Raw genomic sequence first — 72089 nt, 5'->3', positions numbered from 1 at the left:
ATTAACTCTAAGAAATGTACATTTCCGGGGCATGGGAAAGGTCTTTCTTATTTTACAGTACTACTAAGAGCAGTAGCCAAAATCTAAATGATTAGTGACTCCAGTTATGAGCTTAAGACAAAGACAACTTTATGGGCCCTATCTTGCACCCAGCGCAATTGACTTTGTACACCGACGCATGTATCATTCCTATTTTGCACCCGCGCAAAGCGCGTTTTTTCCTCCACAGAAGCACGTCGCTAAACTAGGGAATGAACTTGCGCTCCCTGGGCGGTTCAGCGCAAAAAAGGAGGCGTGTTCTGGCGCAAACGTTCCTTCATGCTATTTTGCAGGTTTCGAAAACAGTTGCGCCACTAACCAGGAAAAAATGGTTTAAAGTCAGTGGCGCGTTGCGCATGTTATTCAGATGCTATTTTAAGGGCGCATGCTTGGCCATAATCAATGTAGCGTGTGCACAACGCGCATACACTTTGATTCTCTCATCTACACAGAAGCAGCAGTTTTCATTTTTGCAAATCATACATTATTACGATAGATAGATAGATAGATAGATAGATAGATAGATAGATAGATAGATAGATAGATAGATAGATAGATAGATAGATAATTTATTATAAAAACATACATCTAGCTTACACATTTACCCAAATTATCATACGCCTTTTTAACCGAAGTTAATTTGGATGGGTTTCTCCATCCTCAACGTCCCTGACGAAAGCGTTGCTCTCCTTGGCTGTGAACCGCTCCTGGCGCGCGTCTGGCAAATCCGCCGTTATAATAGGAATCCGCTTTAGAACAAGCGCGCCTGCTCTTAAAGGGAATGTGAGATGACGCTCTGATTGGTTTATTTCACGTTACGCCCAAACCACACCTATGAATAATGAAGCTACTTCAGACCAACCCATTTTAGATTTGCGCCGGGCGCAAGAGTCATTTATCCCGCCGGGAAAATAGCAACAGCGCCAAGACCCGCCCACAAGGTTACTTGCGCTTTGCGCTTTGACACTTGCGTTTCAGATCGTTAAAATAGGGCCCTATGTGTGACATGAACAAGATTTTATTAACTAGTCTAAACACTTAAACTACTCTAAAATACACACACATACATGCATACAGTTTACCAAGGGAAAGAGAGCTGAAGCAGAATACAGGAAAGCAAGAAGTTATAGCATTGTTTAAAATTCAGCAGATCAACAGCCTTGAGCAAACCATCAGTTTAGTTCTAACACGCCTTTCCTTTAAAAGGGGTAAAGATACTTGATGTATCAAATAATGAGACTAAGTTTGATACTTGCATGTCTCGCCCATTTGAATTAAATTGTCCTGATGCAATTTGTTAAGGCTCCAGTCAATCTTTGCTGATGTGGTCTTGATGAGAGAGAACCAGTGGTAGTCAGAGTATCTTTGGTGAATGGAAAGACAAGGCCGTAGCCTGGCACAAACTTGAAGGGTCCTTGGACACTTCTAATTCAGCATCATCTTCACATCAGGATTTCAGTACGAGAGTAAGAGAGAGAGAGAGAGCTAAGCAGATTTTTAAAGCATGAAGATGTCACACCTCTGTAAGAGCCAATAAGACGTGTTCTCCTTTGGAGGGAAAAATGTATTTTTTACGACCTTTTGCTCAGGCAGGCCTTTGAATTTGAATGTCATTTGATTGGATGTTAACACAAGAATCTTTAAGATGCTTGTAATACTAATGTGTCACTAAGTTAGCAAAATGTAATGTAAATTAACAAATCGGGGACGAAGATTGGAGTTAATAGAGACTAAACAAGCCACACATATGCTTTTGGTAAACCATAATATGCAACAAAGTCTGAAACATTAATCCAATAGAGTTTACAAGAATACAAAAGCCAAACAACATAAAAGGAAAATCATGAGGTGGGAAAAATTAAATACATGTCTACACATTTCTCAAGTGGTTATACATAGAATATATAGGATGAAAAGAGTGTATCTCTCCTTCTCAAAGAGAATTTAAGTGAGAGTCCCAGCTCTCTGGAATTCTCTTATGGGGTTGTAAAACTCTTATCAGTCTCAATGTGTCCTGTAACAACAAGACACCGCGTTCTGACAGTGTGTTAGCTTCATTTGGGATGTTAGTTTTTTGGGGGAAGTTTCACAGGCCTTTGTTGGGAGAGTGAGTTTGCTGGATTATTCATAAAAAAAATGAATAATTTGTGTGTGTCTGATTGGTCCAAACGTTACATGAGCGTACCTTCATTAACCTGATACTTCTTCTGAAGTTCTTTGCAGCTTCGAGCAGCATATGCTCTCTCAAGATTTACATCAGCGGTATTAATATGTGATGCTTCTTGTTGATCCACTGCAATGTGAGACAAAGATGTAGTGGAATATATTGTAATAAAAAAATAGATTTTCAACATTTTAAGATAAATTCATTTCAATTAAAAAAATTCTTACTTACCAATTAATACACTTGCAGTCTCACAGAGCCATACATTCAGTGAGAGACTGAAAATGATCCCGAAAAACTTTTTTGTAAGAAACATAGTCTGCAAACAAAAGGAGAAAAGTTTTCACAATTACACTCAACACCACAAAGCTGAAATTCTTATGTTACTGGTTCCATGTTTCTGTGAAAGACTGTAAAAGAAGCTTACTAAAAGCATTATGAAAATGAGATCAGGTGATGTTGGCTGTTTATTGATGATGATGATGATGAGGGTATCATCATGTAAATGCCTAAATCCCTGATCTTATTCAGTGTCTAATGCTTTGATTATATAGGACTTGTGGTTTTAAAACTGTTTTATTCATAATAGAAGTCATTTGATTCTACAGCATGTCTAGCAGTTTCATCAAATGATATACTTGGTTTTTAAAAACTATTTAGTGCACAAAAACCTTTCATCTATGGCATTACTTAGACGCACACACAGACATCAAGAAACAGCATGAATCTCAACAATGGTGACAATCAAACAAAATATCCAGATAATCAGATCAACTCCAGCTGCATAATTTATTAAAGCCGCAATGCATGCTGGGAGATATGGGTGAGTTTTGATTGGTGGTACCCAGCATGCACTGCAGCATGAAGCATTTCATTGATTGTCACCATTGTTGAGAGTCATACACTGATTCTTGATGACTAAGTAATAAAGTAGAGGAAAAAGTTTAATGCACTAAATGTTTTTAAAATCCTTTATATTATTTGATAAACAACATTGCTCTCATGCTGTAAAATCAAATGGCTTCTATTATAAAACAACATTAAAAACAAAAGTCCTATATAATCAAAGCATTAGACTCTGAATAAGATCAGGGATTCTGGCAATTACATGATGATATCGTCATCATCATCATCAATAAACAGCCAACATCACCTGATCTCATTTTCTCATGGCTTTTTCATCTACAACAAATGTACTTTATAACCACACAATTATAGCAGTCAGAGAAAATTTTATTTTAAAGAGTCAAGGGTCAAGAGCCCAACTAAAGCAAACGCTAACCTCCAGCATGGTGACTTTAAAATGCAAAATATGATTTCATTAAACTGGAAACTAAATCAAGTAAATCTGGTATAGTTTTAAGTGAAGCTGGTAATAAGTGTACGGCCATGCATTTCACCTTTTTGTTTGGCAAAATGACATCAGCAGAGGTCAAAATCTTGACATCAAAGTGACATCGACACTTTGACGTCAATATGACTTTCATTTTTGACCTATTTCGTGACATCATTTTGACATCAAGGTGCCCGCTGGGTACCGTGTCTTACTGTCCTCGCTTATGAAATCAGTCAGACGACGGGCCGCGGGAGTGGAAGGGGGATCGAGCGGGAATCTTTATTGGTGTCGATTTTCAGTCTCTTTTTAATGATAGGCCTTACGCATCTGTCAATCATCCCCGCTTGCTATTTGGGGAATGAACCCAGCGCTATGATTGGTCGAACTCTTCTTCTTTTGCTGTAGCTTGATTTGAGGACAGCGCGTGCACAGAGGCATCACCAGGGCTGCGTTCAGCCCCGACAAAACGTTGCACGTTTTTAAAACAGAAACGGTGATGCGTTGAACACACTGTTCTGATGACGCAAGAGTTGCAACTATGGCAGCTGAGAAGGCCATTCTTTGTGTTCTTTGTGAAGAATTTTCTAAACCTGATGAAGTCGGTATAAATATGTGTTTAATACTACAAAATATGCCCGATGTTACAGTTACAGCACTCGCCGCCCAGAACAAAAGAGAACATCCCAATCGAGTGAAGGGATTTGTGGAAACTGAAATGGAAGCACACATCTTACCTAATTCAGACTAAAACACATCACATACTGACTTTATTTGTAGTTCATACTGTTTTAATACCCTGTATTTTCTTTCTCATTTTTAGGAAAAGCTTAATTACCATTGTTTATTTCTATACCAAATGTCATAGACTTGCAATGAAGCTAAAAATATAAACAACTACATCATTATGTTGATATCCTATATTTTTACAATAAAACTTAGACAAACATGTCTTCTAATATCCTCAGTTGTTGCGTATACCGAGCTGCATCGAACACATTTGTAAATGACTTTCCTTGAACCCATTGTGCGAGTTCACTTTAATAGCGCGTGCTTTATATACATGTTGCTGCTGATTGGACTGCAGTTCTGACACACCCTCCAAACAAGAGAAAACGTATCTCAAACCCCGTTGCACGCCGGTGCACACCGTTTCCAGGAAACATGACGTTCAACCCGGAAACCGTAGCAAAACGTTGCGCACCGTTTTGAACTTGAACGTGCCCCAGGTTTTTGCGTAGTTTAGAGTGACAAATCGTACCAGCGTACTTTGAAGTCAAAATGCGTATCCGCTACGCAAAATGCGTACAGGTCTGCAAATATAAGAATGAGAGGTTTAGCATTTAGATATTTAGATTTATGAATATGGAATTTTATAGTAACAAGATCAAATTAATCACATAAAAATGACCTTTTTTAGATTGGTCAAAATCAACAAAGCCTAGGACCACACTTTCCAATACAACACACATTCATTATAGATTTCAGACCTAATAAATCCTAAAACATTTTGCCAAAACATTTTTGTAAATGGACAATACCAAAAAAGATGAACTACAGTTTCGTCAGAGACGTCACAGAAAGAGCAACTGGAGGAAATATCCTTTTTGAACTTTTTCATGTATTGATTTGCAAGGTAGCATTTAATGAATTATTTTGAAAGAAATCGCTTTTACTTTATTGGTTAAAAAAAGAGATGTAGAAGCATCCACACTTTTTTCCAACATATATTACCAACTGCATTATTCCAGTAAGCGGTCACAGGCGGTAAAGTAACAATGTCTTGCTGAAATAGTGAACGGACTGATCTATTATTGTTTTTATACGGAAAAGCAAAGCACAATTTGCCAACAGAAGTATTGACCAAACTCAAAGAGACTGGAAGTAGAGATTGAGTTCCCTCAATATCCCTGATGGGATTTAACCCATAACTATTGAAAATTCTTTGGGAGAAACAGGAAATTGAAAATGATTTAGAAATTCCTTATATGAAAACAACAATCCTTGAGAATTAATTAATTGACTGACTAACAAAATATTTTTATCAAACCAATTCTGAAAAAATATAGATTTATTCTTGTATAAAATATTACAGTTGTTCCAAATAAAATATTTATGAAAAAGTTGTAAATATTCAAAAAGTTGTGCTTAAATACCAAGCCAAAAGAGACTGCCTATGAAAAGCAGATAATATTGCTGGTAATTTTTCAATTTTGTAGTTACATAACAGAAGAAAATCCAGACCACCAAACTGAGAAAAAATATAATTAGGAATAAAGTTCCATAAAGACGCTGGGTTCTTTCTAAACTGTTTCAACCAATTAATTTTAAAGGTAAAGTTTAAAGTACTAAAATCCAAAATATTAAGACCACCCTTTTCACTAATATTCATTACAATGGATTTTCTAATATAATGAATTGAGTTTTTCCACAAAAACTTAAAGAGTATCTGGTCAATATTTTTACCGGGCTTTGACTGTAAATGAACAGATTGAGCAGCATAAATAAGCCTTGAGAGGCCTTCAGCCTTCGTAAGAAGTACCCTGCCTCTCAAAGAGAGATCTAGCCACTGGTTATAAATCTCTTCTGAATTTTATCCGTAAGGGGTTGAAAATTAAAAATGCATCTTTCTTTTTGGTCCTTCACTATATAAACTCCTAAATAACAAACCTTTTCTTTCACAGGAATACTAAAGGAGTCAATGCAGTTTTTTTTATGGCCAAAAACTCACATTTTTAAATATTTAAACACAGGCCAGAGGCTTTGGAGAAAAACTCAATAACACTTATTGCCAAAGGGATCTGCATAGCATCCCTAAGAAAGAGGGTCGTGTCATCAGCAAGCTGACTGAAAATCACCTCTCGTTCAGCTATAGCTACTGCTTTCAGATTGCTGGTTTTTATGTGTGCACAGAGAAGCTGAGCAGGGCAGCCCTGCCTTATTCCGTTTGGTTTTATATGGGTTCCGACTCCCAACCCAACCCACAACGAAACATTCCCTTCTGATTCGCTGATTCGTTTTTAACGAAATAAACCCCTCCCCTCTCCTAAAAGTCTCTGAAGTAATACGCTTTGGCTGCTCGGTTTGGGTGAACAGTGTATGGAATTAATTTTGTGCCAATAATAATGAACGTAACTTCAATATAAATTGAAACTGAATAAAATATCTTTGAAACTGAAAAAGAATAAATCGCAGGCAAATTTTTTGACTTCGTTTTTAATACACTGCATGTTTTGCTAACTATTTCTCATATTTCTTTCGCTGATCTGAACTTACAAATGCGCTTCCAGAGTTTTCATTTACGCTTCTGAAGTTTTCGTTTACGCTCCCTGAGTTTCCGTTTCGCCGTTCTGATACATTTCTCTCGTGGGGGCGGGGCTAGTAGCAGTGTGTTCAACTTCTCATTGGCTACTGAGTTTTTGATTGACAGCTTCTTCACCTAGAAGAGAAAACGTCAGTGTTGTGTTTATGTGTGGATGTGAGCGTCTGTAATCGCAGCTTTCTATTTCATTTTAGTGATATTAAGTTAATATCTGTATTTATTTGCTGCTACACTATATTGTTGAGTTGATTTCTTACAGAAGGAATAGTATGATATCATTATCATTAGTCATCGTCGCTATCAGGATACTGGATAGCCTATTCGTGGTTAGTCTGATTTTTTTTATTTTTTTTATTAATACTATACTAATACTATTTATAATACAGTACTTGCTCAGTGAGAGCCCATAACATTATCTGTGTTGTCTTGATTTAACTGTTAGGCCAATCATTACATGACTTGTTTATCTACATTCGGTTACAGTCTTCGATTATCATATTTTCCCCCAGCCACCCCAAACAACATTGGGCTAGAGTACTGTACAGTATCTGTACTGTAGCCTACAGTACAAAAAGTACTGTATCAGTCAATGACCGATACCATAGGACCAGAGCGCTGTCAATCACTGCCTGATTCAACTTTGGCAATGTAAAGCCTTTTTTTACCATGCCGATAAAGCTATTTAAACCTGAATTTCTCAATTGCTGATTAATTTGCCATGCAGAGTTTTTGAAAGAGGAGAGACACGACTTGACCACAGACCACATCTCTGTTTATATGTAAACACTCAATTATTTTGAAGTATCGCCCTGGTCGCAATATTTATGTGTGATAAAGATGACTGATAAAGCTATTATATGTAGCTAGTATGAGTAACAAAATGCTTTTTCTGTGTCCAAGTTTGACTAATAATAATGCAAAAAATTGCACTTCAAATGAACATTTCTGAGAAAAATGTTTAATCTTTAATAGTCTTTAATAATAAAGATTAAAAACTTAATACACGCAAGTAATTATGACTGATATATGTTTATATATAGGGCTGTAACAATATTAGCTCAAAGGGGAAATATTAATAATAACTCATAATTATCAATTATGATTAATTATTAATATTTGGGTCAGTTAATTGGATTAACTTAAGGTAGCTAATTAATATTACAATCAATTAATCAGTTCCAATGAACTCTTTTGATTATTCATTTATTCTAAGAAAAGCGTATCTTTCATGGCCACCGAAAAATAATTATTTCTTAGCATGTACAGCGCTTAGAGCATGTAACAAGATCAAGATCGTAAAATGGACTTTGTTGCAAGCAGAGAATCAGAACCAACAGACATCAACCTGAAGAAGCAGCAGTTGAGGCCAGAAGAGAGGAGAGAGAGGGTCACTGTAGATTTGTCTCTAATAAAGCCTGAGAAAGGCCCCACCTCTCCGGGTTTGCCTTAGTCGGTATAGGGTCTAACATACATGTTGTCGATTTAGATGAATTAACGAGTTTGCAAAATTCTTCCTCTCCATGAATAAAAATTTTCCTCAGGGAGACTACAATGCACTGCCTGATGCGATACTGTAGTAGACGGTTGCATAGTTATAATTTTGTCCCTGATATTATCAATCTTATAAGTGAAGAAGTTCATAAAGTCATTACTGCTGTGTTGATTGGAAACTTTTGGGCTTGAAGCTTTATTTTTTTGTTAGTTTAGCCACTGTTTCAAATAAATACCTAGGATTATGTTTATTTTCTTCAAATAGGGTTGAAAAATAAGCAGATCTAGCAGCTTTTAAAGCCTCTCTGTACGTAATTGAGCTCTCCTTCCTTGTTTTCTTCCAGTTGCGCTCCATTTTTCTGGCTGCTCTCTTAAGGGCCCGAGTGTGCTCGCTGTACCACGGCGTTGGACTATTTTCTTTAATCTTCTTTAAGCGCAACGGAGCAACTGTGTCTAAAGTGCTGAAAAAGAGAGAGTTAAAAGTTTCTGTTGCAATATCAAGTTCTTCTAAGCTATTCGGGATGCTGAGATGATGAAACTGATTAGGAAGATTATTGATAAAGCGTGATTATTGATAAAGCGTGCTATTGGTCTATAGCTTAAGGGATTATCAGAATCTTTTCCAGGTTTTACTATAACAGACTGCTTTACTGTAGGGATTTTTCCTGTATTCCATATTATATTAAAAAGATTTAAAATTACATCAAGCATACTATCCTCCATATGAGCCAACATTATATAACAGATATCATCTTTTCCCGGAGATGTTTTCTTTACATTTGAGACAGCTTTCTTTAATTCTAACATATTAAAAGGTAAATCAATATCATTGTCTGTCATATTTCTTTTGTCCATTATATTACGATTTTATTAATTCGTTCCTGCTTAACTGCATTTGATAAATTTTCAGAACTTTGGATCTTTACTAACACTTGTGCCAACATCTCTGCCTTTTCCATATCATTAATTGCCATTTTCCCATTTAGATTTAATACTGGTATTTCATAATACCAGTCATTATTTTAATCATTCTCCAAAGTTCTGATAATTGTGTCTCTCTTCCTATCGTATTGCAATAATTTTTCCAATACACACGCTTAGCTGTTCTTATATTTTTCCGAACTACTGCTTGTGCTCTTTTGTATTGTATTAATATCTCCAGCGAATGGTGTTTTTTCAATTGCCTAAATACTTTATTTCTATTTTTAATTGCTTTCTTACAATTTTCATTCCACCAAGGAACACTTTTTCTCTTTATTCCCTCTGTACTTTTTGGAATTGCTTCCTCTGCTGACTGTTTAATTATTGTCACCAAATTTTCATTGAATTCATCCACCTCAAATATGTGCCTTTTAAAAAGTTCTTCATATTTAATTTGATTAATTATTTGAAATTTATCCCAATCTGCTTTATTAAAATTCCATTTAGCTATTTTCCTTGATTCATCTTGATGTACCTCTACTCCTATTATAATCATTATGGGGTAATGATCACTACCAATAATTGTTTTATTTAAAACATCCCATTTTGTAATACCCTCAATTTCTCTTGATGTTAAGGTCAGGTCTATTACACTTTCCTTATTTTGATGACTATCATATTCCATCATTTATACACACTAGCTTTTTCTCATCAATAAACTCTTCTATACTTATGCCATTTCTATCTGTATAACTACTACCCCACAGTGTACTATGTGCATTAAAATCCCCACACCCCAGCCAGCACAGCCATGTGGGGCCCAAATGGGTTTGACCTGGGCTATCTAACTGGGACCCAGCCAGTTTTGTCCTCGGTTTCCATGTAGGCCCCACATGGGTTTGCCCAGATGAAATGAACACTGCTCAGTATGCACAGTACAGGCTGTTAAATGTAACACTTAATCAGTGTTGGAGGTAATGAGATAATTAAGTGATTGAATAATGATTGTGCATTAATGATGAACACCTGCTGTTAACAAGCATAATCACTGAAGGAAAGAGAAACACAAGAACTACTTCCAGCCACAGCCTTGGATGAAATCAACTGAAGATAAAATACATTACATCTCTCAAGATCTGATAAACAGCATCTGATTATATTTTCTCTTGCTGTTCTCGCCATAACAAACAGACGCAGCTGCCTGAGAAAAACTAATGTTAAAAAGTCAAGAGCCTGACTAAAGCACACACTGATCGCCACAGTGGTAACATCAAATCAAACTATTACTTTCAAATAAGTAATCAACATCTAAACCTCTTCTTAATTCTTTTCTGTAGACGTCTGACATAAATAAAGTCAGTCTGGTTAGTAATAAGTGAAGCTGGTAATGCTGTTTGTGGAGTTGTTTAATCAGATCTTGAGAGATGTAATGGATGAAATCAACTGAAGATAAAATACAAGGCTGTGGCTGGAAGTAGCTCTTGTGTTTCTAGTTTCCTTCAGTGATTCTGCTTGTTAACAGCAGGTGTTCATCATTAATGCACAATCATTATTCAATCACTTAATTATCTCATTACCTCCAACACTGATTAAGTGTTACATTTAACAGCCTGTAGTGTGCACACTAAGCAGTGTTCATTTCATCTGGGCAAACCCATGTGGGGCCTACATGGAAACCGAGGACAAAACTGGCTGGGTCCCAGTTAGATAGCCCAGGTCAAACCCATTTGGGCCCCACATGGCTGTGCTTGCTGGGACCAAATTATTTTACCCTTTATTTGTCATAGTCAAGCCTTTCACATGGATTATAAAAATTAATAATTGTGATATCCTCTTGCCCTACCAAGATCTTTACTACTAGTGATTCTTGTTTGCTCCCATTGTTAATTACATTATATTTAATTCCATTCTGCAGAAAAATAGCTACACCACCACCACTTCTGTCTTTCCTATTATTTCTTACTTCTTTATATCCATATATCACAAAGTCCCATTGTGGTTTCAACCATGTTTCTTGTATACAAATGACATGAGGTTTATTTTGTAAAGTTGATATATATTGTTTGAACTCCTGACCATTGGCAATTAAACTTCTTGCATTCCACTGCAATATATTTAACATACTGCAGTATCTCCATCCCATATTTGAGAACTTGTAGTCCCTCCTCCTAACATATTCTCTACTGTTTCCCTTCCCAAACCTTTAATTCCAAGATATTTCTCTGTTGATCTCACTATTATCTTGATTTTCTCAGTTTTCTTATCAGTTTGTGCTGTACATCACTGTTGATCACATCTACCATAAACAGCATGAAATCTTTTTTACCTACTATCAGCGTATCTTCCTTTATCTTGGTACAACCATCACACACATTCTTTGTGATATCTTATTTCCTTCTCTTTTGGTCTTTCTGACTGAACCGGTACTCTTTTTACTGCTTCTGCATATGAGAACTCTTGAGATGTTTTCACTCTCTGAATTTCTACAGCTTTCTTACTTACTTAACATCCTCGGTATTCTGAACTATGTTCACCTCCGCAATTACAACATTTCAGCATAGCTCCTTCTTCACATTTCCCATATTCGTGTTCTCCTGCACACCTTCCACATTTTTGCTTGACAGGAGCAATCGAATCGCTGATCAGCCAGTCGTGACGCGAAAACGTGAAGGAGAGCGCGTAAGTGTAAATAGTAGTTAGATGCTATTTAATAGTGGCAGATACTATTTGCACAGTGTTGTTCATATGTTACATGAAATGCAATAATAACATAGATAGAGTGTAAATGATTATTAAAATTAATAAATGAATGCCGCCTTTATTAGGATCCTAGCCGATGAACAGAGAAAACGATAAAGAGATAAACAGGTTTAAAGAGTATAAGTGAGTGCCCATAAAAAGCATAAAAAGCACACATAGCCTACACTTTATTATTAAACACACGATCGACACTTTATTTCCACTTTGCGCATATTTTCTTGAAAAAGTAGAGCGAGTTCGCAAATGGCATTAAAACTCTCCGACACAAGCTTTACCGCAACACTACCGCTGTCAATATCATCTTTCTGTCCTCCGAAGTTTTGACTGTCCCAACCAGACGTTCACGAGTTCACACTTACATATAATTTGAATGGGTAAGTTTAATGCGTATATGGCGTGCTGTCCGGAGGGAGGGCTCCGAGCTCGGAGTTCGGCCCGAACCCAGAGTACTCCCCCCGTATGTAAGTGTTTAGTACTAGAAGTGTGGAGAAGGGGTGGTGGAGGGATGCTGCAAAAACTGTCAATGGAATGAGGTGAGACTGCTGAGTATATATACCTCTCACCATTGATTGCTGAGTGCTCTCCACTTGTGTTAATTATCTGAACGTGCTCCTCCCGAACCTTGTTAATAAAACATCATTTAGTGTGTGTGAAGACGGGCTATTCGCACTTAATGTGAAAAAAGACACTCCTTGTAGAAAAAATCATTAGCCTGTAACTCGCAATATCCCTGAAATAATTGTTTGTGATAAATTAAGCTGGTCTTTAGGCTAACGCACGAACTCCACAGCATTGCAAAAAATGAATTGGTTGATTATCCACAGTAGGTTCAGGTCTTTAGGACCTGATTTGGCGCTCAATAATCATTTCTTATTATCACAGTAAAAACAGTTGCGCAGCTTAATATTTTTAAGGGAAAACATGTTTCATTTGTTTCAGATTTTTTTTGAAAAAAAAAGTTCAAAAGAACACATTATAACATTCTAAATGTCTTTAGAGTTGTATTCATTCATTTTATTCATGTGATAGTGTCATGTGTTTTGCAGGGTCTGGGCACTGATGAGGAGATTCTTAGAGATGGTGTGTTCTCGCAATAAAGAAGAGCTGATGGAAATCAAGAAGGTTGACAGAGAAAGTGAGTGCCCTTAAAAAGCATAAAAAGCTCACATACACTGGCATTCATATCCCGTTTTCTCATGCAGTGTTTAAGAAGGATTTGGAGAAAGATGTTTCTGGAGACACATCTGATGATGTCGCTAAGATGCTCCTGGCCCTTGTAGATTAACCGATAATTTCACAAAAGGGTACTATACAGTTATCCGGACCACACCTGACCACACGTGACCACAACCGCTCTTGGTTGGTCGTAACCCCAGTGACGGGTAGGTTTAGGGGCGGGGTTGGGGTAGGTCATCACATGTGGTCCGGATAACCGTATAGTACCCACAAAAGTTTAACAGTTATTTGTGGTGATTATAATCAGATTTCACTTTATTTCCCAATATATAACTGGTAATTCCTTTACCGCCAACATAGCCTGCAAAGTGCAGATCCTGTATTGCTGTGCTCATACTGTATTCGTTCATGTCCACAGGCCAAGAGAGATGAGCCAAGTAACGTGGTGGACTATGAGAAGATTGATAGTGAGTAGAGCCCTTTTAACTTAAACTGACTCTTATTCAACATGCTTAAAATAATATTATGATAAACCATTGTACTTTCAGATGACCACTGGAATAACCAAAAAGTTTACTTTTTATAATCCTGTGTCCATTATGGTGATTTTTAGGCTCTTTATGAAGCTGGAGTAAAGCGAAAAGGAACTGATGTGACCACCTGGATTACAATCTTCTCTGAGAGGAGTGTCCCACACTTGCAGAAAGGTGACACATGAACAGAGATGTATTTAAAGTCAACTGTTATGATCATCCTTTGTGCAACAATCTAATCAAAGCCTCTTTTTCTCAGTGTTTAAAACTACATTAAGGAGAGCATTCGAAACGAGATCTGGAAAAATCCTTCGTCACACTAGGTATCTATCAGCTGTCTGTTCTTCATATAAGCTTTCATCAAACTGTCAGAACTTTTGGCAGATTTGATGATGGTTATTCCTGCTGGCTTATTTGCACTTTCACAGTCTTACTCCTTCCTTTGGGATCTCTTTATCAGTGGCGGCTGCTGGTTTTTCAAAGAGGGGAAGCTCATTTTCGGCCTACATCAGTCTAAAAAAATATATATATTAAACTCGATGGAGGAAATGTGGGAATTGGGTTAAACTGAAACAAGGAATGTGATGTATAATTGTGTGAAATGTATGATGAAAATTGGCTAGCAATTTCGCCAAGCAAATACCAAGAAATAGGTTGCAGAAGTTTGTCTTTCGACTCCACTTGCAAAATCCGCGATGGGACTGAGCTCGAACAGCTTCAGCGTCAGCTACTTTTTATAGTACAAAATCGCTGTCAATCAAAAGGAGATGGAGCCTTTCGACAGACCCTCCAATCATCACGCAGAAGCCCAGTCCAGGCCAGCCCACTCCTCCATTCACCTCCAGAGACGCTGAGCGTCGTGGGCGGGACATAATCACAGCATTTATCCAATGACCGTTTAGTTTCGAAGCGCTGAAAAAAACTGTTCAAAGCAGCCCCGAATTTTACGAAGCGCTTGCGAAAACAGACTTAAGGCTGTATCTCTGCAACGCTTTATCATATTCAGACCAAACTTGGAACATTTCATCACAAGCATGACCTGAGGCGACATGCTGCGTTTCGGCGCAGCGCCACCTACTGGTCAAAGTTGAGGCATGATGCCAAAATGTCTATTCAGGCTCTATCTCTGCAATGCCTTGACATATTGACACCAAACTTTGTATGTGTCATTGTCACCTCACTCTGACCACACCACATCAATTTTTTAATTGCGTCACCAATTGGTCAAAAAATTATAAACCATTAATTCTGTCAGGACCACTACCGTCAAATATGATTGACAATTTGCATACAGTTTGGATTGGCGGTATGGTTCCGTTCTGGGCGAGAACTCCCTGCGCATCCATGCAGCCTAGCATGGATAAGAGCATGGAGAGCAGCAATAATCCCCCTTGGGGTAAACAGAACAGAACCAACATGAATGTTTGCAAATATATTTAATTCAAGATTTTAAAAGTACAACATATTCGATAATTGTTCTGATTCAAGGGGAATCAGAATGTCAAATCCTGACTGGGCAAGAGGAGCAGCTGGGGATGGAGGAGGGTAATTCGCTCCTGAGAAACGCGATAGCTGCTGATAATAATGAAGGAGCTTATATATGTATAGGGTGATAGGTGTCGTATTCCTATAGGTAGATGTGGATCAGCTGATGCGAGCTTGACTAACGTGACCTGCCAGAACTAACGCTACGCTTGATATCATCTTATTAGTGACTTATTAGCCATTTTGCCTAAAATCATCTTAAAATGTCTTTAATTGCTGCTTGCTGCAGTTGATCTGAAACTCCCAGCCATGTTGGCATTGCAAAATTCGCAAAATGATTAAAGATTTGGTATCTGCAGGTTAGAGTAATGGGCATGACTAAAATTGGCGCATTCTGAAAGGTAGGGCATGGAGAAAGGTCTTTTTCATTGGTTGTTCAAGCGGTCTGTCAGTGTGTGGGGTAGGGTTAGGGGTTAGTTTCTGCTGTAGCAATTCACATTTCGGCACGCCCATCACTCTGACCTGTGACGCCTGCTGGTCTAAACAATGTAAATGCATTGTACATGCTATAAAAAATTATCTGTGGGGTATTTTGAGGTGAAATTTCCCGAAGGAAGCAGTCTACAAAGAACACACCTTTGAAGGTGCCAAGAAAGTCGGAACGAGTGTTCACAGTCTACTGAGAATTGTTCTTGTCGCCTCGCAACTATGACAGCTGCCGTTAATGAGTGACAGTAACGTTTGTACTGGACTTTTTTGAAAGTTAGGCCTATATGAAACTGTCTGAAAACAAAACAGGGTTCACAAACTGTCAAAATATCTTTACCATGGTCCATTTCTGTGTATAATAAAAGAGTATAAACTACATATAATCGCATCTTAGTAAGATATGTCAACATTTGAACCACTTTAAAATTTGTTTTTATTTTTACATTTATATCATGATATTTGAGTAAGATGAAACCCAATAGTTACGTTTAAAGGTGTAATAAGGCAATTTCTCGCAAAAATCATCATTCTGTCTCAAATAATGTTAGAGGTGGACATGTACTGTTTGACTTGATGCACATTTTATATTCTATACAAACAGACAGGTTATCTTTGTAACACAAGTTTCAAATATGTGCTTTCATAAGAATTGTGCCATAACAATGTGTCTCTCTCTGAGACATCAGCCCCAATTAAGTTTCAGCTATAGAGCAGCATGTCCTCAAATATGCTTCGCTCCTCAACAAGTAGCCTTTGAGAAAAGGGTATGCTTACTCTTCAGTATGTCAGCCAGACTGTTAATGGTTCATTCATTACAAATATTAAGAATATTGTTTAAATGTTCCCTAACATTAAAAGATGTTGAATGTTTACAATTCTATTAAACATCCTTATCATTTCAGATGCATTACATATATCAATATTCTCCAATGCTTTGTAGAAATATGCTTAAAAATAATAAATAATAAAAATCTAAATAAAGTTAATATATTAACTGTATTTAAATATCGTGGTAGAAATTCCCCTAATGCACCTGACTTGAGTTTACCTGGGGCGTCGCCTAATCGACACATTTACACATTTATCCTCCAGCGCATCTCCTAACCCCCGACGTGTCGTCCCCTGTGAACACTATCAGCACTTGTGAATAAGACCTCTAGTGCTCCACTAACCCGCTGTGCATCAGTAACCAGACAGACTCCAGACAATGCCTTTGAATATGCTTTAATCACGGCTGGGAGGATCTCACACATTTCAGAGAGAATCCCCCCAGCATAAAGAGTACAAGAGTTTAGATAGGAAAGGCACATAGGAAAGGTAACATGACATTACTCATCATCATCATCACACCATTTTTCTCTAATATGATTGGTTCAACATATGTGCAATTTCAGCAACCCCCTGTTACAGACATCTGTTACTGTCAAAGCAAATTTAGATCTACCTAAAACATAAGGTTGTTAGTTTGTTGATTACTCAATATATCATGGGGATATTATATTTCAATAACTCTCTAGCCGTGTCCATAATTTTTTTTTTACTATTTTGACATGCCAATTTTGGTATCTTGTAGACTAGAAGTTAGACTAAAGTAATTTTTGAATCTGATGTCTGAACAGTAGAACTGACAACCACTGGATATATATCGTAAAGAAATACATTTGAGCAAATAATTATGTAAAATTCAGGTGTTCATCAATGTGGAAAATCTTAGAAAGAATGAAAGGATGCTGGTGATTTTAGATTGATGGGAGTGTCAGCGATAAAAGAGGAGCACGGCTGCTTCAGTTATCTCTTTGGAAGCGCTCCATCCCGCATTAGTGCCATAGCCATCCCAGTCGAATCCCGCAAAGTCCCCACACTGCCTTGGGGCCGCCTCAGGAAAGTGTCCACCTCCACCAATACAGAACTGCAACAATATGAGGACATTACTAACAACAAGACATGCCTAGGCACTTCTTACAGTGACATTGGTGCAGCTGGTTTATTTTCATTGTAAATGTATTACTATCAATTTTACAATCCTGGGCCAAATTTCCCGATAACGTTGTCTCTTAGCGCGCTACGAAGACTCGTAAGGTATAACTTAACTAAAGGTATACCATTTCTAAGAGTGTTCCCCGAACTATACCTTAGGAAGCTGCTTAAGATATTCCTTCTTATGTGCGACGTTCCCCGGCGCTGTCCGTGGCGATGGTGCTGAATTGCTTGATATCGATGGCTCGAGAATCAATTATTCTCTTGTCCAGGCGCTGTTTCACTGCTTTATGCTAGAAAGTGGTGTTCTTTATAAAAGAAGCACTTCAGAAATAGTTGAAATTACATTTATTAGGACTATTGGATATTATAAAAAATAATCCAAACTATAATAGCCTATAATAGCCAAGCCTACATATTTTAAAATTGTAACATATATTGCTGCCACAATAAAAATTTTACGTGCTTTCATCTCTTTCCCATTTTTGTTTGCTGAGGTGGAGCTGCGATGAAATATTGTTCTTGGAAATACTTTCCACCATTTCAGTAATAAAAGTGTACATCTTACGTACGGTTCTCGGCAGTGATCAAAAAGGATTTAAACAGTGAATTTTGAATCTCTTCTTGTAAACTCAGAGATGTGGATTCAGGCGGCAATTAAATTACACGACCTGTTTGTCAAAAAACAGAAGGTACTAATTTGGCCAGGGATTTTTACACGGATTGAGTGAGAAAAAACACTGATATTATGGATTCGGACGGCACTAAAATCACCGACTCACCCCTGTAAATGTTTAAAATACCGGACGAGGCCATGAGAAACAATATTAGCGTCCGAATAGGACTTAACTGACAGTATGCTTTCACTAGCCTTTAAAAGCGCTCTTTTATTAAACTAATAGTATAATATATAATAATAATATAATTAAAATTCTAACAACAATCAGTGTGATTGACAATTTTATTCTTTGCATGAAAACACTTGAATTAGCCTAATTGAACACTGTCTGGGTGTATTAAAACTTCAGAATTATATTCATATAGACCTGCAACAGTGATAAGGTAAAGCTAAGAGTGGTCCAGACCAACCTTACGAAAGTGTGACTTACAGAAGATATACTTAGCGTACGAACGTGTCGGGAATCGTGCCATAACGTTAAGAGAGAGGTTAAGGAATAGGTTAAGAACTACTTAGCGATAAGAACGTTTTGGGGAACCGGGCCCAGAATATTATTTTTCCTCACATGTTCAGTGTTGTAGGCGGTTGGTTTGAGACCTGAACAAAGAGCCATGGCTGCCTTTTAAACATTGAAGACTCTGAATGAGATGAATCCAGGCAGAAAATTTGCTGGGGAAATGCACAGAATATATCAGTGATGATAATCATATATCAATGATGATATGTCCATGAACACATGACATGACTTTCATTCATTAAAGTGTGTGGATCTCAACAATCATGATCACTTAATAATATACAGATTTATGATACAGATACTGTCAACTGATGAAGCCTCTGTCATTAAAGATATTTGGAAAATATTGGCTCACGGGGTGTTGCTGAAAATAATCATTTGTTTTAAAAGATTTGCCTGCTTAAATAAAGGATATATAAAAAAGAGTCATACTTCTTGAATTGGGAGCATAGAGATTTTTGTTGTAATCCGCATTTCCATTATCATACACGATTGGAATAACAGGTCCATTATCAGTGATGCACGTCCCTAATCCAAACCTCACAGGGAATTTCTGGAAAGAAACAGTGTTGTAAATTGTATTTCTGTGAATGTTTCAAACCCTTTAGATAAAGGTTTATCTGACCTTGAATAAATAATAAAGGTTTCCCCCGTAGAGAGTTAAGAAGTGATTCTCAGTGTGGTATCGCAGGATGGAGGACGCGCTCCAGGATTCCACATCCATATTATTAGGAACGTGCCACACGGACACATCTTGTGCTGGAATGTCAAAGTATCCAGGATTCTGGGACAGAAAGGAGACTATCGTTTCAGATTCTCCAAAAACATCCTTTGATCATTATACTCTTGTGTCCTTTCTGTTCCTTCTATTTAACTATTGCTGTAAAACCATAAATGTAATAAGAATACCTTATAATCATCACTTGTAGAGGCATCTGCACTTCCAAATGTGACTGTGTTTGCCCATGTCCCGTCACCATCAGGCCGGTTCGGTTCACTGCCCTGCTGACTAGACCAGCGATCACCAACGGTACACTTTCCGTACATGTTGTTCTCATGAACACTGGCAACCAGCGTCCAGCCTCCGCCCGCAGTGGTCATATCACAGAAGGTCTGGTAAAGCACCCCTCTGGAGGAGTTCAGATAGTACAGGCCGTCTGCGGGAACAGAGCATTCCTGAGTCACTTCAGTTCTTGCTTAAGATCAAACATTTACATAAAATGAGCGTACCTTCATTAACCTGATACTTTTTCTGAAGTTCTTTGCAGCTTCGAGCAGCATATGCTCTCTCAAGATTGATATCAGCGGTTTTAATTTGTGATGCTTCTTGCTGATCCACTGCAATGTAGGACAAAGATGTAGTGGAATATATTGTAATAAAAAATTTGATTTTCAACATTAAGATAAATTCATTTCAAATAAAAAAAATTCTTACTTACAGATTAATACACTTGCAGTCTCACAGAGCCATACATTCAGTGAGAGACTGAAAATGATCCCGAAAAACCTTTTTGTAAGAAACATAGTCTGCAAACAAAAGAAGAAAAGTTTTCCACAATTACACTCAACACCACAAAGCTGAAATTCTGTTACTGGTTCCATGTTTCTGTGAAAGACTGTAAAAGAAGCTTACTAAAAGCATTAGGCTACTTATATTTTGAAATTTGATTTGTATGGCAAAAGAATTCTTACGTTTGTTTCTTGTCTGGTGTTTCTCTCCTCAGATTTGACGAGCACTGTCAAGGCTTTTGGATTCTGGGTGAGTCAGATAATAAAGCTCAGGAATACTTTCTTACCATATCTATACTTTCTCAGGAGTGGAATGAAGAATACCTGAGTCTAAGTTTAATTAGGAAAATAAGGGAAACCTGAGTCTAAGCGGAACATGTGGATGCGGGAAAGGAAAGTTTTTCTGCTTTGGCTAAGAAAATAACATTTGAATAAGTTAACACCTAAATTAGGTAAGACATTAATATTGAGGAATATTGGGTGTTAGTCAGCTTGTTCTTCCTTCTCAGTTTCACTTTTTCAATATTGAAAGATCAATATCAGTGTCTTATCTAATTTGCTTTGTCTAACAAAATAATATTTGAATAAGTTAACACCTAAAATTCAACAAAGGTGTAGTTTTTGTTTGAACTTATGAAATTATGCCACGTACGCTAGGGTGCCACTCAAATTTTGTTTTTCTATTTTTCATCCTCTCACCCCCCAAATGTTTTAGTAATGTGAAAAGAAAAAAGTTTACAAAATTTGAATGTATTCTAATGATTATTACTGGTAGCTCAACGCGGACAAAGTTTTACAATATGCAACATTTTCCGATACTATCATGTAGCCTAATATTAACTTTGACATCACAAATCAGAATATTGCAAAAATCCTCAAAAAGTAGACTAAACAGTTACTTCAGCAGTTAATAATCAACAGCAAAATGTCAGCAATTAATGTCTGCAGATGTGGATGTTAAAGCAGCAACCGCTTCCCTAACCGCTGTAAAGGTGGACTTGTTAGGATTTGCAAAGTCATGGCGGTGTTTCTCCACGAGTTGCAATAGAAACTGCTTCAGTTCCTCTTGATTCGTAAGGACTCCATTGAATGCCTGAATCATGGCCACTCCTTGCTCGGCTGCATCGTTGACAACTTTCAAGCTTCTCACTTTCCGTTGGCCATCAATAGCCGCGTTTCCATTACCCTTCAAATTGCGCAAATTGAAATTGCGCATTGAAATATCGCAAAAAAGTTTTTACGCTCGCATGAGGTGCTTTTTCAGGCAATTCGAAAAAGAAATATTTCGCAAAACTGCAATGGAAACAGTTTTTGCGCATTTACAGTCACCTGACGTAGATGACGCGGTGTGTTTGGACAGAATACGAGACAGAGTTCTTTATTAAATTCATAAAAGACGAAAGAATTACAGGAATAGCCTACTGGATTCTAAACCTCAAATAAATTCCACAGTCAAGACCTCGAAGCAGAAATGAGGGAGAAACACCCAGAAACACCTCATATGAGCCGCTCACAAGTATAATAAGGGTCGTTCCTTACCATTAATGCTTGGAAAACACACATACATCTCCTTTGATCAGTGGCATAACTTTGTCTTAAAAAGTGGGTGGGACAGGTGGGGAGGAGGGGGTTACACAATGCTAAATCTTAAAACAGATGTATGTACAATAACATTACGATGTCCAGCAATCGATTTAAATAGTACACTGATTGGGTTTAATTAGTCGTTTAATGAGGCCTATTATATGTTGATATGACTATTTTAAGTATGTGTTTAAATGGTCCCGGGGCAGAACTTTTGCCAAGCGTGTCAGAGGTTCTGGGTTCTAATCCGCACTCATATATATATATATATTTTTTTTCTCATCAAAGCCGATTATGTTTTTCAGTGGTTGTATATAAGGCAGGGACACGTTTGTGTGCATTTTGTTTTGTAATTTCACCAGAACGAATAGAGAGTCTCTCCGCAACGAATTGGAGCGCGCGTCCGAGTGAAGACTGTGCGCGAGCCACAAACAAACAGTATCCGCTGATCGCAGCGGCAATGAGCACTTTGATCACTTGATTTAAAAAACAACACATTTCAGCGCTAGATCGCCTCTTATTTGACAAACGAACAAAATGAATGCTCTGCTAGTTAACTGGAGATGTTTTGTTTATTTGTATTGGTACATTCGTGCCGCAAGATATTTCAAAAGTGGTAGGGACAATATTGACCTTAGTGTAATGGGGTGACCCTTCTAGGGTCTTCCGTTCTGTGTAGGTGGATGGAGCTGGGCGGAAGTTAAGCTCACGGCCCCTTTAAAAATGCGGAGATCCCCTTTCACTTCCGTTTTCTCTTTGGCATGGTACGCTCACGGCCCTTTAAAAACGCGGAGATTTCCTCTTACTTCCGTTTTCCTTCCGGCATGGTACGCAGGCTGCATTCTTTTGTGTCGCAAGAGCAGTCTATTATGCATTAAGCATTGAGCGCGTATTAAGTGTTGTAGACCTGCATAAGTTGGAAATCCCTTTTTTAACTTTTACCGTGGGCCTGTGGATGTTCAATTGCATTAACATATATCAAGGTATGTTACTGCATTGATATGTTGCTGCAATTATTCTTTAATAGCGCCGTTTTTAATGATGACTCGTTTATATAGTGTGATCGAGGCAGTATTGGTGGTTTGTTCACCGTTCTCACCGAGGGCCAGTCAATTGTGCTGCAGGTAAGTTGATATGGTATTTTGTAAGTTGTTTGTTAATCAGAGATGTAATTTTAGATAGTGTATGCGTGGTTAATGACCAAATTGAGTAACTGTTTTTATAGAAATCTGCCCGCTGTTGTTTTGCTGCTGTGTGGCGGCTCGCTACTGCGACCCGTGGTGCTGTGCTGTGAAGACTGAAGAGGGTGCGCGCTCAAGTCCCACCACGGACTACTGTGATTTAGAAGCGCACGTGTGTGTTGATGCGAGCGTGTGTTTGTGCGAGCGCACAGTTGTGTGAGCGGGGTTTTATGTGTGTGCGTGTGTGGTGATGCGAGCGTGTGTTCGTGTGAACGCATGTTTGTGTGAACACGTTTGATGTGAACGAGTCTTTATTTGAGTGTGTGTTGAGGTGAGCGCGTGTTTGAGTGAGCTCGGTGTGAACGCGTGTTTGTGGTGGCGTTTGTGTGTATGGAAGTGTGTGCGTGTGCTGAGATGATTGGGTATTGAATTATTTATTTGTTATATTGATTTAATTGTATTTTCTTTAATTTGATATTTTTCTTTTTGTTTCTTTTTTTTTTTTGTGGCTAATTGTGTTCTTGAGTACTGTGGGTGGTAATTGCCACCGTTCTTATCTACTGTCAATTCCTTTACAACTACCATGGGCTATTAGCTGCTGGGATTGGGAGGATTTATTTAATTCATTTATACTTTGTTGTTTATTGGTGGATTGTGATATTTGGTTATACATTTGCATGAAGGTGTGAATTGAGGTGGTTGAATTTAATTTTGATATTTTGTTTTCATTTTTCTTTCTCTATCCCAAATGTGACTTATCCCAAGGGATATTGATATTGCCTGTCCAAGATCCAATTTTACAAGTGGCCACTTTATGACTTATTATTTTCTTTTGTGTGAATGTTGTATTTTTAACTTGTGTATTTTTTTCTTATAATTTTTGTATGATTATCCTTTTTACTACTTTGGTGTCAAATAAAGATTGTACGCATCTCTGTTTGTTTTTTTCCATTTATTTGGAAACCCTGTAGTTGGGAGCATTTACAAAACATATTCTATATCTTAGGTGGCAATAGCCTCCGCTCACATTAGCAAAAAGTGGTGGGGACATGTCCCACCCGCAAATTACGCCTATGCCTTTGATTAACTAGATGTACCGCATGGCGGTACAAAATATGACAGCCGCTCAGGCCTGCACTGGCTTTCCACAAAAATAAATGACGTGGAGCAATTGGCTGTATTGCGTGTTTATGTATATACCTAAAAAAAGTAGTAGTATGCGCATGTCTGTCTGTGTGTGTGTATGTGTGTGTGTTTGTGTATGTGTGTGTCTGTGCGTGTATGTAGCCTATGCGTGCGTACATGTGTGTGCGCGTGTGTGTTTGTGTGTGTGTGTCTGTGCATGTGGATTTGTATGTGTGTGTATGGGTGTGTGTCTGTGCGTGTGGATGTGCATGCTTGCGTTTGTTTGTATTCCTGCATGTGTGTGTGTGACAGTTAGGGTTGCCAACTTCAGAAAAGGAAAATGCGGGACAATCGTGGTTATTTATAGGAAAATGAGGGACACTCAAAATATTTGTACTGTATCACACAGTGTACGTCATTTCAGTGTCTGCAGTTAAGTTTGTGTTTAAAAGGTTATCAGACATAAACACATTTGTATTGCTTAACCTATTTATGTATTTAATTCTAAAAATAATTTTAATGTCATACATGAAAAAAGTCACATTACAAACAAACCATAGTTCAAAATAACAGCATTTATCTAAAATAGAAAGCTTTTTTAACATTATACACTAGGCTTACAGTTCAAAAGTTTGGGGTTAGTAAGATTATTTTTTGGGAAAAAAATAAAGTAATTGCCTACTTTTATTCAGCAAGGATGCATTACATTAATCAAAAGTGACAGTTAAGATAATGTTACAAAAGCTTTCTATGTACTTTCTAAAAGCTTTAAAACATTAATAATAATCAGAAATGTTTTTTGAGCATAGGCTATTATTCCCTCAGGTAGATTACATGTTTTCTTGCGTGCATGGCTGGATGTTAGACTCATGAACAATAATCACGTTGTTTGCATTCGCCAAAATTGATTAGCCGAAATCAAAACGTGGACAGTGAAAGGAAATTACCGTTAGCGCGAGACGAGTCCGGCTTGAAGCGGAAGCGACCAGACGCCAGAGGATGTTCGCAAATCAAACAATGATTTGTCTCAAAACAGTGATTAAAAAAAGCTGTGATTGGATGATGACAGGTGTCGGTGATCATTCTCAAGTGTCGTGGTCAGCACTGCTGCTGTTGCTGTTGTATCAGTCAGTGGTTTATCAGCTTGTCAAAAAACGGGATACGGGAGGTCACGCACGGGACAAATAAATTAGGCCCAAAATACGGGACGTCCCGCCTAATTCGGGACAGTTGGCAACCTTAGTGACAGTATCATCCTAAACCAGCAACCCAACACCACCATCTACAGGCCAAAGAGTGTACAGTCACTAAATGTGCACATAAATGAATTTATTTTATACCCCCCCATGGATGAAATTCTACGAAACTTAGCATACCCCCAGAGGATGTCAAGTTAATCATACACATGAAATATGGTGCAGTTCTGAACATCTCAACTGAAGATAGGGGCGATTAAAGCAGAATAATATTGCATTTTCATTTTTTATGGGAGGGGTGCAAATCACAAATGAGTGATTATGGGCTAGGTTGATGTGGGCCCTTAAGAGCAACATACCATAAACATTTCTTCATCCTCGGTGCCACGGTTCAGGTAGTTATTTAGGAAAAACTGCATTTTTTGGGTTTGGGGGGGCCCAGAGTGGCCCCCGGGGACCAAACGAAATTTTTCCGTAAAAGTCTAGTGGGGCTACATGCCCACCAAATTTCATGTTCCCCGGTGTTTCGGTGTCCCTGGTATCGTTGACGAAAAATTCAGTAGATGACGAAAAAAAAAAAGAAAAAAAAAACTTTGACAATCCCTATATGACCGCTTTCGCTAGCTATGCTAGCGGCGGTCATAATAATAATGGCCAGTGCAGTGGCTGGGATATAGTACAGAAACCTACCAACGTCCGTTGCCATGGTTTTTGGAATGATTTTACTTATTGCGAGAGGAAAAAAATGAAGTTTTAGTCGCATAAGATCGGTTAATAGAAGCGCTGTCATTTCGCAATAGTTTTTTGTCGACATTAAAAAAAAATCGCAAAAGTTTTGCGCAAATCTGTAAAGGAAATGCGCCTACTGTAGTCGTTGTCAGTAGCCTATCTGGACTGTTGGTTAGGAAATGTTGTGGAATATTCAATGCTGTGAAAAGCTGCCTGGTGTGTTGCGATACCAAGTCAGACAGCTGCTTCTGAGGTAGTGTGCTGTTGAACGCAATGCGGGCCAGCGTTGGAGGAAAGAAGGTAGGACCATTTGAGTTGTGAATTTTCAAAATCTGCCGGCTGTTTTGCAAATCCCATACCCTACCTTTAAATAAACAATGCAATAATCACCTTCAGTTCTCTTCTCAGTGAATAAGATGATGCACAAAGTTAACTGTAGGCTACTACTGACTAATGAGCTAAAGTGAGCCGAACAGTCTAACACAACAATATTATTATAATTGGTGATTGATGAGAGACGACAGGTGACATGTTTTTCATTCCAAAGAATATCTAAATTCTAAAATCATAAAAGAATTTGAACATGAACACCACAGTTAAATGATAAACATAACAATACTCACCCTCAAGGATTAATTTACTTTGGTGAACAAAATTTAAATAAAATGGCATTTTTTTGCGATAAATGTAGCCTACATATGCAACATTGGAGCTCATTGAGCTACCAGTAAATAATAATATATCTCAATGAAACTTGGAACTGCTACTATGAATCATAAAATGAACAGAATGAGATCTTTAACATAAAAAAAATAAAAAAAACCCATTACATTAAGTGTACACAGACAAGGACAAGATGTTTGTCTGCTAGCTTGTTCTTCCTTCTCAGTTTCACATTCTGTATGAGGACAAAACACTTTTTTAATAATGAAAGATCAATATTAATGTCTTATCTCATCTGCTTTGGCTAACAAGATAGTATTTGAATCAAATAACACCTAAAATTCAACATAGGTGTAGTTTTTGTTTGAACTTTGATAAGAGTTTATGGGGGGAATTGAGCCAAGAGTCCTCTCACGGAATGTGAAATATATATATATATATATATATATATATATATATATATATATATATATATATATATATATATATATATATATAACCTTTATTTAAACAGGAAAAGTCCCATTGAGACACAGTCTCTTTTACAAGGGAGTCCTGTATAGCACGTGCAATCATAGGTTACAAGAAAATAAATTACAATATAAAATACAATGCAGATTTACACAAAATTTACAAAATATTTGCATGTGAAGATGCAGTGAGTTTAAAATATATAAACAAACGAAAATAGTGGCTAGAAGTCAATATCCACCCACCATTAATTAAAGCAATTACACATGTCCGTCCGCATATCCGATATTCTTTTTTTAAAAGCAGCTAATGAAATTAGCGCACCAATCTTAAGTCTAGACTGGAGTTCATTCCAGGACGAAGGACCATAGAATGACAGACCCCTCTTTCCTGCTTCTGTCCTCATTCTTGGTACATTAAAAAGTAGTACATCACTAGATCTTAATCGATATGTACTTTTGGTACGAACAAATTTTAAACAAATATAAGACGGCAAGATACCTAAAATCGCTTTATAAATAAAAATGTACCAATGTCGCATCCTGCGCGATTTAAGTGACGGCCAATTTACCATATTGTATAAGATGCAATGATGTGTCTGATAGCCAGCATTTGTAACTGAGAAGGAAGAACAAGCAGACAAACATCAAACCAAAAATACACCTTTTTCATATATATTGCAAGTAATCTATAACTTATATTAATTTAAGATACCTTGCAGTTACCAACATTGTAGAAATATGGTGATTTGCCTATTTATTATAAATGTTCTATTAAATATTGGGGAGATATATGTGACTTTTATAGGGGTTGTTGTTGTTTAAACGTGTTTAGGATATTTGTTTTAATCCATAGTTTTAATTTAGTAAAAATGTCAATTCAATACCAGCCTGCAAGATCAATATCAATATCTTACCTAATTTAGGTGTTAACTTATTCAAATGTTATTTTCTTAGCCAAAGCAGAAAAAACGTTCCTTTCCCGCATCCGTGTTCCGCTTAGACTCAGGTTTCCCTTATTTTCCTAATTCAACTAAGACTCAGGTGACCTATCCTTAATTCCACTTCTGAGAAAGTATAAATATGCTAAGAAAGTATGAGCTTTATTATCTGACTCACCCAGAATCCAAAAGCCTTGACAGTGCTCGTCAAATCTGAGGAGAGAAACACCAGACAAGAAACAAACGTAAGAATTCTTTTGCCATACAAATCAAATGTCTTAATATCAGTAGCCTAATGCTTTTATTAAGCTTCTTTTACAGAAACATGGAACCAGTAACATAAGAATTTCAGCTTTGTGGTGTTGAGTGTAATTGTGGAAAACTTTTCTTCTTTTGTTTGCAGACTATGTTTCTTACAAAAAAGTTTTTCGGGATCATTTTCAGTCTCTCACTGAATGTATGGCTCTGTGAGACTGCAAGTGTATTAATCTGTAAGTAAGAATTTTTTTGATTGAAATGAATTTATCTTAAAATGTTGAAAATCAAATTTTTTATTACGATATATTCCACTAAATCTTTGTCCTACATTGCAGTGGATCAGCAAGAAGCATCACAAATTAAAACCGCTGATATCAATCTTGAGAGAGCATATGCTGCTCGAAGCTGCAAAGAACTTCAGAAAAAGTATCAGGTTAATGAAGGTACGCTCATTTTATGTTAATGTTTGATCTTAAGCAAGAACTGCACTGAAGTGACTCAGGAATGCTCTGTTCCCGCAGACGGCCTGTACTATCTGAACTCCTCCAGAGGGGTGCTTTACCAGACCTTCTGTGATATGACCACTGCGGGCGGAGGCTGGACGCTGGTTGCCAGTGTTCATGAAAACAACATGTACGGAAAGTGTACCGTTGGTGATCGCTGGTCTAGTCAGCAGGGCAGTGAACCGAACCGGCCTGATGGTGAGGGGACATGGGCAAACACAGTCACATTTGGAAGTGCAGATGCCTCTACAAGTGATGATTATAAGGTATTCTTATTAAATTTATGGTTTTACAGCAATAGTTAAAAAGAAGGAACAGAAATGACACAAGAGTATAATGATCAAAGGATGTTTTTGGAGAATCTGAAACGATAGTCTCCTTTCTGTCCCAGAATCCTGGCTACTTTGACATTCCAGCACAAGATGTGTCCGTGTGGCACGTTCCTAATAATATGGAGGTGGAATCCTGGAGCGCGTCCTCCATCCTGCGATACCACACTGAGAATCGCTTCTTAACTCTCCACGGGGGAAACCTTTATTATTTATTCAAGGTCAGATAAACTTCAACACCATTTTTGGGTTTGAAACATTCACAGAAATACAATTTTTGTGAAATTACAATAACACTCTTTTTTTTCCAGAAATTCCCTGTGAGGTTTGGATTAGGGACATGCATCACTGATAATGGACCTGTTATTCCAATCGTGTATGATTATGGAAATGCGGATTGCAACAAAAATCTCTATGGTCCCAATGCAAGAAGTATGACTCTTTTTTTAAAAAATATATCCTTTATTTAAGCAGGCAAGTCACTTAAAAACAAATGATTATTTACAGCAACAGCCTGGCAACACCCCGTGAGCCAATATTTTCCAAATATTTTTAATGACAGTGGCTTCATCATTTGACAGTATCAGTATCATAAATCTGTGCATTATTAAGTGATCATGATTGTTGAGATCCACACACTTTAATGAATGAAAGCCATGTCATGTGTTCATGGACATATCATCATTGATATATGATTATCATCACTGATATATTCTGTGCATTTCCACAGCACTATTTGTGCCTGGATTCATCTCATTCAGAGTCTTCAATACTGAAAAGGCAGCCATGGCTCTTTGTTCAGGTGTCAAACCAACCAGCTGCCACACTGAACATGTGAGTAAAAATAATATTCTGGATTATTTTATATATTTTTTGATTAAATGCAATACATTTGAATATGCATTCTCTCATTATTTCATCTGACTCCATAAATGAAAAGGTTTTAATGATATCTGTGCATCATTAAATGTGAGCAAATGTTTGACTATTCCTTTAAACTCTTTAATGAAAATAATGTTAAAGATGGTTTGAATAATCAAATGTAACAATTTATTATGTCAGGTAAATGTATCATGCCAATTTCATAATCAATTCAAAGATAATCGATACAAAACATCAAATGCTCTGGATTAAAGAGAAGAGATGCAAACCCAACATCTTGGGTAATTCAGGTGATCTGAGCATGAGAGAGAGGGGGTGAGGGAAGAGGGAATGAAATGTAGATTAGGATGACTCGGAGGTGAGACTTTCGTCTCGATAGTGCACAAGGGGGAGTTCAAATGGTAATTTCCAGAGAGGTCCTTTGTCCTCTAAGGGTCTGGTCGCTCTTAGACCAGACTGTCCGGCATTTTCTAATTTCTCAATTCTTACAGGCGTGTCTTGTTGTTAGTAATGTACTCATATTGTTGCAGTTCTGTATTGGCGGAGGTGGACACTTTCCTGAGGGAGCCCCAAGGCAGTGTGGGGACTTTACGGGATTCGACTGGGAAGGCTATGGCACTAATGTGGGAATTAGCGCTTCCAAAGAGATAACTGAAGCAGCCGTGCTCCTCTTTTATCGCTGACACTCCCATCAATCTAAAATCACCAGCATCCTTTCCTTCTTTCTAAGATTTTCCACATTGATTAACACCTGAATTTTACATAATTATTTGCTCAAATGTATTTCTTTACGATATATATCCAGTGGTTGTGAATTATACTGTTCAGACATCAGATTAAAAATGTACTTTAGTCTAACTTCTAGTCTACAAGATACTTTGACAAGGTTTTATAAATACATTTGGAATAATTAATAATTAATCATTAGTAACATTTATTTTTCTACATTTTATTTTGAAAACGAAATGTCCCCAGCACTTGGGCCAAATAGAAAAAATGATGGACACGGCTAGAGAGTTATTGAAATATAATCGCCCCATGATATATTGAGTAATCAACAAACTAACAACCTTATGTTTTAGGTAGATCTAAATTTGCTTTGACAGTAACAGATGTCTGTAACAGGGGGTTGCTGAAATTGCACATATGTTGAACCAATCATATTAGAGAAAAATGGTGTGATGATGATGATGAGTAATGTCATGTTACCTTTACTATGTACCTATCCTATCTAAACTCTTGTACTCTTTTTGCTGGGGGGATTCTCTCTGAAATGTGTGAGATCCTCCCAGCCTTGATTAAAGCATATTCAAAGGCATTGTCTGGAGTCTGTCTGGTTACTGGTGCACAGCGGGTTAGTGGAGCACTAGAGGTCTTATTCACAAGTGCTGATAGTGTTCACAGGGGACAAGATGTCAGGGGTTAGGAGATGTGCTGGAGGATAAATGTGTAAACATCGATTAGGCGATGTATGGGGTCGATTAGGTGACAAGCACACGACAAGGCTTAATGTCAAATATTGTGATTCTCTTCATGAAGTAGGCCTATTAAATCGAGATCTCCGTGACCAAATCTTTTGAACCGATTTTTTTTTTTTAAATCAACTGACAACTGGTTCACAATAAATAACATTCATTTGTGAATTCGACTGATCTAAAAGATTAAACTTGCAGTATATATAACAACTCAGTGATTAAATAATGCAGACATCTCTATCTTATTTATGTGGGATTAGACATCTCTTTTACAGTTTTGTAACTTGATTTATTCGCTCATCTATCCATTCCATGCACTTGACTGACCTACACCAACTACAAACACTATTTATAATGTATTCCTATTGAAGACGAATGAGCCAATCAGAGCAAGTGTGGGGCGGGGCGACACGTGCAGCCCCGCCCCGATCTGCAGGCTGCAGCCACGGGCCTAGGCCGCCTATACCATGAAGCCCATTTAGAGGCTAGCCTATGGAATTATTTTTGTGCCAATAATAATGAACGTAACTTTTCAAGAAACTAATGAAAATATAAATTGAAACTGAATAAAATATCTTTGAAACTGAACAAGAATAAATCGCAGGCAAATTTTTTGACTTCGTTTGTAATACACTGCATGTTTTGCTAACTATTTATCATATTTCTATCGCTGATCTGAACTTACAAATGCGCTTCCAGAGTTTTCATTTACGCTTCTGAAGTTTTTGTTTACGCTTCTGAAGTTTTCGTTCGCCGTTCTGACACATTTCTCTCGTGGGGGCGGGGCTAGTAGCAGTGTGTTCTCATTGGCTACTGAGTTTTTTATTGACAGCTTCTTCACCTGGAAGTGAAGATGTCAGTGGTGTGTTTATGTGTGGATGTGAGCGTCTGTAATCACAGCTTTCTATTTCATTTTAGTGATATTAAGTTATGTTTGTTTTTTAATTTTATCTGTATTTACCTGCTGCTACTACTTTTAGAAGCTTTTAGAAGCTTTTTACTTTTAGAAGCTACTTTTAGAAGCTTTTTACTTTTATAAGCGCCGATGCACACAAATCAGTGATTAAAGGGATACTTCAGGATTTAGCATTAAGCTTTGTATTAGTAGAAAACCTGTAGTATTTTCGAATTACCATGCTTTCCACCCTCATATCCCCCTGAGAGGAGAGATTTATGTATTTTTTGTCTGGAAAAAATCCTCCGATGACGCAAAAATCGTCATTTTGCGTCATCGGAGGATTTTCTGTCCAGAGGCTAAAGACTACAGCCAGTAGTAGGGGCTGTTCCGCATGTGTTCAACCCGCCCATACAGGGTGGGATCTCACTCACAGAATGTACACACAGTCAGCCGTCTTTCTTTGGAAGCTAAGCTAGCAGGCTCTTGTTCTGTGGAGAAAGCTGAATAGTAGGAGAAAGCTGAGTAAGTAGGAGAAAGCTGAGAAAGTAGGGGTTACCATCCTCCTTTTCCCTGACTTGTCCGGCGGCAGGATCGTTCAAAATGTCCGGGATTCGGCTTTTGCTTTCTGCGGTCGCCATTCATACATGCACACCTCTTGTTTCAATCTAACTGAATTCATTCCGATTGGTGAATCTGAATGTAGTGTTTACATGAACGCTAAACAAGTGATCGGTTGATGTGCGTTTTAACATTGCTAAGAAAATTCCCGCACCTCCGTTGCTCATCAGTAATCACACCACCGGCCTCGCGCCGTTCTCCCGCGCGCCTCAGCCTCGTTCTGCTCGCCACAGTAAACATGATGAATGTCGACTGTAGAACGCAAAAGCCGAATCCCGGACATTTTGGGCGATCCCGAAATCCCAGGCAGACTCGTCACGGAGACTCACTGGTAGCCTAACCTTGTTTTAAACTGCGATCTCTTACCAGTAGGCGTGGCCTCCTGGGGCAGCGAAGCAAGTGCATTCTGGGAGTTGTTGTCTTTCATCCACATGAGCCAAAAATACATTTTCTGGCTTTTCTCAGTCTAGAAAGCTCCAAATTAAAAAAATTCTTCACATTTCTTCTACATAAATGACCTATTTTAAATACACATTCATCTTTCCAGAGGTGAAGTATCCCTTTAACGTTACTAACCCGCTGACTCTGACCTCGTCTACTCCGTGCGTTTCTCAGCATTGGTTCCGAGCGCCCAGGTCACGATCAGCCATGGTTTCGTTCACTCCGGCTCCGACACGCCACCACGAACCCTGGGTGGTTCCGCAGTGGAAGACGCGGGCCATGATCAGAGCAAGAATCTCTCCTCCCTTCCCGGTTTTCGAGATCTCCACCCAGAACCGTTTCTCCCCTCTTCGCGAAACGGAACGCGATGCTGTGATCATCGGCGATTCCATCGTCCGGCACGTCCACGCTACGTTAGGTAAAAGTAAGGTGCGTACTCACTGCTTTCCTGGTGCTCGTGTTTTCGATATCGCTGCGCAGGTACCCGAGATCTTGAACGGTAACGAGCGTGTCGGAGCCGTCGTGTTGCACGCGGGAGTGAACGATATCAGGCTGCAGCAGACGGAGGTTCTGAAGAAAGACTTCAGGAGCCTGATCGAGACGGTACGCAGCACATCGCCTGAAAAAACGATCATTGTGTCTGGACCGCTTCCCACGTACCGACAAGGGCATGAAAAGTTCAGTAGATTATTCGCGCTAAATGAATGGTTAATGTCATGGTGTAATGAGCAGAAACTGCTCTTTGTAAATAATTGGAATCTGTTTTGGGAACGTCCTAGGCTCTTCCGCTGATGGCTTACACCCAAGTAGAATCGGAGCAGATCTTCTGTCTGATAACATCTCCAAGTCGTTAAATACCGTTTGACTAGTAACCAAAAGTCCAAATTACAGTCTCTGCTGCACCAACTTAATTTATATAAATACTAGTGTAGAACATTGCATAGAAACTGTGTCTATTCCTCGTTTAGTGAGATCAAATAAATCTACTGCAGGATCTAGGAAAAATCTAATTGTTATTGAAACAGAAAATCTCGCTATTAGTGAACAAAAACAATTTCTAAAGCTAGGTCTTCTAAACATTAGATCACTCACACCTAAGGCAGTTATTGTAAATGAAATAGTCACAGACAATAGCATCGATGTACTTTGCCTTACTGAAACCTGGCTTAAACCAAATGATTATTTCGGTCTTAATGAGTCTACTCCTCCTGGATACTGTTATAAGCATGAGCCCCGTCTGATTGGTCGTGGTGGTGGTGTTGCAAAAATCTATAGAGATACCCAGAAAACAGGTGACAAGTTTAATTCGTTTGAAGTACTCGTACTAAATGTTACGCTCTCAGATGTAAGAAAAAATCCCTATTATCTTTAGCTTTGGCTACCGTATATAGACCGCCAGGGCCTTACGCTGATTTCCTAAAAGAGTTTGCAGATTTTCTCTCAGATCTATTGGTCAACGTCGATAAAGCATTAATTGTTAGAGATTTTAACATACACGTAGATAATTCAAATGATGCGTTAGGGACTGCGTTTACAGATTTATTCAACTCCTTTGGGGTCAAGCAAAATGTCATTGGTCCCACTCATCGTCTTAATCATACACTCGATTGAATTATATCATATGGAACCGATCCAACTGATATAGATATTTTACCGCAAAGTGATGATGTCACTGACCATTACATGGTAACTTGCATATTACGTACTCCTGTAATATATCATGCTGCGCCGCATTATCGACCAGGCAGAACAATCCTCCCATCTACCATAGATAATTTCTCAAATTGTTTATCCGATCTGTCTCTGCTGCTGCCTGAACCCAAACAAACAGATGAACTAGAAGAACTAACTAGCACTATGAGCACCATTCTCTCCAGAACATTGGATATTGTTGCACCCGTTAAATTAAAAAAGGTGAGAGAGAAAATTAAAGCACTATGGTACAACAATATTACGCATGTTCTAAAGAGAGAAACCCGTAATTTAGAGCGTAAATGGAAACAAACTAATTTAGAGGTCTTTAGAATCGCGTGTAAAGACAGTATGTCACGTTATAAAAAGGCCCTAAAAGCGGCCAGGGCTGAGCATCTCCGCAAACTAATAGAAAAAAACCAAAACAATCCAAGGTTTTTATTTAACACCGTGGCTAGACTAACAAATAAACAAGCATCACCGGAACAAAATATCCTGTTACAGTTTAGTAGTAATGATTTCATGAACTTCTTCACTGAGAAAATAGAAAGCATCAGAACCACAATTGTAAACGTTCAATTCTCAATCGCGCCTTATAATTCAGCCTCAACTATCACCCCGCAAGAACAATTACAGTGCTTTACAACTATAGAACAAAAAGAGTTAAATAAACTTATCACTTCATCTAAAACAACAACATGTTTATTAGATCCTATACCAACTAAACTACTGAAAGAAGTGTTACCTATAGTGGAAGAGCCTCTCCTCAATATTATTAACTCATCTTTATCTTAAGGTCATGTTCCAAGAACATTTAATTGGCAGTTATAAAACCACTCATTAAGAAACCACAATTAGATCATAATAACCTAGCAAATTATAGACCAATTTCAAATCTTCCATTTATGTCTAAAATATTAGAAAAAGTTGTGTCCGCTCAACTGGGCTCTTTCTTGCACGAAAATGACATCTATGAAAAGTTTCAGTCTGGATTCAGGCCGCACCATAGCACTGAAACTGCGCTTGTTAAAATCACAAATGATTTACTTTTAGCTTCTGACCAAGGCTGTATCTCAATATTAGTTTTACTTGATCTTAGTGCTGCGTTCGATACTATAGATCACACAATACTCTTAGATCGACTACAAAATTATACTGGTGTTCAAGGACAAGCATTAAGCTGGTTCAGATCATACTTATCTGACCGCTATCATTTTGTCTATTTAAATGGAGAAAAATCGATCATAACTCCAGTAAACTATGGAGTGCTGCAGGGATCTGTGTTAGGCCCTCTATTATTCTCAATATATATGTTGCCACTTGGAAATATTATAAGGAAACATGGAATTAGTTTCCATTGTTATGCTGATGACACTCAAATATATATTTCATCACGGCCGGATGAAAACGCTAAATTATCCAAACTGACAGAGTGTGTTAAAGATATAAAAGATTGGATGACGCGTAATTTTCTTTTATTAAATCCAGACAAGACAGAGGTACTACTTATCGGTTCAAAAAACCACCCACAAAACCTCTCACAATACAATTTTAACATAGTAGGATGCCCTGTTACTTTATCCTCTACAGTAAAAGACCTGGGTGTTATATTAGATTGCAACCTGTCTTTTGAAAATCATATTTCATATGTTACAAAAACAGCATTCTTCCACCTTAGAAACATTGCTAAGCTACGTAATATGCTATCAGTTTCTGATGCAGAAAAGTTAGTTCATGCATTCATGACCTCGAGACTAGATTACTGTAATGCTTTATTAGCTGGTTGTCCTGCATCCTCAATAAACAAGCTACAGTTAGTCCAAAATGCAGCCGCTAGAGTTCTTACTAGATCAAGAAAATATGATCATATAACACCGATTTTAATATCACTACATTGGTTACCTATAAAGTCCCGTATTAACTACAAGGTATTGCTACTGACTTAAAGCCCTAAACGGCTTAGCTCCAGTCTATTTAACGGATCTTCTATCGCCCTACAATCCATCGCACTCTTTAAGATCACTAAATTCGAGGCTTTTGGTCATACCTAGGATATCCAGATCATCCAAAGGAGGGAGAGCATTTTCACATTTAGCTCCAAAACTCTGGAATAGTATTCCAGATACTGTTCGTTGCTCAGACTCGCTCTCCCAGTTTAAAACTAGATTAAAGACGCATCTCTTCAGCCAGGCATTCATATAATATTTTTAATCTAACAGTTAAATCCGGTCTCTAGTTCATAAACGCCAGAGGAGAACTGGCCCCTGACTGAGCCTGGGTTCTCCCAAGGTTTTTTTTTCTCCATTAGGTCACCTGATGGAGTTTTTTGGTTCCTTGCCACTGTTGCCTTTGGCTTGCTCAGTTGGGGATATTTTTGGGGATATTTAATTTAAATTTTATCAATCAATAAATTCCATTAGAAACAAACCTTGTTGTATTATTTTAATTTAAAGAAAGTACACTTCTATGATAATATTTCTAAACACACTTAAGAGCATGTTTTAAAAAATGCACTTTTTAATAATGTCTACTTAAGTTTTACTTAAATAATTATGATTTTATAGTGTTTTAAAGTTATTAAAGTTAAAGTTATAAGTTATTAAAGGACATTTATTTTGATGTATTGACTAATATACTAAATAAAATAAGAACTTTAATGGAAAACATGGAAAATAATTGATTTTAATTACAACTCAGGTGTGTTGTCCAAAAATAATTTGTTAATGTATTTTAAATACGTTTAGTCTATAATATATAGTTGTGCATTAATGCACTTGAAATGTATTTTTCCAATACATTTGCTTTTACATTATAATCAAGTACAACATATTGTTGACATTTTTGTCTGTTTTATACATAATATTTGACAATAAAATGTAATTTATGAGAGGAGTCTTAGCATAATAGTAATGTGTTGTACTTTACAACTGTGAACAGAATACTTTCAATATCATTATGTTGTTTAGTCAATTAAACACACATTTAATTGTAATCAGACTACACTACACTGAACAAAAATATTGATTTTTAGTTAGGTGAAATAGTCAAGTTTTGTGAATTTAGACTACAGAGTCTAACAACACAATGAGTTAGAACAACTTCAACTTAAACAGAAAAGCTGAAATAAATAACCCTTTTATATACAGTCTATGCATGAAATATACGAACATGTTGTTTAATGCGCATGCGCCGGAAATACTACGTCATGATGACGCACTACTTCACTAGAGTTTGAAAAATGCGCTGTTAGGAGCTGTGTGCGAGGTTGTGAATATGTTGATATGCAGACTGTCCGCCATTTCGTTAACGCTGTAACACGAGGTGATTGTGAAATGCGTTTAATTCGATTCAAATTGACTCCATTTACAAGGTTATAGTGTTCATTATTCAGTGTTTCCCCTACCATTATATAAGGGGGGCTATTAAAAAATAAAACTATTTAAGCTCTGGTCCATTAATATTAACAAATACTTCTATAAATTTAACAAAGGTTATTTGCAAAAGTCAATTTTAAAAAGAATTAAATATGTTTATTTTTTTTTTAAAGAGATATCATTTTTTAACTTTTACAAACCATTACCCTCCCAGACAACCAATTTATGTGACAGATAGATAGATAGATACAGGTAACAAACCAAAGGAAGAAGGCTGCAGCAGTGTCAACCATGGTAAATAGCCTACAGGAACATCCTTCATGAAGATAGCTATGTGCGGCAAGCTTAAAATTCAAGAGTACCTTTCTCAATTTGAGTACCTTTCTCAAATGGGTCTTGGGTTTACATGGGTCATTTATCTATATTTGTGTAATTGATAAGTTATGTTTAATTCCCTGTAAAGCACACTGAAGAAGGCACGCGCCGAAACGCGTCTGTGCAAATAAAAATAAAATAAAATATATTTAAGCATAGTGCGGCCTCCCTCCCTTTTCATGATTATCATTATTTAGGCCAGCACTCTTAAAGTTGACAAGTATACTCGAGTGAAGCCTGCTCTTATCCACATTTACATTTCCCTGTAAAGTAGCAATACAAATGTTCTCTATTTTTAATCACTTTAAGCCCAGTGTCAGTGAAGATGGTGTGGTCAGTGGAATCCTGGTGTTTGTGGGAAATAGAAGGAACCTTGCCCAGCACTACGATGTGACCCTGATGATGACTGAGGTAATTCATCACACATTCATCAACAGTTAGCAGTCAAAAGTTTACGTATACGCTTTGCAGAATAAACTGCTTCATCAGGGTAGTACTAAATAAAAAGAGAACATACATTTTTGTGATCCCTCTTATTGCTAAAATTATTAACATTTTGCTGATACTGCAAGGTGTATATAAAATTTAAAAGCACAACTGTATATCTATCAATTTCATTCATTTGAGACAAATATAATAATGGACTGGATCTGTTTTATAAACAAATGTTTTCCTTCTGGTTTAACTGGTCCCATTGACTTCCATAGTATTTTTTTTCCTACTATGGAAGTCAATGGTTCCAGTTAACTGGTTGGTTACTGACATTCTTCGAAATATCATCTTTTGTGTTCAGCAGAAGAAATAAATTCATACAGGTTTGAAACAACTTGAGGGCGAGTATGAAGACAGAATTTTCATTTTAAAGTGAACTATCCCTTTAAGGTGTTGTAACTGTTTATGTATAGTGTTTCTTTGGGGGTTTTTTGTGCATCAACAAAGGTTTTTATGTATTTATTTTAGAGATTTTGTCAGTAAATGTACGTAGAGGGTTTTAAATTGAATTTGTGTTGATTGTAACTAGGTTAAGATTTTTTTTTATTCAAATTTGAAATAAATTGCAACTATTAATTTTTTTTAATTACAAATGTATTTAATTATATAATAGTGTACATGTATATTACATTAAAGTATATTTTAGTTCACATTAATTGCTTGTCAGTATATTTGGAAGTACACTTTTATCATATTTCAAAGTTCAAATAAAAATGTATTAAAGTCCCACTTAAGTTGTTCCAAAAAAGCACTCTTAATTTCAACTAATTTCATTTCATTTGAGCTTAATCTGTGATACATTTGAAATCAATTACATGCAATACGTTTGTCGAAAACATTACACTTAATTCACATTTAAGTGTATTGTTAACTGACATTAAAGTATATTTTAGTTCACATGAATTGCTTGTCAGTTCATTAAACTATACTTTAACTATATTTTAAATACACTGAAAGTACGTATTAAATATGTATTAAAGTCCCATTTATGTTTAAAAAAAGCATTCAAAAGTTCAACTAATTGCATTTAATATGAACTTAATTTGTGATACATTTGAAATTAAATACAAATAAAATGCATTTAAGTGGTGAAAACATTACATTTAATTCACACTTAAGTGTATTGTTAACTGACATTAAAGTACATTTTAGTTCACATTAATTGCTTGTCAGTGCACTTTAAATCAATTTTAAAGACATTAGAAGCAATTATGAAAGTAAATATAAAGTTGTATTAAAGTCCCACTTAAGTGGTACCAAAAAATCACTCTTAATGACAACTTATTGCATTTTATTTCAACTTAATATGTGATATATTTCAAATCAATTATACTTAATGTGCATTCAGACCGGTGAAAACATTGCATTTGAGTTACACTTAAGTGTATACATTTAAAGTATATTATTTGTATAATAAGTACACTTTATAAAAGTACACTAAAGTGCTTTTTTTTTCACAAGGGTAGTCCTGTGCTGTGTAGGCTAGCAGGCTAAACTGCATTTGGGATAGAAAGCTAACACTATTATCGTCAAAGATAGATATAGAGAACGTGTTTACTTTGAACATGTAACAAAATGTAGTGAGACTATTTAGGGCTGCTTTTAGTAACGTTATACTATACATTCTTTGTGTGACAGTCTACATCTACAGTTTCTAGTCGAATGATTTTAACTTGTTACTTCGTGTGTTACATGTAATGTGTATTCAGTGGCGGATTTAGCAAATTGGGGGCCCAAGGCAAAGGTATGTATGGGGCCCCCCTATTCGATCTTTAAAAGAGAACGAAAAAAAAAAAATACCGACTGAATGGTGGATAGGCAGGTAAAGCTAACCTACGGGAAAGTAAAGGTTGGAGAGGAGAGAGAAAAAAACTTCCCCTTTAAACACGTCTTTACTCCAAAATGAAGATGGAAAGCAGAGAACACACAAAGTGTAGCACTACACAAACTAATAGTTACGATGCCCAACAGAGAATAAGGTTTCAGATAACACCTGAAAAATCTTGCATCACAATAAGCATTAAGATTAATATTCTCTAATTTTTAGCATTGATATTGAGAGAGCATAGATTGATGACAATAACGTAGGAGCAGTATTGTTTTTAGCTCATCTTTTGATGTACTGGATTATAAATTGTTGCTGGATAAACTGAAATTTTACAAATTTACTTCTCATACTCTACATTGGTTTAAAATTTTCCCGTCAAGTTTTTCTTTATAAATCCCACCTTTTGCTCCGTAAACAACAAAAATCCGCCGATTAAATGAACAGTCTACCTACCTGAAAAAAGTACCAAACTGAGAGTGACAATGGTTTTCATCGTTGGCAAAATTCCGGAAAATTAGCTTCGAAATGCGGCAGAAGAACTGAGTCTGTTTTGACGCGTAACTTTAGGGGCTCCGGGACAGTCTTTAGTCAGAGCCCGTCTACGGAGAGCCTGCCCACTCCCTATTAAGTCCTATTGTACCGAATTTTGGTTGTAGTACCACCAGAGTTCCACTGGGGGCGATCGCCATGAGTGCAGAATGAATGGGAGTCTATGGAGCTAGACGGCTAAATTTGTCTCTTTCACCCGATCGCCGTTGAGAAATCTCAGATCTGATTGTAGGTTTTGCAAGTTCAACATGGGTTTTAGGTCGAAAGTTGAATGAACGAGTACTTATGTCGTTTTGATTTCTTACAGGTTGAGTTGTTGTTGCCCATAACACGCTAGCATTCTGCTATTGACATTTTGAAAGACTTTTTAAAGCAAATAAGTGACTCTAAAAAATCTAACACCCAGCAGTGTGTAGTTTCTTTGCATCTTCTTTCGAATACAACATTCAAATTACTAGACAAAAAATTATATCCTGAGAAAAGTGGATTTTGAGGGGTATACCGCCATTGACCTCCATTCATTCTGCACTCGTCCTGTGAGCGCCCTCATGTGGAATCAGAGTGGAACTGCAACCAGTTCAGAAGCCGGAAGTGTAGTGAGAGTGAAACTTCTCGCCATATTAGACATTCTCTGCTTTAGTTAAGCAGCGCTAACAGGTCAGCGGCTCTCTTTTCTTCTTCTCGTGAGTTTTGCAGCAGAGTGTTGCTGTCCTACACTGATCATTTGTCGAATTCTATTAATTGAGTTAAATCTATGTAATGTCCAGTTCGATGAAGAAATGGCGGCTCGCTTAAAGCACGGAACGCTGTCAAAGCCTCAACTCAACCACCGAGCACACAGCCGAACACCGTCCGCGCACGCAGCTGAGCCGCATCGACGTCAAGTTTCCCACACTTCCCACGGCTTTAGCCAGATGCGGCAGCCCATTGGTCCTTATACAGCTGATGACATCTCCTCACAGCCAATGGCAGCGTAGGCTTGTTCGACTTGAACCGGCGCAGCAGGCGGCGCTTGCACAGCATAGCTGGAAAGTGGAAACTGAAACTGTGCACACAGACCGATCGGTCGTTCTGAAATGTTCAATCCGATGTTCGTTGTCAGGCTACTTACTGTCACTCACTGTTTCTTACCCGTTTCGAGCATTACCGCGATCGAGAGAGAGAGAGAGAGAGTGAGAGTGAGAAGCACATTTTTACCTACGAAATATTCTCCAATGTTACTCGACCCTCAATAGAACTGCTAAATTGGACAGTTATCTATCTATTAAACAATTTTAAGAAAGACAAATGCTCTCCAAATACAGATTAAGTGACCACGATCAAGAGATAGAGAGAGCAAGACGTAGACAAACATGGACAGATAGAGAGAGAGAGGATCTGTAGACACTGATCTACAGCACATAGAGGATGAGGAACACTTTCTGCTCATCTGTTCGAAATATTCAAAATTAAGAGAAACTTTTCTGCCCAGATTTGAAACCTTGATTCCATCATTCTTTGAACTGAGTGACACTGAAAAATATCCTTCTTACTCGGAGAAGATAATAGTATAGCTGCTAAATATGTGTTAGCTATTCACAACGCCAGAGACAGCTAATTCTCTAGAGTGTACTCCATTATTCACATCGGGTAGTTGGGCTGTTTTGGCCAAATAACTAAATTCACACTAATTATTTTCCCTTCTTTAATAAAGACTGCAAGTGCGCATATCCTAACATAAATCATGATGTACTGATCTGACTGAAGATCTGCTGTAGAAGCTTTTGTTCATCAAACCTGCAATCTCAACAACATGGTCAAATCTGTTCTGTACTTCTTAAAACAATAAAAAATACAGATTATTAAAGGGGGGGTGAAATGCTCATTTTCACTCAATCTCCTGTTAATCTTGAGTACCTATAGAGTAGTATTGCATCCTTCATATCTCCAAAAAGTCTTTAGTTTTATTATATTTATAAAAGAAAGATAGGCTGTACCGAGTCTTTCCGGAAAAAAACGAGCGGCTGAAGGCGGGCCGTGTGGGCGAAGCTAAAGCTGTGATGACGCGCCGATAGCTAACAACACACAGAGACATTTGAAGCAGTTTTACTCACCGCCCGGTTCCAACGCAAGACCGCGAACCTTTATCATTGTGACTGCTCGATCCTTAAGCATTAGACGATCTGCAAATCCGTAGATCTGGGCTTTGTTTATAAAACAATCATCGTCGAAATGCAGGGAACAAACAGTCTTTACACAACTCCGTTGATGCTCTGGAAAAACAAACTCCATCCACTGGTCCCTTAACGCTGGGTTCTTTGGGAATCTGTGCAGGGTTGTCTTGCCCTGGCAACCAAAAACACACTTCTTTGGTGACATTGACTTCCCTAAAGCCGAGCAGAGCGCTTTGATGAGGTACTGCTTTCGCTCTCTTGCTCTGGTCTACGGATGCGCGCGCGCCCGCGGCTTTCCGGCACAAGTGCCCTTAGGACCCATATAAGGAAATTCCGCCCTATCTTACGTAAGACAGAGCCATACTCGAAAAAAACTTTCCGAAACTTGTGACAAACCGGAAGGACAATTTTTGGCACAGAAATACTCCTTCAAACGTACAATTTAATTTTTGAAACTTTGTCCATGTTTAGCATGGGAATCCAACTCTTTAACAGTGTAAAAAACTCAGTATGCATGAAATAGCATTTCACCCCCCCTTTAACATCAATACCAGCTTACAAGTTCAAATACAAATTCAATCTGTATTACTTCAAGTCTGATTTTTTCCTCCACATATACTTTTAAATTTAAAACAAATTTGTATTGCATCAATAAATGTGGTCATATTAAACTGTACACTAAATAAATGAATGTGTATCATTTAACATTTATGATAGATTACTTAAGCAGTGAAGTTTAACCAGACAGAAAACACCAGTCAACGCTGTGGAAAAGGGTTACAAAAAGATATATTTATTCTGGAAATAAAGCGATAGACATTGAATCTCCTTTCATACAGTATCATCTGATCAACAGACAGCATATATGACCACAGCATATTCACTGATCACTTCATATTGCACACAAAAGCAGAAAGCACTTGGGAAGATCTCTAGCTACAGTCTGACTCTACGAGGCACTGGGGTTTAAAAAGACAGAGTTCTTCAATTTAAGGATAGTTGTGCTGAAGAAGAAGCTGCATCTGACAGTTCAGGTTCATCGGCTACATTCATTTGAGCTTGAGGACTGCATCCGACTGAAATATGATCGCAATAAGGGAGATCATGGCACAAAAATGTCAGTATTCGGTACCAATAACAGTCAAATTTCACAGTTCTCAACCAATTTTGGTACCATTGCAAAAACACTTTTGACAATAAATTAGTTAATTTAAATACTATAGATGACTATAAATAAATACGATTAAAACTTTAGTATGTAGCCTTCAAATACGGTTCAGTTAATAAACACTGCGATAAACTAAAGAAAAGTTAGTAATAAAATGAAAATCAAAGTAACACATTACAGTAACAGAACAAACAGAAGGTCTATAGCACTTACACTGAAACACTTAATGCACAGATCGATTTAAACACATCTGGGTTTTTAGTCCAGTTCATCGATATGGTTATCACTATGTCAAGCCTGCAATTCAATTTGGTTGTCAGTCACTACAGAAAATTAGCAGTTTGTATCAGCATAAAAAATAAAACTTTAAATTATGAATGGGTTATATACAGAAAACAAGCAAAGAGCACAGCCTTTATAATCAATAAAGCTCATGTCACTTCAGTTCAGCTGCAGACTGAGGGAAAACTATATATAACAGAGTGAAAACTGTTATAATCCAATCTCTTATTTACATAGTGTTTGTTGGTTAACTTATAACAAGCGTGCAGAGCTCATGATTAAAGCCAATTCTGAATAACTTAAATACTTATCATTGGCAATTGCATTCACACACTAAACAAACAGGCATGAATCGCTAAAACGCTGCAAAAACACACAAAAAATATGTAAGTGTTTGAAAGCAGTCGTCTATCAGAGGGCACCAGACTGATCTTTTTCAAATTAAACCAGATTTGTTAAAATAATATTTCATGTGATTTTTTTGTTTACAGTTCACACTTACTAAACATGATTGGATATGCACAGAAATTGGATTTGGACTGACAGTTTGAACGAGGTTAAAAAGTGTTTTAAGACGCAAGAAGAGCTTCAGCATTTTCTCCACAACCGTTCATGTTCACAACCGTTCTCTATTGTTGTTTTTTGTGGAGACACTGGATCTGTAAAGAAGACAACAGAAAACTGTCCTTAGTGAGGCACAACATGGCAGTTGTTAAATATCCTTTATGGAAAAAGTCATGTGATGCAACAAAAGACAACAGAGAAGTGAAGATCTTCATACCTGGAGACAGCAGGAGTTTCTTCTTCATCATCCGCTGAGTTACTCTTCTGCAAGTCAACACAAAAACACAATGTAAACCAAATAAAAGGTGCCGTTTACACAGTTGAAAACAATGGGGAAAACCATGCAGGAACATCTGCCATTCTGCACTGTAGATCTCTAGTGGAACAATTCCATTCACTGTCTAAACTTGTTAAATCATCTAAATCAAAAACATGTATGTTAGTCAAGTCACCTTTATTTTTATAGAGCTGTATACAATAGAAATTGTTTCAAAGCATCTTCACAATAATAAACAGGAGTAAGGGCTGGTTCACAGGACGCATGGTCTAGAGATGCGTTTTTTTAAAAATTGAACTTATTTAACTTGAGTGCTGTTTTTTGTTTGTTTGTTTTAGTTTTCAGAATTAATTATGCAAATACATCAAAAATGTTAGACCCTATACCAAAGACCAGATACTGAAAGAATCATAGATCCTCTTCTTAATATTATTAATTCATCATTGTCATTAGGATACATACCGAAAACTTACAAGCTGGCTATTATTAAGCCTCTTATAAAAAGAAAACTAGAGAGGCTTAGAAAGCTCTACGTTTCACATTCAATGGACCAAAATTTCAATAGTCAGACTCCGTACCAATTCCAGTCAAATTTCACGGTTCTCTGTACCAATTTTGGTACCATAGCAAAAACTATTGTAACTTATGTTTTACTATTATATTTTTAACTATTTGAAAATAAAAACATGATTTTTTAATGGCATCATATTCTTCTGTGTGGGTCTGAGTGAGTTGACGTAGTGTAACAGCGCAGCGCTTCTGGGTTGTACGTCAGAACGTAGGCTGTGTGTGATGTTGGCCAATAGTGACTCAAAAATATCTCAATTTGTATTGTGAAGATGAATGAAGGTCTTATGGGGTTGGAACAACATGAGGGCGAGTAATTACTGACAGCATTTACATTTTTGGGTGAACTAAAATGAAGCTCAGATACACTTTTTCCACCGTGACGGTTCTGTTGCGGGTTCCCGGCCTGTGTCCATTCTCAAACCATATAGTTTGCCGATAGATAGTGCTGTGCGGATCATAATCCATGGGTCGGACGGGCCAAAAAAAACAAAAAAAAACATTCCAATTAATCGAGGGTGGATGACAGATAAATCATTATAATTTGTTGTTTAATAAAGACAAAGAACTCTCATCACGGTAAAACGCAATGAACGTGCATCAATCTTTTACTTTCTTTTTTTTTAACAATGTAATTCTCTTCAGGGAAAACCAAAACATATCAGTGCTCGACAATAACGCTTGTCTGGGACACGTGTTTATTTTTTTGAAGGGACAAGTGAAAGAGAATTTCACTTGCCCAACTGGACAAACGGCCTGATTAAAACATCAATATAAAAATATAAAAATAACTAGGGAATCACAGAAAACGTGAGAATGATTCTAATTTAATTTAATTTAATGTAAGTGGCAATTGATAGCCTGTAGTTGATAATAATATAGGCCTATTCTAAATGTCGACAAAAAAACGATTGCGAAATGACTTCATTTTTTCCTCTCGCGATAAGTCATTCCAAAAATCATGGCAACGCACGTTGGTAGGTTTATGTATATCCCAGCCACCGCACTGGCCATTATTATTAATCAATGGAGACGTATGTGTGTTTTCCAATCATTAATGGTAAGGAACAACCCTTAGCCTATACTTGTGAGCGGCTCATATGAGGTGTTTCTAGGTGTTTCTCCCTCGTATCTGCTTCGAGGCCTTGATTGTGGCATTTCTTTGAGGTTTAGAATCCAGTATTTCTGTAATTCTTTTGTCTTTTATGAATTTAATAAAGAACTCTGTCTCGTATTCTGTCCAAACACACCGCATCATCTTCGTCAGGTGACTGTAAATGCGCAAAAACTGTTTCCATTGCAGTTTTGCAAAATATTTATTTTTCGAATTGCCTGAAAAACCCCCTCATGCGAGCGTAAAAACTTCTTTGCGATAAATGGGAGTTTTTGCGAAATTTACGTGTTTCCATTGGGCGTATTTTCAATTCGCAATTTCAGTTTGCGCAATTTGAAGGGTAATGGAAATGCGGCTAGTGTCGCTATAGAGTCAGTGTCGCTATAGAGTTGTTAGTGTTGCTATAGAGTCAGTGTCGCTATAGAGTCAGGGTCATCAGTGTCGCTATAGAGTCAGTGTCGCTATAGAGTTGTTAGTGTTGCTATAGAGTCAGTGTCGCTATAGAGTCAGGGTCATCAGTGTCGCTATAGAGTCAGTGTCGCAATAGAGTTGTTAGTGTTGCTATAGAGTCAGTGTCGCTATAGAGTCAGGGTCATCAGTGTCGCTATAGAGTCAGGGTCGCTATAGAGTTGTTAGTGTCGCTACAGAGTCAAGGTCGCTATAGAGTTGTTAGTGTCGCTACAGAGTCAGGGTCGCTATAGAGTTGTTAGTGTCGCTACAGAGTCAGGGTCGCTATAGAGTTGTTAGTGTCGCTACAGAGTCAGGGTCGCTATAGAGTTGTTAGTGTCGCTACAGAGTCAGGGTCGCTATAGAGTTGTTAGTGTCGCTACAGAGTCAAGGTCGCTATAGAGTTGTTAGTGTCGCTACAGAGTCAGGGTCGCTATAGAGTTGTTAGTGTCGCTACAGAGTCAGGGTCGCTATAGAGTTGTTAGTGTCGCTATAGAGTCAGGGTCGCTATAGAGTTGTTAGTGTCGCTACAGAGTCAGGGTCGCTATAGAGTTGTTAGTGTCGCTACAGAGTCAGGGTCGCTATAGAGTTGTTAGTGTCGCTACAGAGTCAGGGTCGCTATAGAGTTGTTAGTGTCGCTACAGAGTCAGGGTCGCTATAGAGTTGTTAGTGTCGCTATAGAGTCAGGGTCGCTATAGAGTTGTTAGTGTCGCTACAGAGTCAGGGTCGCTATAGAGTTGTTAGTGTCGCTACAGAGTCAGGGTCACTATAGAGTTGTTAGTGTCGCTATATAGTTAATGTGGTTGAATGTGGTTTACAGGTTTCACAGAAAGAGATTGATGTGTTTGTGAAACAAACAGTGTTGCTGATTAAAGAAGAGTGGATTGATTAAAGCAGAGGAAATAACGGATTAAAATTAAATAGAAATAGCACATTAAAGTTAAAAGTTACAACTGCATGAGCGGCGAAATGCCACTCATTTTTAAGATTTTGGTGAATACAGACTCAGATTATTAGAACCGCAGTAATGCTCATATCCATTGATAAAAGAATAAATGTAAGTAATACTTGCCAACAACTCCCGAGACGACAATAACCAGAGGAATTAAAGCATAAAGCCAGCATAGGTCAGAGGAGCTGAGAGGTGCTGGGCTGGAGGAAACTGGAGCTTCTGTAAGAGACAGCAGGAACAAGAAAAGATAAAAGATAGTCATTGACTCAACTCTTAATCCAAGAACCACAAATGCCTCACCATCTGCCAAATTATCAGACAAGCATTTGATCTTTCTATTAAGTCTATGAAGGATCTGTATATTTTGCACAACATTCAACAAATTATTCAAGAAATTATGCAAGTAATAGTTTTCTTCTATTCCAAATAAATAATTGAATAAATCATGGAGTGTATGCTGTGGATCAAACGATGCATCACATCTGATTATTTACATCATGCATAGATGTCATCACTCATAACAGTTTTCAACTGATGATTTTGCAAAAAGTATTCAGTTTCTGCAGTTTTAAATCATAATATTACGGTGTAATTAAAACAACTAAAATATTTATTTCATTTCTTTAAAGGGGTCATCGGATGCCCATTTTCCACAAGTTGGTATGATTCTTTAGGGTGTTCATGTAAAGTCTGTAATATACTTTGTAATATACTCTTGTTCACAGCGACCCGTTTCAGTGCATGTCTCTTTAAATGATAATGAGCAACTCTCACCCCACCCCTCTCTTCCAAGGGGGGTGTTGAATGGCTGAGGACAGAAATATGCTAATATGGGACAGTGGTCGTGGGCGGAGCATGAGCATTATGACATCATAGTGCTCAGAAAATCCAATGGCTTGATTGAGTGTTTAGACTTTTTGAGGATTAAAAAAGAGGAGTGAATGGATTTTTTTCATTGCATGGTGGTTGTGTCCACACACTGCAAAGACACATTTATATGCAAACAACACCATGTAAAAGTGAATTTTGCATCCGATGACCCCCTTTAAATGAAAACAGCTAATAAAATGCTTAGAAATGTGCAAGTCATTCTAGCTCAAGTAGGAATAACATCAACTTAATTTTTACAACTTTATGAGCACAATCATGATCATTTTTTTTTTTTTTTTTTATCATAATCCTGATTCTGGGACATTACATTATTTATTATAGTAATATACTCACTGTTGACCACAAGTGTAGCAGTCACCTCACACACTTTCTTTCCAGTGTAGGCTTCTGCTTTATAGAGTCCTGATCTGGAGATGTCCACATTCTGAATGATTACAGACAAACGTCCTTTTCCAACTATCAGTGAAACTCCAGGTTCTGGAGGATCATCATAGACCCAAGGCTTCTGTGCAATAACTACAGCATATTCCTTCTTGTCTTCTTTAAAAGAAATCTTCACTTCATCTGCTTTCTCCACTTCATCGATGTCGAAGTATATTGTAACATTCTGTCCATTGATCGCCTCGAACTTCGACCCAGCAACAACCAGAGCTGCAAATCAGAACCACTGTATTAGAATAATGAGGAATAAACTGACAGTACATTTTTTCAGTAAACAACAATAATCCGCTGATTAAATAAATAGCCTACCTACCTGAAAAAAGTACCAAATTGATAGTGACAATGGTTTTCATCGTTAGCAAAATCCCGGAAAATTAGCTTTGAAATAAATAATGAATTTAGTCATTATTAATGAATCAAAATTGAGTCTGTTTTGACGCGTAAGGGGGCTCTGCATCCGTCATGCTAGTTAAAGGATTAGTTCACTTTCAAAACATTTTTTGCTGATAATTTACTCAACCCGATGTCATCCAAGATATCCATGTCTTTCTTTCTTCAGTTGAAAAGAAATTAAGGTTTTTGAGGAAAACATTTCAGGATTTTTCTACACAGAATGGACTTCAATGGCAACCAACTATACCAATGTTCAAAGAAGGTTCAAATGTCCGTCTCAATGCAGCTTCAAAGTCTCGACACGATCCCAGTCGAGAAATAAGGGTCTTATCCATAGACTGTAAAAAAATATGGACGTAGTGTCCGTGACGTCACCCGTAGGTTTCTGAAGACCGTTTTTGAAGCCTAAAGTGGGCGGAGCCGGCCGTCGCCATCTTGGCCTCGCGTCACTCCCGGAAAACAGAAAATGGGCAAAGAGGCGGGCGTGAGTGGAGCTCAGGAGCCTGGCTATCTGAAATCACGCCCGCCTAGCACGACGTGATCGAGTTAGCTCATATACTGTCTCTGGTTAGCTCAGGCTGGGGAGGTAATGCTATAACGCTATGCTACTTACAGTACCAAGTCTGCGACTGCACAGGGCCTCGCGCTAAAGTGACAGTTGATGATGTAAAACCAATTAAAAGTTCCTATTTTTGCCCTTCTAAATATTATAATAGTTAAAAGACATGGCTACAAGTGAGACTGTGTATCGTGATTCTGTACTATTCTGCTAGTTGAAAATGTATTATGCAGTAACTTAATATTACTCTTGAGTGTGTGTGTGTGTGTGTGTGACAGTGATTTGTGCATACATGTCAGTCACTCTTCCGTCAGCGCGGCATCGCTCGTCAAGTTCGTGGAGAGCTTATTCAGTACATTTTAAATTCTGATTTTGGCCGCCTCTCAAATGGGTTAAATCATAGATATACTGCCTATGAAGTTCAAGTAAATGCTCTAGAAAATCCGCACTCATTCATGTGCATTTATAGCATGGACGGAGAAAGCGCCGACACCTGCTGGATTTCACCTGACGGTACATAAGCATATTATAATCTATCTGTTCCGTGAGAGCAGAACAAACGAGCCTTTATTGACGTTTTTAAATCTGAAAACTCCAAAAAGCAACGAAATTGTCAGACATCCATTAGTGCATGTTCACAGAGGAAAACAACTGAATAGAGCGCTGGTTGTTCTCTCGAACGATACTCGACGACAACGACGGAATCCTAAGCCGTGGGCGAAGTAATGGGTGTATTAAATTGTATGAAATAATCCCGAAAAAAGCACAAACACTGCAGAGATGGCAAGTTCAGCAGCTAACATTTGCTGAGGTGAAGTGACGGCTAACAGCAGACAAACGGCTAGCATTGACATCAGCGGCAATCCACCTGTCACTCAAGTGGCCACGCCACACCCTTAATTATGCAGAACTCTAAATATTAATCAACTAAACGGATGAGTTATAAAAAAATTCACCCCCCTCACAGTTGTCATGAAGGGCAAAATTAGCTGTATAGACCAAAGCCACATACAGACACCAGGCTGTAAACACGTTTTTTTCTGCTGTAAAATTTGGCATTTTAACATGGGGGAGATACAGATTTGACTCCCTTTTGACAACAGCCTCAAGTGGTTAGTCAATGAATTGCAGTTTAACTCACTTCCGTGTTGGTTTCAAGAGAGAGACGGGGAGGTTGCCCCTTGGTCTTATCTAGCGAAACGATCTGTCATTTTCAAAAAAAATGTATATTTTTATATATATACATACACTTTTTAACCACAAATGTCTGTCTTGTACCATCTCTGAGATGCGTCACGCATTACGTCATCACGTTGGAAAGGTCACGAACAAAATAATAATAATAATAATAATATTAATAATAATATTAATAATAATAATAATAATAATAATAATAATAATAATGATAAATTAAAACAAAGATGTTGGACGATTTTGAAGTTGGAGGAGAAAATGAGATGAAATTTTTCGCCCTTCCCTACCTTTATGAACTGGAGTACACAGACAGATAACTTAGATAGATGACGACGCGTGACCTTTCCAACGTAATGATGCAATGCATAGCACATCTCAGAGATTATACACAACAAGCATTTGTGGGTTTGCATTGTACTACAAGTCCTTGTTGTTCATGAAGAAGAAAACAGCAAAAAAACTTCAATCTTATCTTCTTATCTTATCTAAAACTTAATCTTATTGATGCCTTAAAATTAATTGAAGCCCCTTAACTGTTTTATTTTCCTTTGTAATTTTGTTTATTGATTTTTGTATTTATTTTTTACTTTCGTTTAATTTCCTCTTCCTAAGTTGTATATTATTTTACTTGCTCCGTTTCCTGTTAGCAATGATATTTTTGTGTATTCTGACTAAGCCAGTTATTGTTGTAAATTTTACACCTCAATAAAATAAAATAAAAAAGCATTTGTGGAAAAGTGTATATATATATATATATAGATATATATTTTTTTTATTTTTTTTAGAAAATGACCGATCGTTTCGCTAGATAAGACCCTTATTTCTCGACTGGGATCGTGTCTAGACTTTGAAGCTGCATTGAGACGGACATTTGAACCTTTTTTGAACATTCCCAGCAAACATTGGTCCGACGGCAACGTCGTGTCCCTGGCCAAAAATAGTCGACGTAGGACGGCATAAATCGGTAAAAATATGTAACACAGAACATTTTCTTAAAGTGCATTCAGATACATTTGTATGTCTAGACATGTACAAATGTATCTGAATGCATTTTTAGAAAATGTTTAGAAACCCTACAGTTCTCTGGGGTTGCATCTATTATTGTTATTTTGACTTTTAGCTACGTGTAGTTCAATATATAGTGTATTGGGTGAGAGGACGTCACCTGGCGACGTCTTTTACACGTGCATTTATAGTCCATCATGACCCTCTATGAAATCCTTGTGAAATATGCAGAAGCTGTGTTATGGGGGTTTAATTAAGGACTGTATTTTACTGGAGTAGGTGGATTTGTATCCGCACTGGTGTGTCGGTAAGAACACATACGACTCAGAGTTTGAAGCAGAGTTTGTAGTTTACTCTTGATTCAGGTTGAATAGTAACAGTGAGTGGTAACAGTAAGTGGTATTCTTGTCATTAACTCGCTCACATAGGACCACTACTGAAGGAAAGATGAGGTATTAATCTTCTGCATCGGAGCATTCATATTTCGTTCGTCTCTTACTGACTAGGCACTGACTAACGTCATACCTTAAACGACTCTCTGATTGGATGAAACCTTCTTAACATTGCCGCCCCCAAATATGCCAAGCATATTTGAACTCTATAAATTAATCAGTCTGAGGGGCTAAGACAAGTTCCCTTTGATCCGTGAATGCAGGAAGGGGGATCAAGCGAGAAACAGGCCGGATGTAGGTCTTATCCTTAATTTGAATCTCAACAGATCTGATATGGCCATCAGAACCTGGGAAGGTCTTCGCAACTTTGCCTACCAACCACAATGCTCGTGGTAGTTGTGGATCGATGAGCATTACCACTGTTCCGGTAGAAATGTCACCGGCATCTGTGTGCCACTTGTTGCGGGTCTGTAGCGTAGGCAGGTAGTGCTGGATGAAACTTGACCAGAACTGATCGGCTAGAACCTGACTCTGCTTCCACCTTCTTCGACCCATGAGCTCTGTAGCAGGATAAATTACGAGTGGTAGTGAGCTATCTGGCCGCCCCATCAGCAAATAATTTGGTGTAACAGGGTCAAGGTCAGCTACATTGCTGGAAGTGTAACCTAGGGGCTTGCTATTAAGCATTCCCTCCACCTCAATGAGAACTGTTTGGAGAACTTCCTCAGTTACGACTTGGGAGCTGACTGTGATGCGAAGAGCAGTCTTGACCGACCTAATTTCTCTTTCCCACACACCTCCAAAGTGTGGGGCTCCAGGTGGGTTAAAGTGGAAAGAAATCTTTTGTTTAGCCAAATGTAGCTGGATCTGTGGAGTAAGTGATGCAAAGGCTTCTTGCAACTCTCTCTGTCCTCCGTGAAAGTTAGTGCCATTGTCTGAATATAACTCGCGAGGTGTGCCACGGCGAGCTATAAACCTCCTTAAGGCCATCAGAAAGGAATCAGTGTCAATGGCTGTAAGGAGGTCTAGATGAACGCTTCGTGTCGTGAGACACTTAAAGATGATTCCCCACCTTTTTTCACATCGTCTGCCAATCTTAATTTGGAATGGCCCAAAACAGTCCATGCCTGTACTGTAGAATGGGGGTTTGAGCAGTCTGAGTCGAGCTGGAGGTAGATCTGCCATTCGGGGAATAACTGGTTTGTTTTTCCATTTTTGACAGTCTTTGCACAAATATTGTTGTTTGCGTATAGCTTCTCGTCCTCTCAGTATCCAAAAGCTTCTCCTTATCTCTCCGAAGACTCTTTCAGGTCCTGGATGGCAGAGTTTACTATCAAAGTCTTGGATCAGTAACTTGGTAACCCAGTGATGTGGGTCAAGGACTACAGGGTGTATAACTGACATCTCTAGTCCTTCAACTCGACGTAAACGGCCACCAACTCTTATAAGCTGACAAGAGTCGTCAAATTCTGGGGCAAGAGCAAGTAGTCGACTACTGGAAGGTACAGATTTACCAGCTTTTAGCAGTTTGTAGTCATCTGGAAAACTATCAATTTGAGATTTCTGCAGGATATGCCATTCTGCAGTTTGATAGTTCACTGCTGATGGTGGTCCTGTATCTTTTAGCCCCTGAACTGTGGCCTCTACTAACTCATTCCAGGTGTTGTGTGTGGTAGGGTCAGGAATGTCAGGAACAACCACTTCTGTCATAAGGCCACAGAAGATTCCTTTACGCTGCTCTGTTTTGATTTCCGGTGGTTGTATGGGAGGAGTGACAGGCCATACTGACTCAGACTCAAACAGGAATGATGGTCCCTGACTCCATCTGTTAGGCACTGATAACTGAGAAAGAGTTTTACCTCTGGTGAGGTCATCCGCTGGATTACTGCTGGAATCCACATATCGCCAGGAACATTCTGCAGTCAGCTCTTGAATTTCGGCTATCCTGGTTCCAACAAACACCTTGAATCTGTATGATTCAGAGTTGAGCCAGGCTAGAACAGAGGTGGAATCTGTCCAAAGTGTCACTGTATTGATCTCTAGGGTGAGCTCAGTTTGCAAGAGTTTGGATAATTGGGCACCATTCAGGGCAGCACACAGCTCTAGTCGGGGGATGGTCAGACGTCGTTTCGGGGCAACCTTGGATCTTGCTAGTATAAAGGCTAACTGGACATGACCACTGTCATCCTCAGTACATAAGTAAGCGACAGATCCATAAGCTTGCTCAGAAGCGTCACAAAAGATGTGAATCTGTCTGGTGTTGTGGGAGTGATTAATGTCTGAAGATGTGACACAGCGGGGAAGTGAAATACTTGCTAACTTAGGGAGTTCTCCCTCCCATTCCTTCCAGGATCTCAAAAGGTCATCAGGGAGATTTGGGTCATCCCATTCTCGTTGCTTGTCCCATAATCTCTGAACTAAAACTTTGGCCCGAGTGGTAAATGGGAGTATGAAGCCTAGGGGGTCGTACTGGGTTGCAAGTACCTTGTAAACGTGTCGAAGGGTACATGGTCCAGACTTGACAGGACGAGTTTTATATCCAAGGAGATCTGATTTGCAGTGCCACCTTAAACCTAATGCGGATTCTTGCACATCGGTACGATCTTGAGATAGCCACAATTCGGTACTGCTGGATCTCAATTCTGTCGGTAGGTGATCAACCACACTGGGATCATTACATGCCCACTGGCGCAGTTCAAAGCCACCACTGGCAAAGAGGGTACAGAGTTTGTCTACAAGCTGCCTTGCCTCTTGAGATGATGGTAGGCTCTTCAAACAATTGTCCACATAGAAATTCCTTTCTACTATGGTTCTGATATTGTCATCAGGAGTGCTATGATCTGTAACATGTCGCTGGACAGCATAAATGGCACAACACGGACTGCACGTAGTGCCAAAGGGTAGCACTTGCCATTCATAGATGTCCGGTGATTTAGATCTGTCCAAGTCTCGCCATGCAAAGCGGAGAATATGCCTATCTGCTGGAAGGAGACGAACCTGATGGAACATCCCTTTAATATCTCCGCTTATTGCCACTGGATGTTCACGAAAGCGCAGAATTACTCCTAACAATGATGGGCCCAAGGCTGGTCCTGGCAGCAGATAGTTATTCAGATTATGGCCTTCAAAGTCAAATGAACAGTTAAAGACCACACGGTTCTTACCGTTGTGCTGCACAAGGTGGTGAGGGATGAACCATGACTCTCTTTGCGAATTAGCTGTTTCAGGTGGGAGTTTGACAACATAGCCCGAGGTCTCTAATTTCTTTATCTCTTGTTGGTAGGCAGCTGCTTTACTAGGGTCTTTCTCCAGGCGTTTTTCTGTGTTCCTAAGGTTAGGAAGTACTGCCTCCATAGGAGCATGAAGTATGGGCATATCCTTCTTACGCAGGAGTGGAGTTGCATAGCGACTTACGCCATCGATCAGTACTCTGACAGTCTGTGACTGGAGCAAGTCAAGAGCTCCTTGGTCCTGCTTAGACCGCGTGACAGATTTCTCATTTCGATTGGGAATCACGTCTGCTTGCCAGAGTCTCTCAACATTCTGGAACAACTCTGTCATTGAGGGATTAATGGCAATGTGCAGACACTGTTGAGATTTCACATTATCTCCGAAGACTCTTGCTGGTCCTTGTAAAGTCCAACCCAGCCTTGTCTTGACAGCTGCCGGACCTCCAGGTGGACCGAGACGAACTGGTTCAATCGGAGTGATAAGGTGAGGATGGTCTGCTCCAATCAGTAACAGGGGACACGCTTTGTGAATAGGCTGTAAAGGTAAACCTTTCAAATGCCGGTATAGTCGCTGAAGGTCTGCAACAGGGTAGGAATGTTCAGCTAAGCTAAGAAGTTCTGCGGTGAAGGCTCCCGTTATTTTGTAACTCCTGCCAGGCTGGGATGGAGTTGAAATCTGAAAAGATACTGAGGTACCGCAAAGCTTAGTGATGTCTTGCCTTATAGTTCTCAAGGCTAAGTCCTCTGCCTGGCCTGTAAGTCCCAGCCTCCGGGCTGCTGCTGGTAACAGCATTGTCCGTTCAGAACCATCATCAAGCACAGCATAAGTATCCAGGCTCTGTCCCTTATGCTTCAGAATGACTCTGACCACTTTCAGAAGGACGCTGCTGAGTCCTTGAGGACGGTCTAGGTATAGCATTTTGCTAGTTGAACTAACTAAACAAGTCCCTTCTTTCACAGGCTTAAAGTTGACCTCATGGAGGATTTGGAGGTGCTTTCCATTACACAGATGGCAGAGTTTCTTGAGGGTACACTGTGCAGCTCTATGGTTACGTCCACACTTCCAGCATCTGTTATTAACCTTAATCCAGTCAATCACTTGGTCTTTGGTTAAGGATTGGAATGTGGCACATTGACTCAGATAATGTTCTTTACTGTCACAGTATGGACAGAAGGCAAAGCTTTTGCATTGACTCTTGGTTGGCACTGATGGTATTGAAGAACATAATTCGTTCGAGCCATGAAGGATTGTAGTCTGTCTGACCTTGGCTTTAGTTTCCTTCTGTTGATCCACTCGGGAACGGGCTCTATCTTTCTGGGGCTTATATCCACCAAAGCTTTCTGGATCCTGGCACCAGGATTCGAAATTAAGCCATTTAGCTAGATCAAGAAGCGTGTACACTGAGCCAGGTTCATAACTCATGTGCCTGCGGAAGGATGCTCTTTGTTCTGGAGGGAGCTTGGACAAAAGTCGAGCCACGTGGGATCCACAATGTAATTCAATGTCTCCTTCTGTTCCTAATGTTTTAAGGAATCCTACTAAGGCTTGTATCTGAAGAGCGAAGCGTTCAAAGCCTACAGTGTCGCCAGGCTGAATATTTGATGCATCCATAATGGCAGCAATTTTACTCAGGGCAAGCTGGTGAGGTCGACCGAACCGTTCAGTGAGTGCTGCCATGGTATCTGAGTAGGGAGTGGATGAATTTAAAAAGGAATCAGCAATGAGGCGAGCATCTGCTAACTTTAGGTGATCTACCAAAACTTGGTACTTGAATAGCTCTGTAGCTTCATCAGGTAGTAGGTTATTCAAGGCAAGTTTGAGACGGGCAAATTCACCAGGCTCTCGACGGGTAAAATCTGGAATGGTTGGCTGTGGACCTCTATAAATTATCTCCTGTCTTGCAATGTTAGTCTGGATCCGTGGAAAGTTAGCTGGTGCTACATGCGGCTGACTGGAGCTAGGAGGAGGTGGTGTGTAGATGATAGAAGCACTCCTTACTGTTGTTGGCTGCCTTGTGTCCCGCATAACTCTGTGAGTGTCAACAGGGCCTGAGGGAATCTGAGTAGCCACATTATCTGAAACAAAGGCATTTGAGTAAGGCTGCATTGGAGGAGTATGCTGTGCATAGCTGACTGTATCTACATAAGGATTTGTATTCTTAGATGTAGAAAGGCGGCGTGGTGCAGGAACTGGAAAGGCTCTAGGAGTCGGTGTAGGCCCTGGAGACTCTGACTGTCTGCTTGCAACTCTAGGCAAAGGAACTGGAGGGGTTAATACTTGGAACTGTGAATTAGGCTTAGGAGTTGACCTCTGGCTTTGCGACTGGTTTATCAACATCTGCTGCATACTTTTCTGGATTTCTATAAGTTGGCTGATCTCTTCCCTCATGGATAGCTGAGTAGCACGGAGATGTCTATTCTCTTGTTCCAGATCATGCACTGTGTTTTGGACATCAGGAGGTAAGGAACGTCCATACCGGTGAGGGCTGCGTTCATCTCTCTCACTCCAACGATCTGTGGTAAGGTACCAGGGCTCTAAAGCCAATCGTGGTGATTCTAATGAATCAGGTGATCCAACAGCCTCTTCTCTTTGATCATGATAAGAAATAGATGCCTGCGGATGGTCCATAGGAATATCTCTGTCCTCATCTTCATGTTGATAGTCATCTGACCCATGTGGTCGCGGTGAAGACTGAGGCAGAAGGACATTAGCTCTAGGCAGTCCAGCATACTGCAGTTCGAAATCTTGTAAGTAGGCTGGTTGACGAACTACACGTTTAGGGCGAGCTCCTTCAACTTGATACTCTGCATTCTGGTCCTCTGACATCATGAGTCCAGTGTAGATACAGCATCCGGCTCGAAGGACCAAATGTTATGGGGGTTTAATTAAGGACTGTATTTTACTGGAGTAGGTGGATTTGTATCCGCACTGGTGTGTCGGTAAGAACACATACGACTCAGAGCCTGAAGCAGAGTTTGTAGTTTACTCTTGATTCAGGTTGAATAGTAACAGTGAGTGGTAACAGTAAGTGGTATTCTTGTCATTAACTCGCTCACATAGGACCACTACTGAAGGAAAGATGAGGTATTAATCTTCTGCATCGGAGCATTCATATTTCGTTCGTCTCTTACTGACTAGGCACTGACTAACGTCATACCTTAAACGACTCTCTGATTGGATGAAACCTTCTTAACAAGCTGTGCTTAATCCTTGCATGGTTAATACTGCAATAATTAATTTAATTGCCCAAGTAGTTTTTAAGAGGTTGTGAAGACGTCCACTGACGTCCTTTACACGTCTAGTCAAGGCTGTGAATACACGTCCACTGACGTCCTTTACACATCTAGTCAAGCAAGACAGAAAAAAAAAAACCCGTAGGCTAATTATCTTTATGAAATACACGATTTACAAAGTAAATATATTTACTTTATCTTGTTTAAAAAAATTATAATCACAGAGTGCCCAGTGTGGTTAAGTGATTGCAAAGCCACTGCATTTTAGTCATTATTTCAACCTGTTGTAGCCTACCTGATGTATTCGTTGTTATATTTTTTTTATGGAATGTATGCATATACATGTAAAACAGAAATATATCTGGTCACCATTTATGTCTGAGTTGGATGTAATCATGGATGTAATTGACCCTTCGCAAAGACCCGCCCCCCTTAGTTACTGTCGCTATGCCCGACAAACTACGCTGCTCTCACGCCACACCATGTTCTCACGCAGTGAAAAATACATCGCGGAGCAGAGAGGAGACTGACAACACGCTGACAGACAGGACAGACCAGGTTACTTTTCGGTTACGTTTGATATTAGACATATTAAACAAAGTCTCACCTTTCAAATTTGGTAATTTTTTAAAAGAAATTTAAAAGATACATACCGTTTTGTGGCTCTTAAATGTGTCTGACAGATCGCTGTAGAGCATCAGTTAAAGCTGCTCGTGAACCAATCATCTCTTCCTTCTAGTTAATTTATAGCATCAAATAAACATGAATGAACATAAGAAGGAATGTTGTTTTAACCGCGGAAAGGCGTCAGTACATTACGTTTTTCAAGTTCAAATTCTCCCATGTTAATCTGCTATCTCTCCTGACTGCTTTGTCGGACAAAATGGCGGATGGCGGATTATGATTGGTTAGATCGCCTGTCAATCAAGCTCCCTGCGAAGGGTGAATTGCCAAAACTGTGCTGCCAAGATGTAACAAAAGATCTCGCGACATTACAAAATCCCGCGATATGTTAGATTATCTCGCGAGATGTTAACGCGTTCTCCCCGTAGATTCGGGAACATTGAAGTTTGAACAATCACGAGGAGAGGAGGAATTGAGGCGCGTGTTGTACTTGTATCCATCCAGTCTTAAAAATTGCAGAAATGGCGGCGCGTGCACACGCAGCGGCTCAGCTCTCCACGTATCGACATGTTTTGAGTAGTTTACTAATAGTTTATTTCTTTCTAAGAAACACGTATGCACAAGTATACATAAAATACAGCCGGCACGAACTTCTCGTCATCAGTTTGACGCCCGGGGGCTGTACTTTTAACCAGGAAGATCCTAGCATACCGTCTGAGCTCGTCAGACCACCGTGGATTACCGTGGATTACTTTCCCAGCCGAGAAGCGACAGAGGCGGCGCTGTGAGAGGAGGCAGAAGCGGGGCTGCAGAGCCGGGATACGAGCTAGGCTAGGCAGAGACCCACACACAAGCCTCCACTGCCGAGCCTCTTTGTCACAAACGCAAGATCACTTACCAATAAAATCGAGGAGCTGGAACTCATTACATCCACGCAGAAAACCATCCAGGACTGCTGTTCCATGGTAATTACGGAGACTTGGCTCAAGCTAGCGATTCCAGCAGAGGCTATTTGTGGCGAGCACGACGAGGTCGAGGGCCGTGGGAGGACGGCGCGAGGACGGCGCGAGGCCGGTGGCGTGATTGATAATGAGCGACACGTGCGCGACGCACCGGTCTCGCATCTCTCACGGAGGAGCGGAAGCATAAAGGAGGAGCGACGACAGTGAAGAGCGAGAGAGGAACAGGCCTGTGTTTCAGTTGATGTTCTGTGTGTTGCCAGCAGTCGTCCGTGAGGGGCAATGGCGATTCTAGGGGGTGGAAAAGCTCATTGGCCACCCCTGTGGCCACCCCAGATCTGATAGGTAGGTCAAGTTCGTCAACACAAGAAACGAGAAATGTTGTCAATCAATGATGACAGCTGATCAACTGATTTAGGGCCAGTTTCACATTTTTAACTAACACAGTAACGGTCGTACTGAGACTGTGAGAGCTGATTTCTGCTCAGCGGACGTTTGGCCATGCAGGTCAGATGACCCATGAGATAAGAGCACGCGCGCTGCTGGTCCGTGAAACAAGAGGACGGTCACACAGTTGCAACAATACAACAACGATAAAAACGCTGGAATCAGTCGATTGAGAGGTAAGGTCGGGACCCAACGCAACAGAGTGCGGCACGGGAATATAGATCTGATGGCCGAGTGTGGGCGCGGGCGGTAATGCACTCGTGTGTCGATTCGCGGGAGTCGGGACTCCCGCAAAATAGAATTATCTATAAATTGAACAAATAAAAACGAATAAATTTTCATTCATCTGTTGCACAAAAGCAACAAGAACAACTAAAACAAAATAGAAACGATTTACAGGCCAGAGTCTCTATTTATAACATGTTTGCAGCGTTGAACAATGTAACCAATCACAGACATATGTGTTGATTTCTTGAACGCAATGGCCAATCAGATGCAATTAAGATAGAATCCCCTCACCACTCAAAATGGACTTTTTGTTCAGTGCTGAATTCTGCATACTGGCAAATCATCTGATTATAGCAAACAAAGTGTAGATATTATGAAAGATTAATTATGCAGCCAATTTCATTGATAAAACAGAGATTTGTGAGATGGCGATGAACTGAGATGTCAGCTTTTTAGGAATTATTAAGTGAGAAATCCGTCCCACGCAGGTCTCTAATGTAGACTTTAAAAACAAACCACTAACATTATATTTACATTAGCAGTAGCCTAGGCTGCAATCTAGTGTATGTAAACCTTTTTGCAGATAAACACAAATGCATTTTCGGTCAAGTTAATAGACAAGTTAATTGAGTAAATCATATCCCCACTACGGTAATTAATAACAGACTATAGTAAACACATTTCCTAAATAGGCCTGTGACTGTATCTTACATTTTATGAATACCATTATTTAAAAATAAAGTTTGCACTTTGTTACTATTATTAAAATCCTCTATTGTTCATAAGAGTTTGAAGGTTTACATAACATTACTTTATAGTATATATGGCCACCCCACTCTAGTTTTGTGTCCCATCTTGGCCACCCCAGTAAAAATGTCCTGGATACGCCACTGGTGAGGGGCTGCTGGCTTTTACTTTCATTTTGTATTTGTTTTATTTTTGTCATTAAAAGTCTTTAAACGTTCGCCGGTTCCCGCCTCCTTCTTCCCGTAACAACATACCTCGTTACACTATTCAACTAGCAGGCCGTGTAGCGCACCGAGCCGACAGGACCGCGGATTCCGGTAAGAACAGAGGAGGGGGGCTTTGTGTTTACACCAACGACAATTGGTGTACAAACGCTGTAATAACTTACACTTTACTGCTCCCCGGACTTGGAGTATTTAACAGTAAAATGTCACCCCTTTTACCTGCCGCGAGAATTTACAGTTGTTGTTATTAATGCTGTTTACGTACAGTACAGGCCAAAAGTTTGGACACTGACACATTACTATTTTTAATGTTTTTGAAAGAAGTTTCTTCTGCTCATCAAGCCTTCATTTATTTGATCAAAAATACAGAAAAAAATGTAATATTGTGATATATTATTACAATTTAAAATAATTGGTTTTCAATTTATTATACTTTAAATTATCATTTATTTCTGTGATGTAAAGCTGAATTTTCAGGATCATTACTCCAGTCTATCAAATGATCCTTTAGAAATCATTCTAATATGATGATTCATTATCAAAGTTGGAAACAGTTCTGCTGCTTAATATTTTTTCATAACCTGTGATACTTTTTTAGGATACTTTGATGAATAAAAAAAAAAGAAAAAAGAAAAGAAAAAAAAAGAAGCAAATGTTTTCAAAATAGAAATCTTTTATAACAACAATATACACTACTCAGTAATTTGGGGTCAGTAATTTTTTTCTTTATTTTTTTTTAAATAAATAAATAAATAATTTTATTCAGCAAGGATGTGTTAAATTGATAAAAAGTGATAATAAAGAAGATTTATATTAAAAAAAAAAATTTCTATTTTGAATAAATGCAGTTCTTTTTAACCTTTTATTCATCAAATATATTAGGCAGCAGAACTGTTTCCAACACTCATAATAAATCAGAATATTAGAGTGATTTCTAAAGGATCATGTGATTGACTGGATGTCACATGTGACACTGAAGACTGGAGTAATGATCCTGAAAATTCAGCTTTGCATCACCGAAATAAATAAATTGAAAACCAATTATTTTAAATTGTAATAATATATCACAATATTACTTTTTTTTTTTTTTTGATCAAATAAATGCAGGCTTGATGAGCAGAAGAAACTTCTTTCAAAAACATTAAAAATAGTAATGTGTCCAAACTTTTGGCCTGTAGTGTACCTCCGGATGCCAACAATAAAACAGCTTTGGCTTATTTGCAAACTGCCATTAGGAAACAACAGCAGGCTTATCCAGAAGGAGCTTTTGTCATAGCAGGTGATTTCAACAGAGCCAACTTAAAAACTGTTCTCCCAAAATTTTACCAGCATGTAAAGTGCCCCACAAGAGGAAAAAACATACTCGACCATGTTTATAGTAACGTCAAGCATGGATACAAGGCATCACCTCTCCCCCACTAAGGACTGTCTGATCATATTTCACTGTTCTTGACTCCAGCATACAGACCAGTTATCAACCGGATCAAACCTACTGCCAGAATAATACAATTATGGCCGGAAGGAGCGTCTGAGCATCTGCAGGACTGCTTTAGACGCACTGACTGGACCGTATTTGTGGACAATAAAATTGACATCTATACATCCTCTGTGCTATTTTATATAAAATGCTGCATTGAAAATGTCACCACCACGAAACGGATCTGTATATTTCCTAACAACAAGCCGTGGATGACCAACAATGTAAAACACCTGCTGCAGGCCCGTAATTCTGCTTTTCGGTCCGGTGACAGGCAGCTTTACAGTGCAGCCAGGACGAATTTGAGGAAGGGCATCAGGGATGCTAAGGCCGCTTATAAGCAGAGGATTGAGAGCCACTTCTGCAACTCCGACCCCCGCCGGGCTTGGCAGGGGATCCGGCACATCACGGGGCAGATTAACACCACTTGCTTGTCTAATAGCAGTGCTTTAATGGCAGAACAGCTCAACCGGTTCTTCAGCCGCTTTGAGGAGGAAAGTACTGAGACTACCATCAACCCTGTTCCAGACACAAATAGCCAGGTGCTCATTCTTCAACCTGCTGAGGTGATACGCACTCTCCGTAAAATCAAGGCATGGAAAGCATCTGGACCAGACGGCATTCCAGGGCGCGCACTCAGAAACTGTGCAGTTGAGTTAGGTGAGGTACTCACAAACATCTTCAACTTGTCTCTGTTGCAGTGCACTGTTCCAACCTGCCTGAAGACGTCCATAATAGTGCCGGTGCCAAAGCAGGCTGCTATAACATCCCTCAATGACTATAGGCCCATTGCACTAACATCTATAATTATGAAATGCATGGAGAGGCTGGTTTTATATCATATCAGGTCTGCTCTGCTACCCACCATGGACCCCCACCAGTACGCATACAGGGCCAACAGGTCGACAGACGATGCCATCAACACTGCACTGAGCCACCTGGAACATAAAGGGACGTATGCACGGCTTCTGTTCATTGACTACAGTTCTGCTTTTAATACCATCTTATCAAACAGACTGTTTTACAAGATGTCGGACCTAGGCATACAGCATAACATCTGCCTGTGCATTAAAGACTTCCTAACAAAGAGGCTATAGTCAGTTAGGATGGGCTCACATTATTCCACAACTACGCTAATCAGCACGGGAGCACAAGGCTGTGTGCAAAGTCCATTTCTTCACTTCTTGTATACTCATGATTGTGTACCATCTAATGACAACAACATCATAATTCAATTTGCGGATGACACAACTGTGCTGGGGCTCCTCTGGGATCACCAGAGGAAATGATTATGATTATTAACTCCCACTGCCTGCAGAAAACACGCAACATTGTGACGGACCCGAATCACCCAGCCCATCAGCTTTTTGAACTGTTGCCATCTGGAAAACGCTTTAGGTCAATCAAAACACGCACAACCAGACTCATGAACAGTTTTTATCCCAATGCCATCAGGATAATGAACCATGAACTGAAACTACATCCTCAAATTATCACCACAAGACATTTTTGACATGCAGACAATTAAGTGAAATAACACTAAGCACCTTATTTAATAATGGGCAATTTGCAATATGATTGTAACTACTCTTGCTGTGTACGTTGGAAAGTATAAAAATTTTATTGTATGGCTGTACAATGACAATAAAGGAATCAATCAATTATTAGAAATCTACTGTTGGGTACGTACATTTTGTATTATTAGATTCACGTGCTAGAGTTTTACTTGTTTGACATGAATGAACCGAAAGAAATGATGCCCACATTGTCAACTGAAATTGGCTAACTGAGTTTGGCTAAAATTAGCTAGTAGGCTAAAAGTTACTTTGAACTTATACAACGGTATACCATAGTATTAAGTATGTTTAATGATACAGTCAAAGTTATTACTGTAAATTATTAATGTAGCCTTGTGAGAGTTTCTTTCAGAAAGTAAATTATCTGAAGTAGAATGAAATGTTTAGCTGGATTTGAACATGTATGTTTTCAGTAACTGCTTTAAAAATATTTTGTTATTTTAGAATTGCTAAACATGTCTATTCAGGGGACATCACAGCCCACCTGTCTTTATCAGAAATGTCCTGTTCACTTTCTCACTGTTACACACCTAGTTAAGGGTCTTTCTCGAGGGCACCACAGTGGTATTGAAGAGGCAGGGGACAAATGCTGTTCCCACCAACTGATCTAACACCAATTTAAAGCAGAACATCTTTTATACAATAAAATAAAATGTGATGCATGTTGATTACCTTTTTCTAATATTTCATTCATGATTCATTCATCTTGTTCCATGGTTTTTTAAATTTAGCTGAAGACCATAAAAATATTTTGAAAATAAGTGCATGTCATTTACCTCAAATTTTTAATTTTATTCATTTTAAAAATAAATATATTCTCTTCCCTTAGATGCTGTGAAGAGGTGGAGCCCACATGCTACAGACACTGAAATTGATGCAGCAATGGCAGAACACCTGAAACACGCTCCAGGAAGAGCTGGGGGTGGTGGATACAAAAAATGAGCCAAACAATGTGTTTAAGGGATAGTTCACCCAAAAATGAAAATTGTCATCATTTACTCAACCTCATGTTTCAAACCTGTATACCTTTCTATGCTAAACACAAAGATATTTAGAAGAATGTTTGTAACCAAGCAGATGTCGCTTCCCATTAACTACCATAATCATTTTTTCTCCAATAATGGTAGTCAGTGGATGCTCTATTTGCTTGGTTACAAACATTCTTCAAAATATCTTCTTTTGTGTTCAGCAGAAGAAAGAAACTCATACAGGTTTGGAATTTGGTGAGTAAATTACATAATTTTTGTATTTGTTTTTGTTGCATTGCATTTTGTTGTATTTGTTGCATTTTTGGGTGAACTATCTTTATATAATAATTCAGTATTTTGCAATTGGTATTTTAGTTTGGTTAACAAATCGAGAGCTTAGAATTATAAGGTTCTATCTCCGTTTATTGTAGTTTATTGAGCATCAAAGTTTTTAAACTTTGTTTATGTTTTGTGAGATGGAACTTTTTTTATTTTATTAATAACTACTAACAAAATATTTATTTTTTTTACAAAAATAACACCACACAGGCATTAATAAACACCTAATGGATCAGATTGTCAAAAACTCAATTTCGACCAAAAGTGGAGATAGAACCTTATAATTCTAAGCTCACGAAATGTTAAACATTGAAAAAAATAAAGAGAAATTTTGGCTGTTCAAGATCAATAAAATGTTGTGCTTAATCAGAACATGCTTCTTTTTTGCTTATGTCCACAAATAATGTGTTATTGTTTTTGATGTACACGTGATTAAAACGTTTTATTGACGTTCAGGTCTGACTGGACCAATTTTGGACCTTTTTAGAACCTTTGTCAAGATGTGTAAACCTCAAGACTTGATTGCCTTTCACGATGTTACACAATAGGTGTGTGATTATTTTATATGCAGGCTTATATATACACTTAAATTATTCAGCAACACATTTAAACACATATGATGACGCATTTAGATGTCCAGGGACGCGCAGAAGAGACGTGGAATTCACGGCCAGACGACGTCAAAGACGTCGGTTCAACTTCCATTTTGGAACTATCCGAATACACGTAAATTATCAACCTTTGGTTTCTCACCTGTCCAGGCTTCAAAAGGAGTCATCCCTTTCACTGATTTTGTTGGGCTTCTGTTTCTCAGATACACAGCTGTTGACAGTGCTTCTGCCCAGAACTTCTGAGGTAGCTTTGCATCCGCTAACATTGATCTCACTGCCTCCGTCAGTGTTTTGTTCATTCGTTCAGCTACTCCATTTTGTTTAGGAGTCTTCGGTACTGTGAGCTCATGTCGAACTCCTCCTTTTTTCAGGAAGTTTTGAAACTCAGACGAGGTATATTCTCCTCCATTATCCGTGCGTAAGACTTTCAGTTGTCTTCCAGTAGATTTTTCTGTCATAGCCTTCCATTCTAGGAACTTCTGAAAAACTTCATCTTTCCGCTTCAGAACATACACCCATACATAGTGAGTATTCTCATCAATGAATGTCAGAAAATATTCAGCTCCACTCAAGGATTTTGCATTCATTTTCCCACATACATCACTGTGCATTAAGCCAAGTGGTTCAACAGCTCTTTTGCGATCACTGCTTTTGAACTTGCTGCGATGATGCTTTCCTTCAGCACATGAATCACAAAAGTCTCTTTTGACACATCAAAGTCAAAGCCATCAACTAGACACTCATTACACAGCTTCTTCAGATTTTGTACACCTAGATGACCATAACGTCAGTGCCAGGTTTGTTCCTTAGTATCTTTATGCAAATTCACATTTTCTGTTACATGCAAGTAATCACTTTCTCTTCATTTCACATAATAGAGACTGCCATTTTTTGTTCCAGTAGCAATCAGTTTGTGATTAACATCAGAACTTGACTTTTTTTCCAGACTGAGTTACCTTGGACACACTCAGTAAGTTGTATGACAATTGTGGTACATACAAAACATCATTCAGCTTGCATTCTTTTGTCTTACCATCAGACAATGTCATCTTCAGTCGCACAACTCCACGTCCTGTTGCTTCAACAGAGTAACCATCTCCAAGTGTTACTTCTTGTGAGGATTCCAGGCTTTTAAACTCAACAAACTGTTTCTTGTTATTGCACATGTGACAGGTTGCTCCTGAATCTACAATCCAGCTATCCACTCTTTCATCAGAACTTGATGATAGTGCATGACTCACCATTAGTCCAACACTCTCAGTCTCTCACTATCTGAATCACTGTCTTGTTTTTTCACTTGTGCCTTGTTTGCTTTGGGTTTATAACCCACCTTCTTACTCTCTTTGTTGAAGTCTGTGCTTGCAAAATATTTGTTTAACTCTCTGCAGTCACGCTTGATATGTCCATACCTTCCACAGTAGTGACACTTTGGGACTTTCCCTCTCACAAACTGTTTTCCAGTCAGAGCTTTAACATTATCACTGGTGTTTTCAACATCGCGTTCTCTCAGTTTACGTTCTTCATGCAACAATCGTTCCATGACAACCTCCATTTTAGGTACATCCACACTTGCTTCAAGTGCAGTGACTAACACGTTGAACGAGTCGGGTAAACTGGCTAGCAGGTGCACGACACGATCTTCCTCATCGATATGATCTCCCACAATTGACAGTGCATCAAACGTTTCAGTCAACACCTTAATGTGCTCTTGAACTGAGTCTCCGTCTTTCAATTTTAACGAGTACAGTTTACGCCTCAGTGCTAGCTTATTCACCCAAGTTTTCTTCTGAAACTGATTCAACAATTTTTTCCACACGATAGTAGGATCTTCCGGCTCTCCAATCAAATAGAGCAAAGACCGTTCTATTGACAGTACAATGGTAGCCAGCGCACGATCACTTTTAGCCATATAAATTGCTAACTTACTTGGATCAGATCGTGGAGTAGTCTCTGTACCATTTACCAAGTCCCATAGTCTCATCTCTCATCAATGCCATCCGACATTGCACTTTCCACGTGGGATAGTTTGCACCGTTTAATGAAACAATTGTCACCGTCTTGGAATCCGAGCTCATTTTTACTCACAGTCGGTCAATATCTTCAACAAGCCTTTCAGCAGCGTCACTGTAGCGTTCTAGTTCTGGGCCCATAACCTGTTGGTTTTCAATAAAGACTCTGAGTTTTTCAGTCAAACGCACAGAACAAAAAAGTGCACTACTCAGTCAAACGTATACAGCTCTTCTTCAGTGCTAACTTTAACAGCTTTAACTGAAATACACACAAGTCAATACCTATTCTGGTAAGAGTGAATTTTTCCAACAATTATAATAAAAAAGCATTAGGGTGAAGTCAGGTAAAGTGGGACACTTTTTGGTAAATTGCACTTTAAACAACCTAAATCAGTTAGAATGTATTAAAATTGTATGTGTTTTGTTTAAATTGTAATGAAGGCCACTATGGTGAAATTTTCCCAATTTAAGTAGTTATTAACAAACTGTTCATCTTTAAACACCATCTGACACCCTCTTCAGCAAACTGGAAGCAATCAGGTTGAGTGGGACACTTTGTTAGGTAAAGTGGGAAACTATTTTATGGTTAAAATGAATATGAGAAATACAACCCCAATTCCAATGAAGTTGGGAGGTTGTGTAAAACGTAAATAAAAACAGAATACATGCATTGAAAATGTGTGGCGCATTATGAAGTGCAAAATACAACAATGGAGACATTCAATTAATTAATACTTGGAAGGATTTTTTAAAAATGCATTTCTGGAACTAATGCAAAAATTGTAACATTGTAAACTTCACTCTATATTCAATTAATGGAACTTTCATTAAGCCTACATCCTTACCACCTTTTAACAACTTCAGTAAATACATCCAAGACAGATGAAGTCATCGTCATCCATAAGTCCGTTGAGCTCTCCGCAGGACTCATAATACCACTGTTGGCAGTGGCATGCAAGCCACCCATTCCTCATTGGCCTTTGGGTCACTTGCATCCCCATAGACCCCCTTGCAACCA

The 72089-nt window shown here is 38.5% G+C and overlaps 2 protein-coding genes and 2 long non-coding RNA genes across 4 annotated transcripts; 2 read left to right on the top strand and 2 right to left on the bottom strand.

Annotated features, from left to right (window-relative positions):
- Window positions 1–17370: 17370 nt before the first annotated feature.
- On the bottom strand, window positions 17371–20488 carry LOC307145834 (intelectin-like; the record flags this gene model as incomplete). Its single annotated transcript, XM_079849428.1, has 7 exons — window positions 17371–17622; window positions 18935–18966; window positions 19319–19439; window positions 19512–19670; window positions 19796–20043; window positions 20117–20224; window positions 20449–20488. The coding sequence occupies 7 exons, from the start codon at window positions 20486–20488 to the stop codon at window positions 17470–17472; spliced, it is 861 nt and encodes a 286-aa protein (XP_079705554.1). The 3' UTR covers window positions 17371–17469.
- A 2266-nt stretch (window positions 20489–22754) lies between these two features.
- LOC307145642 lies at window positions 22755–24093 on the top strand. Its single transcript, XR_013818983.1, has 3 exons — window positions 22755–22962; window positions 23038–23103; window positions 23205–24093. It is a non-coding gene; the product is annotated as an uncharacterized lncRNA (long non-coding RNA).
- A 4368-nt stretch (window positions 24094–28461) lies between these two features.
- On the top strand, window positions 28462–31573 carry LOC307145709 (intelectin-like). The gene is made up of 8 exons (XM_079849160.1): window positions 28462–28529; window positions 28688–28775; window positions 28878–28985; window positions 29064–29311; window positions 29437–29595; window positions 29686–29806; window positions 30105–30208; window positions 30787–31573. The coding sequence occupies exons 2-8, from the start codon at window positions 28691–28693 to the stop codon at window positions 30937–30939; spliced, it is 978 nt and encodes a 325-aa protein (XP_079705286.1). The 5' UTR covers window positions 28462–28529; window positions 28688–28690; the 3' UTR covers window positions 30940–31573.
- A 13651-nt stretch (window positions 31574–45224) lies between these two features.
- LOC307146185 lies at window positions 45225–51062 on the bottom strand. The gene is made up of 4 exons (XR_013819063.1): window positions 50747–51062; window positions 49643–49741; window positions 46383–46429; window positions 45225–46260 (listed from the first exon to the last, which is right to left on the bottom strand). It is a non-coding gene; the product is annotated as an uncharacterized lncRNA (long non-coding RNA).
- Window positions 51063–72089: the final 21027 nt, after the last annotated feature.

Source organism: Squalius cephalus, assembly GCF_949319135.1.
Source record: "Squalius cephalus genome assembly, chromosome: 18".
Classification (NCBI taxonomy): Eukaryota; Metazoa; Chordata; class Actinopteri; order Cypriniformes; family Leuciscidae; genus Squalius; species Squalius cephalus.
The sequence above is the reverse complement of the archived record's forward strand: the minus strand, read 5'-3'. Positions and strand labels throughout refer to the sequence as shown.

Excerpts from the sequence above, each read along its gene's own strand:
- LOC307145709 (XM_079849160.1), top strand. The coding sequence starts at position 28,691 with ATGTTTCTTACAAAAAAGTTTTTCGGGATCATTTTCAGTCTCTCACTG. Across the intron at positions 29,596-29,685 it reads ACCTTTATTATTTATTCAAG|AAATTCCCTGTGAGGTTTGG; the intron begins GTCAGATAAACT and ends TTTTTTTTCCAG. Across the intron at positions 29,807-30,104 it reads CTATGGTCCCAATGCAAGAA|CACTATTTGTGCCTGGATTC; the intron begins GTATGACTCTTT and ends GCATTTCCACAG.